This window comes from Daucus carota, chromosome 2 (genome assembly GCF_001625215.2).
Source record: "Daucus carota subsp. sativus chromosome 2, DH1 v3.0, whole genome shotgun sequence".
NCBI lineage: Eukaryota > Viridiplantae > Streptophyta > Magnoliopsida > Apiales > Apiaceae > Daucus > Daucus carota.
This window is the reverse complement of record NC_030382.2, coordinates 22,337,538-22,409,626: the sequence shown is the minus strand read 5'-3', so window position 1 is coordinate 22,409,626 and position 72,089 is coordinate 22,337,538. Positions and strand designations below refer to the sequence as shown.

Genomic DNA, 72,089 nt, shown 5'->3' with positions numbered 1-72,089 from the left:
GAAAACTACATGATCCGTGGCGAAGACCTAAAGCTGAGAGGAAGAGAAGACGTTTGTCAAGTTTGTGTGATTGTTTTCATTATGTATGTGTGTGCTGTATCTTAGCATTTGTGCTCTCTTCTCTCTATTTTCCGACTTATCACATATATCCAGTTTTTTTCCCAAAATCTTTTTTATTCATTAGATAGAACATTTTTTTCTCGTGCTTCTGATTTACAAGATCAATATTGTTGTAAGAAAACTACAAAAAGGTTTACACCGTAAAACTAAAATTGCTAGAAGTTATACCTAACAAATTATACTAGACAATGAAAATTAACTATTCGTGCAAAGTTTCTACTATGAACTTGTCCCTCTACTGAAAATTTGTTATGGTTCTCAATTCAACACATATGTGGCGTCTGTTCTGTTTGAAGCTGCATTGTTTTTCGACAAACCGATTATGAAAGAACAATACATTACATATAATTAATTGGCTTTTAATGGTAAAAGTCTGGAGTGACCTATGCATCCATAATAAAACCATTAACACTAGGATTATCATCATTGTTCCTTTACTTAAAATGGAATAGTTATATTTTTGAAACTTTGAACAACAACTATAATCCTCTTGTTAGTGGAATAGAGGTTTAAATGATGTTCTAATAGAGTTAAATATAATGTGGTTTATTCTCAAGTTACATTAGCATTTTGAGAAAAACATTATAAGAAATGGGAGTGGTTGTAAGCACCGCTTGATGTGGGATGTAGCTACTTTCCAGGATGGTGCTCCACTTTGTGGATGGACAATATTATGATTTTGGTACTTCTAATCTTTTTTGGAAAAAACGGATGCAGAATATGAAATTTAAATTTAATCAAATATAATTTTTTGTCCTAATATTTTTTTGATCTCGAATACCCTTCTACTCAAAATTTACTACTATTTATTTGGGCATGCTCAAGGATAGGGTCACAAAAACTACAAACAAGATACAAATGATGAAGGAATAATTTCATACATGGACCCACAAGCTAGGGACTAGTTTCAAAATTTATGATATCATGAGAAAGATCTGAAATTTTTTGATTAAATATTATATAATTTTTATATTCTTAATCTCCTTGTAATAAAAAAACTTAAATAATTATCACTCATTTTTTATTTAATATATTTTATGTGTTTTTATTTGATGTTCAATATATATAATTCATATTAAGATGTCAATGTTAGTTATAAATAATACCTATTTCCTTACAAGCAGTTTTTCTTACGTTTTAAAATTTCAAATAATAATTAATATTAAATGGATTGTTGTAATGATATTATTCTTGTTTTCATATTAAATTTTAATAAATAATTATATAAAAAATAGTTTTTTTTGAAAAAGTAACATTACTTATTGCTCTTTAAATTAATTTACTACCTAAATAACATTATATATCATTTAATTGAAAATAATATTTTATTGAATATGTAATATTAATGTGAATTTCTAATGCTAGCAACATTATAATGCATTATTTATATTAATTTTATTAACTATCTAATAATTATAATTTAATCTATATCAAAATTATAATGAACATGAATATTAAATTATTCAAACAAAACTAAACACTTCAATAATAATGTTGAAGTGTTATTTATTTTAAATTATAAGTTCTATCAATCTAACCCCTTAAATCGTAGAAGGATCTAGAATGTGTAAAGGACGGCTGAAATCATAACTACAGTAGCTTAAATTTCAGGATTTCTCTGTTGTCCTGTGTAAACTATACAAACCTAATTTGTTTGCGGCAGGGTAGTATCACGTGTCTTCAATAAACCCTAATTAATTTTCCATAACAACTCATTCTTTGTAATTCAATTCGTATAAGATTTCTTCTTCAAGAACTCAAAAAAATTTTGTTATGATTTTCATTGTAAAGCTTTAGACTCGTTGTGTAACCATCTAGTTGTTGGAGATGAGTTTTGATGTAAGTACAGTCACAGCGGGTGATCAGAATGGGGAAGGATATGTTAAATAATGCTTCTAGTTATTATTTACTTAGTCAATTTGTTTATGTCAATTCCTATTTCTTAGGTTCAGTAGACTTTGTTAGAGTAGTGGATAAGGTACGTGACCATGTTCTCCATAATAGTTAGAGCTGTTTAACGAACCGAGCTATTCGCGAACAAGCTCGAGCTCGGCTCGTTAAGAGCGAGCTCGGCTCGGCTCGTTAAGTTAACGAGCTCGAGCTCGAACACAAAAAATTGTTCGTTAAGAAAACGAGCTCGAGCCGAGCTTTTAGTATGTTCGGCTCGAGCTCGGCTCGAGCTCGGCTCGAACTCGTTCGGCTCGAGCTCGGCTCGTTAAAGCTCAAAAAAAAAGAATATTTTCATAATAATTTCGTAATATATATATGTTATTGAACGCCGAATTCAACATATAATATATCAAATCGATCATGAGAATATCAACTATAATATGGTATCATCAAAACATACTAAAAATTTTATTTGGCTTGCTATTTTAAGAGTAAAGTAGCGGTTTGGCCTTATTTTTCTCTAGCTCGGCTCGGCTCGGCTCGACTCGACTCGGCTCGTATTTGTTCGTGAACAAGCTCGTGTTCGGGTCGTTAGTTATCGAGCTCGAGCTCGAACACACTTTTTTGTTCGATAAGAAAGCTCGGCTCGGCTCGGTTCGATAAGAAAAAATTTAAAGCTCGGCTCGACTCGGTCAAAACTCGGCTCGGCTCGGTTCGTGAACAGCCCTAATAATAGTATTCAGTTAGGTTATTTTTAGGAGTTGCTTTTCATGTTAAAGCCTATATAATGGCTCTCCAGATGTAGTCTTTTATCGCAGATAATAAATACCAGCATTGTGCTTATCTATGTTAGCTCATCTTTTCTTTAATTCTCCAACAGAATTGTGGTATCAGAGCCGAGTAAGAAAGTCAGGCACCTGCAGCCTTGCTTTCCTAGTCTGAGTGTAAACACTAGTGAGGGAAGAGTGTGAGCATAAACACAAGTGAGGAAAAAGAGAAATAGCTTCTGATCATGGCAATATCATGGCGTTTAATGGAACAAGTGCGACTGCGAATCCCTTAATTCCAATTTTTAAGGGAGAAAATTATCAGTTTTGGAGCCTTAAAATGAAAACAATGTTTAGGTCTCAAGAACTGTGGGATTTAGTTGACACTGGGTTTAACTCTCCCCTCTAACTTGGAAGGCCTTCTCCTGCACCTTCTCAGTTGACCTATTCATCCTATCTTCATAAGCTAATAGTGAGCTCATTAACTCATCAAAAGTGTAGGTGGTCATATCCTTAGTTTCCTCAATTGTTGTAACTAGAGGATTAAATTCCTTGTGTAGGGTTCTTAAAACTTTTCTCACAACAGTTGCCTGACTTATTTTTTCACCATAAGATCTCATTGAAGTAACAATTTCGGACACCCTCGATAGATACTCCTGGACAGGCTCCCTATCTTTCATGACCAGTAGTTCAAAAGTACGAGAAAGTGTTTGAAGCTTAACAGTGATTACCAAAAGAGCCAAAAGAGCCCGATGAGCAATTGCGAGACAATCGGAAAAAGGACGCAAAAGCTTTGTTCTTCATTCAACAAGCCCGGGGTGATAGCATATTTCCACGGATTGCAGCAGCAACCACATCAAAGCAAGCCTGGGATATTCTCAAACAAAAATACCTATGAGATACGAAGGTAATCACTGTTAAGCTTCAAACACTTTCTCGTACTTTTGAACTACTGGACATGAAAGATAGGGAGCCTGTCCAGGAGTATCTGTCGAGGGTGTCCGAAATTGTTACTTCAGTGAGATCTTTTGGTGAAAACATAAGTCAGGAAACTGTTGTGAGAAAAGTTTTAAGAACCCTACACAAGGAATTTAATCCTCTAGTTACAACAATTGAGGAAACTAAGGATATGACCACCTACACTTTTGATGAGTTAATGAGCTCACTATTAGCTTATGAAGATAGGATGAATAGGTCAACTGAGAAGGTGCAGGAGAAGGCCTTCCAAGTTAGAGGGGAGAGTTCTCACAAATTCAGGTCAGATAAAATAGGAGGATGTGGCAATGGAAGGGGTGGCTACCGTGGTCGCGGTCACAGCCTAGGCAGAGGACAAGGTCAGTTTGCTGGAGAGTGTCGTTACTGCAAGAAGTATGGGCATAAGGAAGCAGATTGTTGGTCTAAACAAAGAAGTGAACAAAAGCAAGTTCATTTTACGGATCAGGTCCAAGAAATTAGCAATGATCAGGTCCAAGAAGAGAGTAATTTGTTCATGGTTAACTCTTCTGCAAATGCCGATTCAAATGATGTTTGGATTGTTGACAGCGGCTGTTCAAATCTCATGAGTGGAAATAAGGCAATGTTCAAGGAGCTTGACGAGTCAAGAAAATCAGAGGTTCGACTTGGAAATGACAAGCCAATTACTATTGAAGGCAAAGGTACTGTTGCTATTAAAACCTCTTCTGGTGCTATAAAACTTTTGCATGATGTTCAATTTGTTCCATGCCTTGCTCATAATTTGTTAAGTGTTGGGCAATTAATATCTGGAGGTTATTTTGTGTCGTTTGATGATGATTGTTGTTGCATCTATGGTAAAAAATCTGGTCAGAAAATTTGTGATGTTCATATGACATCAAATAGATTGTTTCCGCTTGATGTGTCACTAGCATATGCAAATAAGGCATTAACAGTCCAGGATAAATCAGAAGCGAATTTGTGGCATTTAAGATATGGCCATTTGAATATAAAGGGGCTGCAATTGCTCGTTCGAAAGAATATGGTTGTTGGATTGCCAACTATGAGTGGTCTAACTTTCTGTGAAGGTTGCGTTTATGGGAAACAAAGTAGGGTCTCGTTTCCTGTAAACAAAGCCTGGAGAGCCTCTGAATGCTTGGAGCTTATACACGCTGATTTGGTAGGGCCGATGAATACAGAGAGTATTGGTAGAAGTCGATATTTTTTGCTCTTCACTGATGATTATAGTCGAATGAGCTGGGTGATAGGATATGGCCCGGTCATGGTGAACCCGGGTCCTGTAAAAGAGCATGTACCCCGGTTAGCCACCAATCCTACCAGACAACCCCCAGGCCTGTCAGGATAAACGACCCGGGCAGGATATCTTACCCGGGTATAGCGAAGCTTGCTGTCCGCCCGGGTATACATGTACCAGCCGACACTTACTGCACAAGGCACAGACTGACGCAATGAAGACAAAACATAACGGTCAACTACGGGCGATAAAGACAAGCCAGGGAACATTCCAAAATACTACTCCTACGCTGACACCTGGACACGTGTAGGGGATCAAATCCCTACACGTGTAAGATCAGGATCCGGGTACGCACCCTTGAACCCTAATCCTTGGCCTATAAATAGACCAAGGATCAAGAGTTTAAGGGTAACTTCACTCTCTACACTCACTCTTTGCACACACTTAAAGCACTCAGTTTTAATACAAACACATACAGCCACCATACAGCCACCACAACAGCCACCACAACAGCCACCATACACCACCTTCACCCACCACACATAGATAGCTTATTTCCCGTTCATTTATTCCGATACCTGCACTCATTCTCACGCCGGAGGCGCCGCGGGGCTCAAACCCCCCTCCGGTGTTGTTTTGCAGACACCCACCAGCAGCTACACCGCAAGACACCAGTGCACGGTGGAGGAGCTACCGGAACGGGATCTGGAGTTATCATTTGGCGCTAGAAGGAGGGGAAGGTGTCCTCTGTCCTGTGGTCACGGTGCCACTGGACTCATCTTCTACAACAAGCCCCCGAAACGGGGGTCCAAAATCACACCTGTAAGCTTCCATAAACACCCAGCTTCCATAAACACCCTCAACCATGGCTTTTCTTGATGTGTGCATGATAGAAAACCTTACCTGAACAAAACCCTAAAGTTGTCTGTAGTAGAGCATGATAGCAAACCCTGTCTGAGCAAAGCCCTAATCTTGTCTGTAGCACATAAAATCTTTTTGTCTCACACCTGCACACATTTTGTCACTTAACTATTTGTAGTATTTCTGAAAATAGTAAGTTGACTACTTGTGCACACTATTTCTGTCATCCTGTCACTATCTATACTGTCCACGTACATTGTCACCGAAACAGCAACCATATACCCTGTGTGAATTCTGGAAACCATGACAAAAAGAACCCGCTCCCATCTGGGTCTCCCCCTGAACCCGGATAACCCTCAGACAGACCAGGATAACCCGAACCAGGATCATGCCTCAGGACCCCTTTTCACCACCGTGAACCCGGACGAGAACCAAACAATCAACCCTAATGATGCCCGGGTTACAATCAAAATGAACCAATACAAGTATACCGATGTCCCGGTCACCACCCACCACCTGTCCCAGCTCACCAGTGTGGAATTGGCCGAAGCCATCCGACAATACCATGATCGCCGGGAAAGCAACCGCAGGCTTGAGCACATCGACGAGTCTGAGGACTCCGGGAACAGCCGTCAATCCCGGGGTTCCGTCTTCGACCGACTCGGAGAAAAAGCAAAGAAAAAGAAACAAAAAGAAAGTGAGGAAACCCGACAAAGAATCCTGGCCGAAAGGAAAGAACAGATCCGAAAAAAAGAAGAGGAGAAACTAGAACAAAAAATTGCTCTCCGGGTCCAACTCGAAGAGGAGAAGTTGACAAAAGGATCCCGGTCCAAACGATACCGGAAGGAAACAACACCCGAACTCATCTCTGATGACGAGAATGAGGGACCAGGGCAAACCAATCTCAGAGACATGATCAACGAACTCAACAGGAAAATTGGGAATGAATCCGGGCTCGAAATAGGAGGAACCCTAACTCCCTTCAGCCACTCCTTGGAATCCATTCCCCGACAAAAGGGTATGAAACACTACAACTTTGAATCCTTCAATGGACTAGGTGACCCGGAAGAACACCTGCACTATTTTGAACAGATAGCCCTGATCTACTACTACAATGATCTGACCAAATGCCGCTTCTTCGCGTCCACATTCAAGGGAGGGGCCCAGAGATGGTTCAGCCGGATCCCCTCCCGGAGCATCGGGTCCTGGAAAGACTTCAGGGAAGCCTTCCTCAGAAGGTTCCGAGCAAACAAGACACATGAACTTCATATGTGTCACCTGGAAACGGTTCGCCAATATGACAACGAGGCACTTTCAGACTACATGAAACGTTTCCAGGAAGCAATCAACAAAATCTCCAACCTAGATGAGCGTGAGGCTTTAAGCATCTTCAGGAGAAACCTGGACCCAGAACAAAATGAGAGATACGTGGTCGAGTTAATCAACAAAGAACCCCAGAGCCTAGCAGCTGCCTATGCCATGGCTGCAAAATTCATCAAAGAGACCGACGTACTCCAAGCCATGAGAATGACCAGACAGGGTAGCTCAAGAGGGAAACAGGTCGAGGACAGACCCAGGAAAGAATATCATCAGGACAAGAAATTCAAGCCAGATAGACAAACCAACTTCATCCAACACTCAGGTTCTAAGAGAACCAGCCAACCAGGATCCGGGTCCAGAAGTGACCCCGGTCCAAATAAAGCAACCAGAGAGCCAAAATCAGAACCTGATTGGACTCCGTTAAACAGATCCCGCGAGGATATACTCAAAGAAGTCAGAGACAAACCCTTCTACTACCCACCAAAACCCATGCAGACTCCTCCAGAAAGCAGACCCGCCAACCGACATTGTGACTATCATGGCACCCACGGTCACAAAACGGAAAACTGCATATCCCTCAAGTATTTCATTGAAGAGCAAATCAGCAAAGGCAACATGGGGCAATACATAGCCCGGAACACAGCAAACAAGGGAGAAGGTTCGGGGAAACAAAAGAACATAGTCAATGTAGTCTTGGGAGGATCGTGTTCCCCCCCTCCCAGCCCGGACTCATGTCAAGAGGTAATGTCCATACAGACCTTCCCCGAACAGATCATTTCTTTCAGCAGCAAGGACTTCGAGGGAGTCACCCGGGGTCACAATCAGGCCCTGGTGGTAACCTTGGATATAGCCGAGAATGAGGTCAGACGGATCCTAGTCGACAACGGCTCTTCAGCAAACATCTTGTTCAAACATACCATGGACCGAATGCAACTAGGGAACATCCGGATGAACGACTACAGGGAGGACCCCTTATACGGATTCGGGAACAGCATTGTCCCGGTCCTAGGAACCCTTTACCTCCCGGTTCGTTTTGGTACAGCCCCAACCCAGGTCGTCCACATGATCAAATTCTATGTTACAGACACTCCTTCCTCCTACAATGTGATCATTGGCCGTCCGGGTCTAAACAAAATCGAAGCCATCACTTCTGTCACGCACCTGAAATTCAAATTCCCAACTCCGTTTGGGGTAGGTGAAGTCAAAGGAGATTCGGAAACAGCCGGGGTATGTTACAGCCAAGCCTTGGTCATGGCGGAAACCCATATGGACAACAAGAGAAAGGCTACTGTCTTCCAAAAACAGAGAAGTAACAAAAAACATCGACCTTACCCGAGAACAAACCCTAAGGGTGAAGTCCAGGTCATCGACCTAGACCCGGGGAGTCGGAACCCGGGAGCAACCAGCCCTGGTCCTGAACAAAGCAACCAGAAAGCAACCATGAGCCCAGCTCAAAATTTCGTTGAAAAGAACATCGATGCCCGGATCCAACAAATGATCTCGGCACAAGAACTGACTAAGGTCGAAACCGAGTCTGTCCCGATCGAGAAAGACAACCCGACAAGAAAAGTCAAAATTGGAAAAGGCCTGGATACCGTTTTTAAAGAAGAACTCATCCAACTACTTCGGAGCTACGCAGATGTTTTTGCATGGAGCCCGGACGACATGCCCAGGTTGGATGAGTCACTAGCAATGCACAGCTTGGATGTAGACCCTAAGAAGAAACCGGTCAAACAAAAACGAAGAAACTTCGCCCCAGAAAGGCAGAAGGCGATAGACGAGGAAGTTGGCAAATTAATGAAGGCAGATATCATCTGCGAGATCAAATACCCGGAGTGGTTAGCTAACGTAGTCATGGTAAAGAAAGCAAACGGCAAGTGGAGGATGTGTGTTGACTACACGGATTTGAATGCAGCATGCCCCAAGGACCCTTATCCTCTACCAAGCATAGACCAGCTTATTGATGCCACATCAGGACACCTGATGTTAAGCTTTACGGATGCATTCTCCGGGTACAACCAGGTTAAGATGAACCCAGCAGACATAGCCAAAACAGCCTTCATAACCCACCGGGCAGTATATGCCTACAAACTGATGCCTTTCGGGTTAAGGAACGCCGGGTCTACACACCAGAAGGCAATGAATGAAATTTTCAAAAACCAACTCGGAAGAAATCTGGAATGCTATGTCGACGACATCATCTCCAAGTCAACATCAGTCCCGGGTCACATTTCATATCTCAGAGAATGTTTTGAGAACATGAGAAGGACTAAACTAAAACTCAACCCGGACAAATGCACCTTCGGAGTAGAGGTTGGAAAATTTCTGGGGTTTATGGTAAGCAACCGGGGTATTGAGGCCAACCCGGAGAAGATCAAGGCAGTTCAAGAAATGCAACCACCCCGGACTCAGAGGGAAGTTCAGAAGCTAGCAGGGTCCTTAGCAGCACTTCGAAGGTTTGTCTCAAAACTTGCCGAAAGATGTCTACCATTCTTTGAATTGTTAAAAGGGGTGAAAAATCAGAAGTCAGTAAAGTGGAGCCCAGATTGCCAAAAAGCCCTTGAAGAAATCAAAGCATATCTGTCCAAACCCCCGATCCTGACAAAAGCCTTACCCGGAGAGCCTCTCTACCTATACCTGTCAGCCGGTCCCTTTGCCGTCGGGGCAGCCTTGATCAGGGAAGAAGCCGGGCAGCAGAAGCCTGTCTACTATGTCAGCCAGGTCCTTAAAGATGCGGAGACCAGATACCCAAACTTAGAAAAATTTGCGTTTGCACTAATCACCGCATCCAGGAAACTCAGGCACTACTTTCAAGGAAGAGAGATCAGGATCGTCACAGACCAACCATTGAGAAAAATCATTCACAAGCCGGACATCTCCGGGAGACTAGTGAACTGGGCAATCGAACTTAGCCAGTTCAACCTAACATTCCTACCCCGGACAGCAGTCAAAGTGCAGGTCCTGGCAGACTTCGTGGTGGAATGCAACTTCCCTGAAAACCAGACGACTCCCATGGAAACTGAACCCGAAGCCCCGGTAGAGTCTAACCCGGGGTCTTGGATACTCCATGTCGACGGCTCCTCAACAACCGAAAGGTCAGGAGCCGGACTAATCCTAAAAAGCCCGGATCGATTCACCATCAAAACAGCAATCTCTTTCAACTTTGCAGCAACCAACAATCAAGCAGAGTATGAAGCCCTGTTAGCAGGATTGAGGTTGGTCCGGACCTTGTCAATCCGGAACCTCACCATCTACAGTGATTCCCAGATCGTGGTCAGGCAGACCAATGGAGAATACCTTGCCAAAGACCCGATCCTGACCAAGTATCAAGCCTTGGTGAAAAGCTACCTCACTCTGATCCCCGGGTGCAAGATCTTGCAAGTCAACAGGGAAGAAAATGCTGAAGCGGACAACCTCTCCAGGTTAGTCCAAAATCCAGCAGACCTGGATAGCTCAGTCTATTTCGAAGAATTGCACAAGCCAACAGTTAAACATGAAGAAATTTTTGAAATCAACAATGACCCTACCTGGATGACTCCCCTGATCAACTACATAGAGAAGGGAGAGTTACCCGAAGACAAAGGAAAAGCTCAAAGACTAAAGGCTAAGGCAGCCAAGTTTTTCGTAGAAGGCGGGATCCTGTTTCGCCGAACCTACTCGGCCCCGATCCTGAAATGCATCGGCCTAGAAGAATCCGAGTACTCCCTGAGGGAAGTCCACGAAGGAATTTGAGGAGACCACATGTCGGCCAAAAGCTTAGCCTACAAGATTATCAGACAGGGATACTATTGGCCGACCATCCACCAGGACGCTATGGAGTTTGTGAAAAAATGCAAGAACTGTCAACTGTTCAGCAACGTGCCCCGGGTAAGCCCTGTCCTACCTTCTTCAGTTTTATCCCCAATCCCCTTTGCCGTATGGGGGATAGACATCATGGGACCCTTTCCCCGGGCTAAGGGAGACCTCATATACCTTCTTGTCTCCATTGACTATATGACCAAGTGGGTTGAGGCCAAGGCGATGCGGACAATCAATCAGCAAGATGTCATCCGGTTCATGGATAACATTCTAATGAGATTCGGGCTACCAAGAGTCCTGGTCTCAGACAATGGACCCTAGTTCATAGGGTCGGATTTCGAAAGCTACCTGGCTGAAAGAGGTATCAAGCACAAAAAATCTTCAGTCGCCTACCCTCAAGGAAATGGCCAAGTGGAAGTTACCAACCGGATCCTCCTGAGAGGAATTGAAAAAAGGTTGGAAGAAAGCAAGAACAAATGGCCAGAAGAACTACCACATGTTCTCTGGTCATACCGAACCAGTCCCCGGACAAGCACCGGAGAAACTCCGTTCAAACTAGCCTATGGAACCGAGGCAATGCTCCCAATCGAAGTCGGGTCACCTTCCCACAGAGCGATCAACTTTGATGAAATTGCGAATGAAGAAGGACTCCGGGTCAACTTGGACTTGGTAGATGAGGTCCGAGATCAGGCAATCGCAAGAATGGAGAAATACAAGGAAAAAACCCGGGATCATTTCAGCAAAAAGTCCTGGGTCAGAAACTTTCAAGCAGGAGACCTGGTCCTGCGAGACACCGAGGCCTCTGATCCAACCAACACTGGCAAGCTGATGCCTAAGTGGGAAGGCCCGTACAGGGTCAAAGAAGTTCTAAGACCAGGTACTTACAAGCTCGAACACATGGACGAGTCAGAGGTATCCAACACCTGGCATGGTCTTAGATTGAGAAAGTTCTATCAGTAAAACCAATGAGAAGGAAGGATCCTAGAAGAAAGCTATATATACCTAAAAGCAATCATGTGCTTTTGATCATTCTCAGAGCTGTGTAATAGTTTTAATATCAATGAAGTCTTTTGCTGTTGATGAATCTATGCTATTATTTACTTAGAAAATTTCTAAGGCAACCAAGCAATATCAGCATACAACCCGGGCATGATCTACCCGGATCCATCCATACAATCATTGACTTGGAAAACAATCTAAGTATAAAAGCTAAGAAAGCATACAACCCGGACATGATCTACCCGGATCCATCCATACAATCGTTAACCTGGAAAACATTCTAAGTATAAAAGCTAAAAAAGCGGCAGACCTGGGCATGATCAACCCGGATCAATCTATACAATCATTCACTTGGAAGCAATTTCTAAGTATAAAAACTATGTAAGCAATCAACCCGGGTAGTTGCAGCCCGGGTCCACATGTTTCATCTACTTAGAGGATCTCTAAGTGCAAAACTATTTAAGCAACCCGGGAGCATGATACCCGGATCCACCTGCTCATTTTACTTAGAAAAATTTCTAAGTGTAAAATTATTCTAAGCAATCAACCCGGGTAGTTGCTGCCCGGGTCCACCTGTTTCACTTAGAAGAAATTTCTAAGTGTAAAAGCTATGTAAGCAATCAACCCGGGTAGTTGCTGCCCGGGTCCACCTGTTTCACTTAGAAGAAATTTCTAAGTGTAAAAGCTATGTAAGCAATCAACCCGGGTAGTTGCTGCCCGGGTCCACCTGTTTCACCTAGAAGAAATTTCTAAGTATAAAAACTATGTAAGCAATCAACCCGGGTAGTTGCAGCCCGGGTCCACATGTTTCATCTACTTAGAGGATCTCTAAGTGCAAAACTATTTAAGCAACCCGGGCGCATGATACCCGGATCCACCTGCTCATTTTACTTAGAAAAATTATTAAGTGTAAAATTATTTTAAGCAATCAACCCGGGGCATGCGTTACCCGAGTACACCTGTCTACTTGGAAAAATTTCCAAGTACAAACCTATTCTAAGCGATCAACCCGGGTATACCTTACCCGAGTACACCTGTATTATCTCTACTTGGATAAAACAATATACAAAGCAAACGAAAGCATTCACAAGCAAATATGACAAGAAAATATTTGATAGGAAACAGCAAGAGCAACCATCCACAATCCCGGGTCTACATAGGCCCCGGATAAATATCTAAATCCAACAAAAGCAAATTCAGAGATACAAAAGATTGTTTCAGACAACATGTTCAGAATTAAAGAAAAGAGGAACTAGTTGGCAGGACGGTCATTGGCCTGGGGATCAGACTCGGCGGAAGAATCAGAGGCAGTTTCTTGATCCGGGTTCACTGGTGGGAGAAAACTGGGAGAAGGACCTTCGTACGGCTCCGGCTCCCCCTTCCCGGCCTTGATCTTGTCCTTAGCCGCCAGAAAGAGCTCAATGAAACTTTGGAGGTTAGCCGCCGGACCGGTCTTAATATGCCTTTCCGCCACATTCCAACAGCGGAGGACCTCAGCAGCGGCAGCTTTGTTGAGAGCCGCATCATACTCCGGAGATTTCTTGAACTCGGCTATAACCACCGCAGCATCCTTCCGGAACTCGAGTTGTTCTTTCAGCTTGCTAAGCTCTCCCTCCAACCCGGCTACTCTCTTCTCGGCCTCATCAGCCCGGGCCTCCGCATCTTTCACCCTCTGACCAAGTTCTGTTTCCTTCCGGAGTTCCGCTTCCTTGATTTTGGTAGCCATCCCGGACTCCAGCGCTTCCCGGGCAGACCTTTCCAGATCTAGGTCCTTCTCCAGCTTGGAAACGCGAGCTAGACTCTTCACAGAAAGGTCTCGTTCTTTCTTTAGATCAGCCAGAGCATGAGTGTTGAACCCGGCCAAGCGACCACCAAGCTGACAAACAGAGATTGTAACAAGGTTAGTAAAACCAGAATCACGAAAACAGATGAAGCAGAACAAAGCAAAAAAGAAATAGAACCCGGGTCGAAAGTTACCTGTCCCCAGAGATTTCCTATTTCTTTGAAATTCGCAGCGAGGCCCTCATCCTCCATCATTTCCCAATCCTGGTCGGAGGGGAGCTCGAACATCAAACCTATGACTTTCTTGACCGGATACTTGCCAAATTTAGGCGCCGGTCGAGAACCACCCTCACCTCCAGCTCCCAAGTCCACCAACTCCATAGCAGATTTTCCCGGATCCTCCTCCGTCATATCAATCACCTGTTTTTGAGATGAACTAGTATTCTTCCTCTTCTTCTTCGGCTCATGGACCGGGCTCTCCACCTCGACAGCGTCAACGTCCAACTCCGGACCCCCTATCTGCAGCTCTGGATCCGGAGTCGCACTAGAGTGCCCGGTCCCTTCAGTTCCCTGGCGAGAGGACCCGGATTCCCCCTTCTTCGCCGACTTCTGTTTCGGCTGAGGCTTCGGGAGCACATGAACACCCCCTAAGTTGCGGAGAGCAGAGGCAAAAGAATCGTCAGCAGCCATAACCCTCCAAAGATCCGGATCAAAATAAGGGAGACCTGTCAAAAGGGAGAAAACCCGGGTCAAAAGCAAATAATAATAAAGCAGCTCAAACAGATCTTCGCTAAGGAAACGTGCAAATGACAAACGATACAGACCCGGACAAAATACCATGACAGATCCTTTTAAGTATACAAGTAACAAGCAGGGGGACCCGGGCAAGACACCACAGTGGCAAAATCAAAGGAAAAGCAGGAATAAGGAATAACAATCCGGATCAGGACAAAAATAAAACTTACAGCCACCCTCGTGTAGCTTGTTGTGCTGCATAAACGTATCCCGGGTTTATTGAAACCCGAGACAGTTGCAGAAATCAACCAGCTGGGCCCGGAACTCCCCAGCCGCTCCGGGCGCACCAAAATCCGTCTTTACCTTCGTATCATCCGTCTCCATATACGGCATAAAGGCCAAATCCAAGCCCTTCAGCATAAGGACCTCACCATTCCAATGCTTCAGGGAACTTCGGTGAATAACCGGGCTTATGAACCCGGATCTCAGGCCACACTCCTTGGAACGGAAACGCAGTTCATACATTGGCTTCACCCCGGATTTCTTGAACTGGAACAACATATGGAACACCTTCAATGTGGGATAGTAGTTTTTCTTATTACACGCCCACAGAAACCAAGTCATCCATTTTATCACATTCGGAGTAAGTTGCATGGGAGAAATCTTAAACTCATATTTACACAAATGTTTGAAGAACAAGTGCCATCGGGGGTTCCACCCGGACCGAAGGTGCTCCATCCACACCGGGATAAAACCGTCAGCAGGACGATGATAAATCTTCTCCCCGGGCTCAGGCCACCTCCACTCGACTTCAGGTGGCAATTGAAAAGCTGCCCGGATCATCCGATCAGCAGCATCCGGAGACATCTCCCTGATATGACTCCTGACAGGAAAAGGAGGCCGGATCCCAGAAAGTTTACGAAACTTCTCGTCGAACGCGGCTTGGTTATACGGGGCCAACCGACCGTTAGGATGCTTGAGCCTATAGAAGCCGGACATGTTGGCGTAAAAACTTTTCTCCTCCACCAAAGGCCCCTTCGTAATAAAATAGGACTTGGAGTCTCCCCATACCCCCTCTGGCGTCATTATGACTTGCTTTCCCGATGTAACCACCACATCATGATGGGTGGATACAACACCGGACTCTGCAACTTCCCTTTTGGCCATCTTCACCCGGGCTCTATAAGCAAGGGTCTGAACCTCGTCGGTGTCCGTATCGCTAGAATCTACCCCGGGGACACCAGTATAGGCAACAATATCTCTCTTGGGCCGTCTAGGGATCCGGACCATGGACCTAAATAAGAAAGCAATCCGGGTCAATTTTAAAGGAAGGATTCACAGAATTTGTTACAAGTTTTTAGTTAGGTCCGGATCCCGTCCTAACTCTATGTGAAGCACATCAAGAAGAAAAGAAACGTCTAAGCACGAGCAAAGCTACCCGGGTCCCGCCAATCTAGAGCAATACACCCGGGTCCTATCCTTCAAACTTACGCCGCAAAAGTAATACATAGCAGAATCCTACCCGGATCCCGTATATCTACCTCGCCGGCATAAAGATCCCAACGGCAACTGAACAAACCACCAAACACCCCTACCAAGACCCGGGTACCATAATCCTACCCGGGTTCAGCTCAAAAACCCCAAGAACCGAAAAGACAGAAACAAGACAGAAACACTTCTCTAGCCATTTTTAAATCAAATCAAGGATCAAAACAGAGACGTACACACATATATACATATATGCAGCCAAGAACACGCCACCAAAACCCAGAAACCAAAAACTCAAAAAACAAACCCAAGCTCACAAAAACCCCAAAATCAAAACAACCCATATCAAAAACAGCAAACTACAAAACGGAACTTGCAAGCACACAACCATAAGCATGGAAAATCAAGGTATGACAGCAACCAAAAGCAAACATTTCGAAAAAACAAAATCTCATGCAAGAAAACAATGATACGATGCGCGGAAAAAGAGCGAGACGAAGAAAAAGTAGAGAGACTTACTAGAACGAACGACGAAACGGGAGAGATAAAGGGAGCGAAGACACTTGAAATCCGGAGAAAAGCAAAGCACGACAGAAGCGGTTTTTCAGAGAAACAGCGAAAACGAAAGTGAAAATAAGGGGAGAGGAAGAGAGGGGGTTCGATATATATATATACACAGTCACATCACATGCCACGTGGTCACACCCTATTGGGCAAAAATAATTATTACAGCTGTAATAATTCACCCCCTCAAAAGACGTGCGACGGTTCAACTTTCAAAATACGCAGTTACACACACCCTTGGAATACCAAAAGACCCCCAAACGATCAACATACCATCTAACCCGGGAACTAACCCCGGACACAACACAAACCCACCCGGATCCGTCGACTGAATGCCCGGATACCTCAACCGAACCTCCTGCAAACGAAGAATTGCACCCCCTACCAGGGTCCAACCCAAAAGAGAAGCCAACACCAAGGCTTTAAGCCAACCCACCCGGGCAGGGGGCAGATGCAAAACCGCTACCCGGATCCACTCAACCGGAGAAGCAAGAGCAAAAACTCAACCTTACTCCCTCACATAGAAAATCTATATAAGGGAGTGGGGGGCAAATGATAGGATATGGCCCGGTCATGGTGAACCCGGGTCCTGAAAAAGAGCATCTACCCCGGTTAGCCACCAATCCTACCAGACTACCCCCAGGCCTGTCAGGATAAACGACCCGGGCAGGATATCTTACCCGGGTATAGCGAAGCTTGCTGCCCGCCCGGGTATACATGTACCAGCCGACACTTACTGCACAAGTCACAGACTGACGCAATGAAGACAAAACATAACGGTCAACTACTGGCGATAGAGACAAGCCAGGGAACATTCCAAAATACTACTCCTACGCTGACACCTGGACACGTGTAGGGGATCAAACCCCTACACGTGTAAGATCAGGATCCAGGTACGCACCCTTGAACCCTAATCCTTGGCCTATAAATAGACCAAGGATCAAGAGTTTAAGGGTAACTTCACTCTCTACACTCACTCTTTGCACACACTTAAAGCACTCAGTTTTAATACAAACACATACAGCCACCATACAGCCACCACAACAGCCACCATACACCACCTTCACCCACCACACATAGATAGCTTATTTCCCGTTCATTTATTCCGATACCTGCACTCATTCTCACGCCGGAGGCGCCGCGGGGCTCAAACCCCCCTCCAGTGTTGTTTTGCAGACACCCACCAGCAGCTACACCGCAAGACACCAGTGCACGGTGGAGGAGCTACCGGAACGGGATCTGGAGTTATCACTGGGTTTATTTTTTGAAAGATAAATCTGAAACATTTGATAATTTCAGAGTATTCAAGGCACTGGTGGAAAAACAAAGTGGCAAGCATCAAGAAGCTTCGCACTGACCGTGGTGGAGGATTTTTATCTAATGAATTTACTTTTTTTTGTGAAGAAAATGGCATTTGCAGGGAACTTACAGCTCCATACACCCCGCAACAAAATGGTGTTGCAGAGCTGAAAAATAGAACCGTTGTTGAAATGGCTAGGAGTATGTTAAAGGCAAAAGAACTTCCTGATCAGTTCTGGGGTGAAGCAGTAGCAACCGCCGTATATCTTCTGAACATCTCTCCAACAAAGGTTGTGCAGAACAAAACTCCATACCATGCTTGGACAAATAAAAAACCGCAAGTAAGCCATTTAAAAGTTTTTGGGTGTGTTGCATATGCTATGGTTAATATTCGCACAAAACTTGATGCAAAATCACACAAGTGCATTTTTGTGGGCTATAGTGTTCCGTCAAAGGCATATAAATTGTACAATCCTGTTAGTGGGCAATTTCTTGTTAGTAGAGATGTGAAATTTAATGAAGCTGAGAAATGGGTGTGGGAGAAAAATTGTCCAACAAGTACATAAATTGTGGCAGAGTATCCTGATGTGTGTGAGCTAGTTGAGCGGGTTTCTCCTTTATTAAGTGGGAACGGCTCTGGCAGTGTGATGACACCTTCAAAGTATGATCAGACTCCAAAGAAATTTCGGCCGTTAGCAGAAGTATATGACACATGCAGCTTCGCTTTAAATGTGACAGAGCCTACCTGTTTCGAAGAAGCCGTCAACAACAAAGACTGGGAAGGTGCAATGAAAGAAGAAATAAAGCAGATCGAACACAATGAAACGTGGGAATTGGTCGATTTGCCAGAAGGAAAAAAACCTATTGGCCTCAAATGGGTGTATAAAATAAAGAAACATGCAGATGGCACAATCCAGAAGTACAAAGCACGGCATGTGGTGAAAGGCTATGCTTAACATCAAGGCATTGACTTTGACGAGACGTTTTCACCGGTTGCTGGTTTTGAAACTGTAAGAACCCTCTTGTCTTTTGCTGCTAAATTTGGTTTACAACTTTATCAATTTGATGTCAAATCAGTATTTTTAAACGGAGAGTTAGAGGAGGAGGTATATGTAACTCAACCTGAGGGATTTGTTGTGCATGGGCAAGAGCACAAAGTCTACAAGATTAAGAAAGCTCTTTATGGGCTTAAACAAGCACCACAGGCTAGGTACAAAAGGATTGACTCTTATTTTATGAAATATGGATTTGTGAGAAGCGCAAACGAGCCGACATTATATGTGAAGATGTACGAAAGTGGTGAATTTATTGTTGTCTGCATTTATGTAGATGATATAGTCTATTTTGGGTCCTCGGAGACTTTAATTGCTGAGTTTAAGTCATCCATGGAGCAAGAGTTTGAGATGTCTGATTTGGGAGGTTTGAAATATTTTCTTGGGCTGGAGGTGAAACAAAGAGATGATGGAGTATTTGTGTCACAGGAAAGATATGCAAAAGATCTTCTGTTTCGTTTTGGAATGCAAGATTGTAAAGTTTCAGCGACACCAATGAATACAAACGAAAAGTTGTGTCTAGAAGATGGCACAGAATTTGCAGATCCAAGTTATTATCGAGGTCTCATTGGCGGGTTAAATTATTTAACCCATACTCGTCCTGACATAATGTATGCTGTAAGTGTTTTGTCACGATACATGCATTGTCCTAGTGTTCAACATTTGGGAGCGGCAAAAAGAGTGTTGCGTTACATTGCTGGAACTACTGAATATGGACTTTGGTATTCAAGGGAGGCAGATTATAGCTTAATTGGATTCAGTGACAGCGACTGGGCAGGGAGCATAGATGATAGAAAGAGCACCTCAGGCTATGTATTCAGTTTAGGATCAGCAGCAATTTCATGGAGGTCAAAGAAACAAGATGTAGTTGCATTATAGTCATCTGAAGCGGAGTATGTTGCAGTTGCATCTGCAGGTTGTCAAGCTGTGTGGCTAAGAAGGTTGTTAGGTGACATGGAACAGGAACAGGTGGGAGCAACAACATTGATGTGTGATAACAAAGGAACAATTGCAATGACAAGGAACCCTGCCTATCATAGTCGTACCAAGCATATTGATATCCGTTTTCATTACATCCGGGAGCTGGTGGAAGCTGAAGTTGTAGAGCTGAATTTCTGTCCCACAAATGAGCAAGTTGCTAATATTTTTACGAAGGCTCTGTTGGAGGTAAATCATTCATATTTCAGATAGAAACTTGGAGTATGCAAGTTAGAAGCAAAGGGGAGTGTTAAATAATGCTTCTAGTTATTATTTACTTAGTCAATTTGTTTATGTCAGTTCCTATTTCTTAGGTTCAGTAGACTTTGTTAGAGTAGTGGATAAGGTACGTGACCATGTTCTCCATAATAGTATTCAGTTAGCTTATTTTTAGGAGTTGTTTTTCATGTTAAAGCCTATATAATGGCTCTCCAGATGTAGTCTTTTATCGCAGATAATAAACACCAGCATTGTGCTTATCTACGTTAGCTCATCTTTTCTTTAATTCCCCAACAGGATATGTTCGTATTGTTTGGTTGTCGAGCAGGTATGAACATAGTTGATTATAATTCTTATTTTTGTCAGTGAAGGGATTAATAAATGAATTGTAATGAAATTTTGATCCACGGTACTTTTTTTTTTACAAAATATACCCTACTTTTTATTCAATTATAGATGTTATTTAGAAATATTAGAAAATTATATATCTTACCATGATTTTTTTTTCTGCAAGTGTGTTGATACCATAAAAAACTTGGTAAACAATGAAGATTATGCTCCAATTAATTCAGAGGTATGTGAGATAGATATGACAAAAGTCACAAAACATAATAATTTTGTGCTTTTTTTGTTGAATCTTATATATTACATGCTTCCTAGTAGTTTGTTGGCCAAAATTAAGATGGGTGGTTCAACATCATCTTCCTCCAAGGTTATGGACCGACTTCTATTTGAATACCTGTCAACTCGATCTTTACCCTTAAGCATTCCCTTTGATGGTATCCGGATAATATTTGTATTCAAGAACTCTACCTCAAAGTCTTCTCATATTACTGTTATTATTTAACACGATACTTGGGATGGGTTCTTTAATTTTGAAAAAAAATGCTAGTAAATCTCTTGTTGAGAGCATTTCCAAGAAACTTTGATACAAGCTTAACCAATGTACTAACTTACAAGGACGTATCTGATTTATATTATTTATAGGGAGAGAACTCTAAGACTCTTGTAGATCCTCCGAGGCCATAAACATGGTTGGAAATGATGGTGAAAGAGAATTCTTATATACTTCTCCGCTGGAACTATTGGCTACTGTGGCAGAAACAGTATCTGATCAGCCTACACTGCAGGAAACCTGTCCCCGACCAAATGTAGAAAAAGATTCTTCATTTGAGAGAATAACTGCAGGTAGAAGTAATTTTATTTCCTACATCTAAGCATTATGCACTGGCATTTTCTTCCTTGATATTGTTTCCTCATAATTGTAGTCAAAATCCGACATGCATCTAATTAGAATTTACATGTGTCTTAGTAACTTACACTATTGTAGGAGGGGGTGATAGAAAGTGAGGTCAATGACTTGGTTGATGATAAATCTCCAAGCGAGGTCAACGACCTGTTTGACGAAGATGACCAAAGAAAAGTTAAAAAGGTCCGTTCACTAGAAGATGTGACGAGGGTCATTGAAAAGGCATCTTCTAAGATGAGCACTGGTAATGGTCAGACTTCTCATACTCCTTGCTGAGTCATTCTCTGTTCGAATAATTTGTATTTCAAATTTCCTTAACATCTACGGTACAAGAGTTCGTTAGGCCTCAGGGGAACCGGAAAGCAAAGAGGTCTTGTCCTCTCTCTGTGAGTAGATTTTAGTTTCGAAGAAGCATGCAAAAGCTACTGGTAAGTCATCTCATCCTTGTGGACATACCTCTGTACAAGTCTGTGCTTTTACATTGTTGAAGATAATTGTTTCAACAAAAAACATTTGTATGGTTCTATACAGGATCTTTTCCTCAGCCTCTATTGCCCGGGAACAGGAGGAGGACTTCAAATGGGGGGAAATGAGCGTTACTGTCGCGTCTAGCAAAAAGAGGATGGGAATGGCTGACACATTGATTACAGATAACATTTCATCAATGTAACCGTTGGGCCACCTGATGGATGGGCATGTCATTTAGATGTTGTCCATAACCAAAAGATAATAGCAAGTAGATTGTTACAATCAACGGAGTGAAAGTATATGATTTATGAGTTTTTGTATCAGGGTAATTAATCTATTATGAAGTAAGTTATATAATTATTGTCTTACAATAAAACAAATGCAGATAAAGGCAAGATTTCAGTTGAATTTAAATGTAATGAAGAATAAATAATGACAGACACACACTTTTATATAGTTGGGCTCCTTGCAGTCAGAAATTTTGGGGTCTTTGAAGACCCATTCCATCACCCACGGAGTAAAATAAGAGGAACACTGAGATGAGGGACACGTGGATAATATTTTTAATTTAAAACTATAATTTACCATTGTATACAGTTTCCAAGAGAATATATTGCATTGCAACTCAATTACAATTACCCGGTGCTTCTTCCTCCCCTCTAAAAACTGTTACAATTCAATATTAATGCCTCACAGTTTCTCCTCCTAAATCAAATCAAAACAAAAAAGAAAGGACAGTTGTAGTACTACCAGCAAGACAACAAATATAAGTTCTTGAATAACCAACAAAGATGATTTCCACCATTGGAGAACAAGCAAAACAAACAGGATATAACCCCTTTCAGATATAGTCGAAACAACTCGAACATATAGTGAAGACAACTACGACTTGCAAGACACAGAAATAATTTATAGATAAGCATGTTAATTGAATTGTGAAGAACATAATAATCGCCATCTATTTATATGGTAGAAAATAAGTATAGTGATTATTCAATCAGAACAGTTGTGTTAAAAAAAATAACGGTAGTTAGATTATAACAAAATTAATGGCCCAGACCGACGAATTCAATACTTCAAAATCATGTGCTCTCCACTGAACTTAAACTTATATATATATCTATTCGACAAACAAACAAAAATTAATGTAATCGGGGCCAGTAATACGTTTTCTAAATTAAAAATGCATAGTGACGTGTAGTGACATGCATCATATCATTTGAGATTGAAGGTGGGTTACCCATTATCCAGAACCTCTACTGTTACTTGAAATGAAGATCGATGAATTTACAGATAAAAGTAAGCATTCAATATATTTATAATATTATATATTTTTTACAAATATTTTTTAAATATATTAATTTCGGCATATAAAATATACATCACTTATCTAATTAAAGATCAATTATCAAAATAATTTGAATTAAATAAATGTATGATATATTTAATACATAAATACAGTTGTTATATTTAAATTAAATGACCACAAGGGTCATCCAAAGAGCGAATATGGGCGATTAGAATGGCGACTCCAGAGGCGATTTTCAAAATTTGAAAAAAATCAACGGCTCATCGTTTCTTCAGAGACAAGAACTTCAAGAAGAAGGGAGATGAGGACTGGCTTGTGAAGAGGTTCATATGGGGGCACAAATACTGGGTGGATAGGAGTGTCCTGGGAAAGCTTAATGTAGGTGAGAAGGGGGCGATCCAAGAGGCGTTGGACCAAATACACAAAAGAAGCATTTTGGAGAAGAATGGAGAGGGCAAAAGATCGTATAGAGGGGTTTTAGTGGAGGAACATGAGAGGCAGGATAATGGGTTTGAGGAGGCAAAATTCAAGGACAAGGTTGAAGAGCCATGGCAAACAGTCACCTATAAGAGGAAGAAGAACGACGCGCCCAATTCCAACAAGATGATGAAAGAGGTTACCACTATATTTCTACATAGCATACCTGAGTGCTATTATATGTAATGCCAAAATGGATAAAAAATTGGGGGGGTAAGATTCATATGACTATTAATGGAAAAACAGGTAACTGGAGAGCGGATCAAGGAGATGCCGGATTGAAAACTCAAAATAGTGTGAAAAACAAGGCTCATCATACAAAAACCAACTCGGGGGGATTAGGTAAAGAGGCTAAGGAAGAGGATTTCGCCAAAAAGCTATTTGAGTTTACAGAGATTGAAGTTGATGAAGAGGTAGAGCTAGCGCTGTTGGATTGTAAAATCAGTTATTCGTGGTTCGAGGAAAATGCGAGGGAGCTTCAGGGCAAATTAAATGACATAGGTTTGGGGCAATATAGAGTTACCTCTTTGTCGGATAGAAAGTTCCTAATTGGAAAGGATAAGGAGGATAACTGGAATGCATTGGGAGACACCGATCTATCTGTTTGGTTCTGTAAGATTAGGGACTATCAGAGCTCTGATCATGTCATTTCTAAAATAGTGTGGTTAGAGTGCATTGGTCTACCAATGCCAGCATGGAAGGAAGAAAATCTCAGAGCTCTTACTAGCATGTTTGGGGAGTGGATTAGTTGGACCTATCAGAGTGATGGGTTAAGTGATTTCTTCAATCCTCTAATATGCCTAGATTCCTCTGAATTGCACCCAATCTTAGATGAAATGAAGATACTATACAAAGGAGAGAATAAAAGGATAATCTTGAAAAAAGTTCAGGATAAAAATTATCTAGCAGGGAAAATACTTCCAATGGAACTTTCATCTGATCATAATAATGGAAATGTACGAGAAGTTTCGGAATGTAGTGATAATGGAGTTCCATCTGCCAAGGTGCGTGCAAGTTTAAGGGATGAACAAGTTCAGGATACTATCTTGCAACCAGACAACAGGACTACGCCAAAGACTTCATGTTCTGATGAAAAGACTCTGTGTTCTGATGCAAAGAGTGGCAATACCTCTTTACATTCTATACCTAATACTCAGATCAAAACGAGTATTAGAAACAATCAGGCGAGCTCAGATCTCAGTACTGAAGCCAACCATCAGGAAGGATCACTTTCAAGGTCAGTGATATGTGCACAAGAGGAAATGTTAAGTGTTCAAACTGATTTGTGTAAAGATGTTAGCAAAAAGCTTAGAGTGAAAAGTACTAGAGGCAGGCCAAGAAAGGTGAGTAATGTTTTGCGGAACCCTTTTGAGATAGGGATCAAGTTCAAAGGTAAGAGAATAAAGGGAGGGGTAGGGAATGTGGGCACAAAAAATAGAAGGGCTAAACAAATTCAGGACAGTTATCTGCAACTGGTTCCTGCAGGATTGGTTGGAAGATCGGTAAAAGAAGCCCTGGAGATCATTAGTAGTGCAGAAAATATGGGACTAGTGATCAAGGGGGACAGGGAAGAGGTAGTTAAGGAAATTGCTAGAAGGTTGGAAAGTGGTGAGTTGTAAGGTATTGGATAGTAGGAGAGTAGATAGATAAGGATTTATATTAAATGGATAAGGTTAGAATGATGACTTGGAACATTAGAGGAATAAATAACAATGTAGCAAGGAGGAATTTGCAGGATCTTGTAAGATCTTGTAAAGTTGATGTTATTTGTGTGCAGGAGACAAAGTGTGAGGATTGTAAGATTTTTAGAATTAGCTGCATTTTAAGTCAGGTGGACTATGGAATGGTATCACAGCCTTCAGTTGGACTCTCAGGTGGAATAGCAACATTCTGGTACTTGGCAAATGTGAAATGTGTAGCTTTGGCTCAAGCTAAGCATTGGGTATGGAACACCTTTAGTTTAACTACAGGATTAGGGGGGAGATTTCATGTAGTTAATGTTTATAGCCCGCATTCAATAGCGGCTAAGAGAGTATTATGGAATGAATTGAAATAAATTCTGGGCTTAATTCAGTCGGAGCCTGTTGTAATTATGGGGGACTTCAATTGTGTCAGATCAACAAGGGAAGTGTGGAAATGTACATATAGAAGAAATGACACAGAATGTTTTGATTCTCTGATTAAAGATTGCAATCTATTGGATATTAGCCCAGCAAATGCAAATTTTACATGGTATGGCCCTGAAGGGAAGAAGAGTAGGCTAGACAGAATTTTGGTAAATTTTGATTGGTCTCAAGTGGCAATCTGGGAGGTTTCAGCGCTCTGCAGAAAACATTCTGATCATAAACCACTAATGATGTATTCTGGCAAAGAGGATAGAGCTGCTAAACCTTTTAAGATCTTCAACTGTTTTCTAACAGATGAGCTTCTAGATGAGGTGCAAAAGATGTCTAAAGCAAGAGAGGGATGGAAAAGTTTTAATCTCCAGCAAACTCTAAAGGATATTAAAAACATTGTCAAATGTAGCACGAAGGGGAAAAAAGAGAAGATTAAAGAGGAAATTTATAAATTGGAGAATGAGGAAAATAGGATGGATCTTAATCTATCAAGTGGAAAAAATCTACTAGAAGTGGGCTCTAGGTTGAGAGCATTATATGCCTACAAAGATTCCATGCTAAGACAGAAATTGAGGTTGAATTGGCTAAGATTGGGGGATGGAAATACCAAGTTCTTCCATCAAGCTGTGCTCAGAAGGAAGAGTAAGAATTTAATCAAGAAATTGCTCTGGAAGAACATCTGGCTGAGAGACCCTGTGCAAATCAAACAAGCCTTCTATGATCATTTCTCAGATTTCTTTAGTAGCAGGGGAGAGAGTTTGCTGGTCATTGGTCTATTAACTCTCCCTAGATTAGAGGAACAGCCAAGATTTCTCTTGTCAGGCCCATACTTAAGCAAGAAATTGATTCTGTGTTGGAATCTATGGCGGATGATAAGGCTCCGGGTCCGGACGGACTAAATACTCGAAGCCTTAAATTTTTGTGGCCATTCAAAAGTGGAAAATTTCATTCTGGAATTTTATTCTTCGGGGAAGATTCCTGCAGGTCTAAATTCTTCCTTTGTAGCTTTGATTCCGAAAATATCAGAACCTCAAGTTGTTGGAGACTTTAGGCCTATCAGCTTAATAAATACCTCCATTAAAATCCTCACTAAAATACTGGCAATGAGACTTGCTAGCTATATGACGACTCTAGTCAGTGATATACAATCTGGCTTCACCAAAGGTAGGCAAGCTTCAGAAAGAATTCTTGTGGTCAAAGAGATCACACAATCACTGCTGAAAAATAAAACAAGAGGAATGGTGGTTAAACTTGATTTTGAGAAGGCTTTCGACTCCATTAACTTGGATTTCCTGTTTACAGTATTGGAGAAAATGAACTTCGATGCAAGATGGATTTCATGGATCAGATCATTACTTAATTCGTCTAGGATATCCATATTGATCAATGGTTCCCCTACTAAAGAATTTTCTCCAGGAAGGGGAATAAGACAGGGTGATCCTTTGTCACCTCTGCTCTTTAATTTAGCAGTTGAAGTGCTAAGCTCGATGCTAAAGGTGGCAGCAAGTAAGGGAATTTTTAAAGGAATAGGCTTAGGCAAGTCATTCACCCCGATCACACATCTTCAGTTCATGGATGACACAATTGTTTTTGTTGAAGATTCGGTTGAGTCAGTTAAGGGGGTTAAAGAAGTCCTCCAATGTTTTCAGCTGCTATCAGGATTCAAAATAAACTACAATAAGAGCGAGATTTTTGCATACAAAAGCTGTCATGATGTTCAAGTGGAAGGGTCTAAGATATTAAGCTGTAAAGTAGGCAAGTGGCCCATGAAATATTTGGGTATCCCCATTGGTTACTCAAGCAAGAGAGAAGAGGTTTTTGGGAGCCTCTAGTCAAAAAATTTAAACAGACACTGGCTGGGTGGAAAGCTGATAGTCTCAACCAGGCAGGGAGGACAGTGTTAGTTAAATCAGTGCTGGATAGTTTGCTAGTGTATTGGATGGGCCTCCACTTGATTCCAGTATCTATTTGTGCTTCTTTGGAAAAGATTAGAAGGGATTTTCTCTGGGGACATGTAGAAGATAAGGATGGGGTTCAAAGGAAAATGCATCTGACCAATTGGAATAAGGTATGTTCTCCAAAAAATCAGGGTGGCCTTGGACTTGTACCTGTAAGAACTAAGAATTTTGCTCTGCTAGGGAAGTGGTCCTACAGATGGGAGAAGGAAAGACATAGGTGTTGGAATGTATGGATTAGAGATAAATATGCCTGCACTAAATATGATAGTCTCAGTGAAGGATTGAAGGGAAAGCAAATGTCAGATAGTCTGAAGGATATGGTCAGCATAGCACAACAACATATATTTCAGCAGAATTTGAATTATAGTAATTATATTTGGAAAATTGGCAATGGAACCAAAGTAATGTTTTGAGAAGACTTTTGGTTAGAGGGCCCTCCATTAAGGTTGAGATTCAGAAGGCTGTATAATTTATCAACTTTGAGAGAGTCTTCAGTTTATTTATTCATACAAGAATGGAATAAAAATGCCTTAGGGAGTACTGGCATTTGGAAGAGGTCACTCAGAGCTTGGGAGATGGAGGACTTGGCAAATCTAAGAAAGATAGTGGAAAGCATTACTTTGACATCTAGTGGGGACAGACTAATATCTAAACCTTCAAGAATGGGGTACTCAGTTAAAGAAGCCACTTTTGAACTAACAACAGTGGATGAGAAGGTTAAATGGGAGTTCATATGGAGATTAAAAACACCTCACAAGATTAAAATTTTCCTGTGGAAGCTACATTTAAGTATACTCCCCACTAGAACTTTCTTAGCTGCAAGAGGCGTAAGGCTAGAAGGGACAAGAAACTGCAGTTTTTGTGGAATTTTTGAAGAAACAGGTGTCCACCTTTTTCAAGAATGCCATTTTGTGTTGAATTTATGGGTTCAGGTATGTCACTGGTGGAGTTTTTATCCCTCAAATTTGCAGCTGAAATCCTTAGTAGAGCTATGGAATTCAGCAAAATTCTTTCAACACAAAAAAACCAGGCGCATATGGGAGGTAGTCTTAAGTGCACTTCTATGGACTATCTGGATCACACGAAATGAGGCAGTCTTCAGAAAATCAAAGCAGACGGTGGGAGAATTGCTAGCATTGGTCAAAATACAATCTAAGGAGTGGTGCTTAGCTGCTGAATTAATCATCAAAGATTCAACTAGTTGGTGGTACTCCAACCCCATGGGATCAGTCACCTATTCGGAATCTATACAATTGCAAAACCTTTATAAAGTGGATGCAGAACTGAAAGGTTTTGCAGATGGCTCTCATAAGCAAAGGCTAGGACTGATCAAATCTGGGATTGGAGGGGTCCTGCATAACACCAATAAGGATGCTATCTTCTCTTTCTCGGGGCCTTTCACAGCGGACTCTCCTTGGGAAGTGGAATGGGGTGCATTATGTTACTTACTGGATAATTTTGTTAAATCAAAATGGGCAGATAAATCACTAATAATCTACGTCGATTGCAAGCCTCTTGTAGTAAAATTCCTGGAATTTTACTCAGGTAAGAATGATGGTGAACATGCATAGTTGATAAGCCAGGTGGTGTCCAGGAAAATATCAATAAAATTAATTCCACGAGAGCTGAACAGGGTGGCAGACTTATTGGCTAAGAAAGGGGCCCAGAAAGCTGAGATGGCTTCATTTTGGGCTTATTCTTAAAATGTTTTAATTTGTATATGGACACACATATCGTGTATATATAAACAAAATCAAACGCATGCTTTAGTTGATAGTTTTTCTGAAGGGTTCGTTTTTCCAGCCAATCCTTGCATGAGCTCTGTTGGCCAATACAAGAGCAGGCGTGCGACTTCTGGGATTTCTCACTCAAGCAACAATACGGCTATAGAAGCCCCATCATTCGAAACTGAATGCTTTCTGGGAGAATCATCAGAATGCTTTCTGGATCTTTAGGGTGCACAAACCCTAGGATCAATGAATTTCATGCAATGCTCGAGGGTTGCAAAAGAGCTTATGCGGAGAAGATGGAGCACTTTGTTCTGGAGTCTGATCATGTCGACTCCTTCTGGGAGTGGAGAAATTCCTCCCTGGAAGGAGCACACCCAGATCATGCAGATATAGTGCAGCAGCTGAACCAGAAGAATGCGGACAGAAACTTCCATATGGAGGTAAGACTTTGTGAGACAAACGCTAATGCTCTAGCTATCTATGTAGCTCACCATGGTGCAGAACACTACAAAAATATGGTGATAATCGCACAGCCCTTCGGAAGGGTTTTTGAGCTCTGGAATCGTGATATGGGATTTGGCTCGGCAGAGCCCCAATACATGGCTGTGCATGAAGATGATTTGGTCCCAGCTGTGGATAATGGTGATGATAACGCAGAACCTGAGGTGGAAGATGGTGATCAGATGATGGCAGGAGAAGAGATGGTCGAGGTGATAGAGATTCTGGATTAGGCTGCATAGATTGTCTTAGTAAATTGTGTAGGGATAATCTAGACTAATTATGTAGGGATAATCTAGACTAATTATGCAAATCATTTCCAAGACTAAAGCATGCACTGATAGTGGTTAGGGTGGTTTCCTTTTGTAGGCCTTTTAGGCCCTAGTAGTATCATTTGGTCAGGTCTCTTTGTAATGCCTTTTGATGTATAAAATCTCTTCGGCATTTCAAAAAAAAAAATTAAATGACCATGAATGACCATGTAAAATATGACTAACATCTTTATAAGGTTTGTTAATTAACAAACCTTATATATCACCTAAAATATAGAGATTTTCAATATGTATAGTTTATATCAAGATGTGAATGTTAGTTATAAATAATACTTAACTGCTTATCAAAAGTTTTTGTACAATTTAAAATTTAAAATTATAATTAATATTAAATGGATTGTTGTAGTGATATTATTCTTGTTTTCATATTAAATTTTAATAAACAATTATATATATATAAGAGTTTTTTTTAAAGTAACATTACTTATTGCTCGTTAATTTAATTTTACTACCTAAACACATTATACATCATTTAATTTAAAATAAAATTTTATTGGATATGTAATATTGACGTGAATTTCTAACGCTAGCAACATTATAATGCAATATTTATATTAATTTTATTAACTCTCGAATAATTATAATTTTATCTATATTAAAATTACAATGACATGAATATTAAATTATTCGAACAAAACTAAACATTTTTGATAATAATTTTAAAGTGTTATTTATTTTAAATTATTAGAATTATATCATCCTAACCCTTAAAATCCTAGAAGGATCTAGAATGAGTAATGGATGGCTAAAATCATGAGTGCATTAGCTTAAATCCGAGGATAATAATAATTTTAAAGTGCTATTTATTTTAAATTATTAGAATTATATCATCCTCACCCTTAAAATCCTAGAAGGATCTAGAATGTGTAATGGACGGCTAAAATCATAAGTACGTTAGCTTAAAATTGAGCATTTCTCTATATGTCCCTGTATTGTGTAAAGTATACATACCTAAATCGTGTGCAATTGAGGGTAGTCATCTGTCTTCAACAACCCCTAATTGATTTTCCATAACAAATCAATCTTTGTAATTAAATTCCTGTAAGATATCTTCTTCTGAGAACTCATAAACTTTTTGTTACGATTTTCATGGTAAAGCTTTAGACTTAGTTTGTAACAATCTAGTTGTTGTAGATGAGTGTTGATGCAAGTCATGTCACAGCAGCGGGTGAGATTGGGGAAGGAGATGTCCATGATGGTTTGGTTGTGGAGCAGGTATATGAACATAGGTGACTATAATTTTTATTTTATTTTTCGCTGAAGAGATTAATACATTAATACTAATAAAATTTTCATCCAAAGTACTTTTTATTCAATTATAGAGGTTAGTTAGTGAGAATTGGAAAATTACATATCTAACCATGATTTTTTTTTTTTTGCAAGTGTGTTGATATCATTGAAAACTTGGTAAACAATGAAGATTATGCTCCAATTAATTCAGAGGTATGTGAGATAGATATGACAAAACAAAATATTTTTGTCCATTTTATCGTTGGATCTTATATATCACATGCTTCCTAGTAGTCTGCTGTCAGAATTAAGATGGTGGTTCAAGATCATCTTCCTCCAAGGTTATGGACCACTTCTATTAATTGAATACCCGGCAATTGGATCTTTACCCTTGAACTTGGTCTATTTACAAAAGAAAACAGTATTTATGTGCTACATTAAGAATGCAATAGTTGTCATTATCTTAGCTTCTGTTTTATTATTATTTTATAACATGATACTTGGGGACAGGTTCTTTAACTTGGAAAGAAATGCTAGTAAATTTCTTGTTGAGAGCATTTCCAAGAAACTTATGATACATGGTCTTTATAATATAATTGGCTAGTGTAATATTAGACCTACAAAAGATTCTTGAATGCTATATAAAAAATATAGAGCTATTTTTCTCACATTGAAATCATTTGTCATGCAAAATTTTGTAGACCCAAAGAGAGCGAGGAGAAAAGGAGGCTGGCCACTTAGAGACCGAGAAGCTCCGTACTCAAAATGAGGCTCTCCTCTTAGAGAAACAGAAGCTCCGTGCTGGATATCCTCATTATGAGACTCTCCTGTTAGAGAACCAGAAGCTCCATGCTGGATATGCGGATAACAAGGCTCTCCTGTTAGACAACCACAAGCTCCGTGCTGAAAAAGCGCACATGCTTGCAGAAGCTCAAAGGAGAATGCGCTGATCGGGGTAAAGGACCACTCATCGAAGAAAATAACCTTAATTTTGTGCCAGTGGAAAATAAGAAAATGGTAAAATTAATTTTGCCTTTATTGTTAGACTAATATTTGTACATTAATTTCAATTTAAAACATTGTTCTCACTCGATTTGTTCACTTTTTTTATAATAATTTTTTGATTTTTGTGTGCAGTCAAAAAAGCGTAAATTACCAGTAACAAGTAATTATCCAGCTGACTCAATCAATGTAGACGCTCCGCCAAGGCAATGAGTAGAACATCTTGTACTTTCAGCTGTAGAGGAGCTGAATTAAAGTAATGGAAAATGTTGCAATCGTGTCGGAGTCCCGTCAGTGCTGATGACTCAACTAGGAGGTTCACATTTGAAGTTTCGGACCATACAGATACCGTCTCACTCCATCTGAAACAACTGCTCAATATTCTCATGGATGGATGTAAAATTGTTGCATATAACTAATAACTTGTATACAAATTGTTACATGGAACTTGTATACAAATTTTGGTTATTCTCATGGATGGATGTAAAATTGTTACATGTAACTAATAACTTGTATACAAATTGTTACATGGAACTTGTATACAAATTTTGGTTAGTGTAATATTCTATTATCCAAAATTAGCTACATTTGTACTGCTCCTCACCCAAAAATCAACCTAAACCCGCGAAAGACAATAGTGTGCCAGGTCCGAAGAAAACTACATGATCCGTGGCGAAGACCTAAAGCTGAGAGGAAGAGAAGACGTTTCCCAAGTTTGTGTGATTGTTTTCATTATGTATGTGTGTGCTGTATCTTAGCATTTGTTCTCTCTTCTCTCTATTTTCCGACTTATCACATATATCCAGTTTTTTTTCCAAAAATCTTTTTTATTCATTAGATAGAACATTTTTTCTCGTGCTTCTGATTTACAAGATCAAGATTGTTGTAAGAAAACTACAAAAGGGTTTACACCGTAAAACTAAAATTGCTAGAAGTTATACCTAACAAATTATACTAGACAATGAAAAATAACTATTCATGCAAAGTTTCTACTATGAACTTGTCCCTCTACTGAAAATTTGTTGTGGTTCTCAATTCAACACATATGTGGCGTCTGTTCTGTTTGAAGCTGCATTGTTTTTCGACAAACCCATTATGAAAGAACAATACATTACATATAATTAATTGGCTTTTAATGGTAAAAGTCTAGAGTGACCTATGCATCCATAATAAAACCACTAACACTAGGATTATCATCATTGTTCCTTTACTTAAAATGGATAGTTATATTTTTGAAACTTTGAACAACAACTATAATCCTCTTGTTAGTGGAATAGAGGTTTAAAAGATGTTCTAATAGAGTTAAATATAATGTGGTTTATTCTCAAGTTACATTAGCATTTTGAGAAAAAAATTATAAGAAATGGGAGTGGTTGTAAGCACGCTTGATGTGGGATGTAGCTACTTTCCAGGGTGGTGCTCCACTTTGCGGATGGACAATATTATGATTTTGCTACTTCTAATCTTTTTTGGAAAAAACTGATGCAGAATATGAAATATAAATTTAATCAAATATAATTTTTTGTCCTAATATTTTTTTAATCTCGAATACCCTTCTACTCAAAATTTACTACTATTTATTTTGGCATGCTCAAGGATAGGGTCACAAAAACTACAAACAAGATACAAATAATGAATGAATAATTTCATACATCGACCACAAGCTAGGGACTAGTTTCAAAATTTATGATATATATCATGAGAAAGATCTCAAATTTTTTGATTAAATATCATATAATTTTTATATTCTTAATCTCCTTGTAATAAAAAAAAAACTTAAATACTTATCACTCATTTTTTATTTAATATATTTTAAATGTTTTTATTTGATGTTCAATATATACAATTCATATTAATATGTCAATGTTAGTTATAAGTAATACCTATTTGCTTACAAGCAGTTTTTCTTACGTTTTAAAATTTCAAATAATAATTAATATTAAATGGATTGTTGTAATGATATTATTCTTGTTTTCATATTAAATTTTAATAAACAATTATATAAAAAAATAGTTTTTTTGAAAAAGTAACATTACTTATTGCTCTTTAATTTAATTTACTACCTAAATAACATTATATATCATTTAATTGAAAATAGTATTTTATTGAATATGTAATATTAATGTGAATTTCTAATGCTAGCAACATTATAATGCACTATTTATATTAATTTTATAAACTATCTAATAATTATAATTTAATCTATATCAAAATTATAGTGAACATGAATATTAAATTATTCAAACAAAACTAAACACTTCAATAATAATTTTAAAGTGTTATTTATTTTAAATTATAAGTTCTACCATTCTAACCCCTTAAATAGAGAAGGATCTAGAATGTGTAAAGAACGGCTGAAATCATAAGTACAGTAGCTTAAATTTCAGGATTTCTCTGTTGTCCCTGTGTCAACTATACAAACCTAATTTGTTTGCAGCAGGGTAGTATCATGTGTCTTCAATAAACCCTAATTAATTTTCCATAACAACTCATTCTTTGTAATTCAATTCATATAAGATTTCTTCTTCAAGAACTAAAAACTTTTTGTTATGATTTTCATTGTAAAGCTTTAGAATAGTTGTGTCACCATCTAGTTGTTGTAGATGAGTGTTGATGTAAGTACAGTCACAGCCGCATGTGATCAGAATGGGGAAGGATATGTCCATATTGCTTGGTTATCCAGCAGGTACGAAAATAGTTGACTATAATTCTTATTTTTGTCAGTGAAGGGATTAATAAATAAATTGTAATTAAATTTTGATCCACGGTACCTTTTTTTTGACACAATATACGTACTTTTTATTCAATTATAAATGTTATTTAGAAATATTAGAAAATTATATATCTTACCATGATTTTTTGCTGCAAGTGTGTTGATATCATTAAAAACTTGGTAAACAATGAAGATTATGCTCTATGTGAGATAGATATGACAAAAGTCACAAAACATAATATTTTTGTCCTTTTTTTTGTTGAATCTTATATATTACATGCTTCCTAGTAGTTTGTTGGCCAAAATTAAGATGGGTGGTTCAACATCATCTTCCTCCAAGGTTATGAACCGACTTCTATTTGAATACCAGCAACTGGATCTTTACCCTTAAGCTTGCTCTATTTACAAAATAAAATAGTATTCATCTGCTACATCAAGAATGCAATAGTTTTCATTACCTAATTCACATTTGTTTTATTGTTATGTTTTAACATGATACTTGGGGACACGTTCTTTAATTTTGAAAGAAATTCTAGCAAATTAAGAGCATTTCCAAGAAACTTATTAGACAAGCTCTTTAAAATAAAATTGGTCAGTGTAATATTAGAGCTACAAAAGATTCTTAAATGCTTTGTAAGAAATATAGAGCTTCCTCTCTTTCCTCTCAATCATAAAGAGTTCCTTCATCCTCATCACTATATAATACTTTAAGTACAATTCTTACACTACTTCTTCAATGTCATAGTTGGAATATGAATAAACTATAAACTAATCATTTTGTTAGTTTGTTCGAATTTAATATTTAATCTAACCAATTAAGGCCTCGTCTGAATCATTTAAATTTGTTTGTCTGTTTGAATTCAATATTAAATTTGAACAAATAAGGCCTCACTATAATTCCATACTACCAATGTAACATGTGATAGTTAATTAGTAGTTACTTAGCAGTTATGAAATATGCTGGATGCATAATATTATTTTTTTTGACAAATTATCTAATGTGTGTGGTCAGAGGTTACGTGGCTCAAATGAGCAATACAGACCCTAAGGCTTGCATTCCCTTTGATGGTATCTGGATAATATTTGTATTCAAGAACTCTACCTCAAAGTCTTCTCATATTACTGTTATTATTTAACACGATACTTGGGACGGGTTCTTTAATTTTGAAAGAAATGCTAGTAAATCTCTTGTTGAGAGCATTTCCAAGAAACTTTGATACAAGCTTAACCAATGTACTAACTTACAAGGACTTATCTGATTTATATTATTTATAGGGAGAGAACTCCAAGACTCTTGTAGATCCTCCGAGGCCATAAACATGCTTGGAAATGATGGTGAAAGAGAATTCTTATATACTTCTCCGCTGGAACTATTGGCTACTGTGGCAGAAACTGTATCTGATCAGCCTACACTGCAAGAAACCTGTCCCCGACCAAATGTAGAAAAAGATTCTTCATTTGAGAGAATAACTGCAGGTAGAAGTAATTTTATTTCCTACATCTAAGCATTATGCACTGTCATTTTCTTCCTTGATATTGTTTCCTCATAATTGTAGTCAAAATCCGACATGCATCTAATTATAATTTACATCTGGCTTAGTAACTTACACTATTGTAGGAGAGGGTGATAGATCTCCAAGTGAGGTCAATGACTTGGTTGATAATAAATCTCCAAGCGAGGTCAACGACTTGGTTGAAAAAGATGACCAAAGAAAAGTTAAAAAGGTCCGTTCACTAAAAGATGTGATGAGGGTCATTGAAAAGGCATCTTCTAAGATGTGCACTGGTAATGGTCAGACTTCTCATACTCCTTGCTGAGTCATTCTCTGTTCGAATAAATTGTAATTCAAATTTCCTTAACATCTACAGTACAAGAGTTCGTTAGGCCTCAGGGGAATCGGAAAGCAAAGAGATCTTGTTCTCTCACTGTGAGTAGAGTTTAGTTTCGAAGAAGCATGCCAAAGCTACTGGTAAGTCATCTCATCCTTGTGGACATACCTCTGTACAAGTCTGTGCTTTTACATTGTTAAAGATAATTGTTTCAACAAAAAACGTTTGGTATGGTTATATACAGGATCTTTTCCTCAGCCTCTATCGCCCGGGAACAGGAGGAGGACTTCAAATGGGGGGAAATGAGCGTTACTGTCGCGTCTAGCAAAAAGAGGATGGGAATGGCTGACACATTGATTACACATGGGCATGTCATTTAGATGTTGTCCATAACCAAAAGATAATAGCAAGTAGATTGTTACAATCAACGGAGTGAAAGTATATAGGTTATGAGTTTTTGTATCAGGGTAATTAATCTATTATAAAGTAATTTATATATTTATTGTCTTACAATAAAACAAATGCAGATAAAGGAAAGATTTCAGTTGAATTTAAATGTAATGAAGAATAAATAATGACTGACAGACACACACTTTTATATAGTTGGGCTCCTTGGAGTCAGAAATTTTGGAGTCTTTGAAGACTCATTCCATCACCTATGGATTAAAATAAGAGAAACACTGAGATGAGGGACAAGTGGATAATATTTTTAATTTAAAACTATAATTTACCATTGTATACAGTTTCCAAGAGAATATATTGCATTGCAACTCAATTACAATTACCCGGTGCTTCTTCCTCCCCTCCGAAAACCGTTACAATTCAATATTAATCCCTCACAGTTTCTCCTCCTAAATCAAATCAAAACAAAAAGGAAAGGACAGTTGTAGTACTACCAGCAAGACAACAAATATAAGTTCTTGAATAACCAACAAAGATGATTTCCACCATTGGAGAACAAGCAGAACAAACAGGATATAACCCCTTTCAGATATAGTCGAAACAACTCGAACATATAGTGAAGACAACTACTTGCAAGACACAGAAATAATTTATAGATAAGCATGTTAATTGAATTGTGTAGAAAATAATAATCACCATCGATAGAAAATAAGTACAGTGATTATTCAATCAGAACAGTTGTGTTAAAAAAATAACCGTAGTTAGATTAAAACAAAATTAATGGGGAGACGGAAGAATTCAATACTCCAAAATCATGTGGTCTCCACGAACTTAATTTAAAAGTAACATTACTTATTGCTGGTTAATTTAATTTTACTACCTAAACACATTATATATCATTTAATTTAAAATAAATTTTTATTAAATATGTAATATTGACGTGAATTTCTAATGCTAGCAACATTATAATGCACTATTTATATTAATTTTATTAACTCTCGAATAATTATAATTTTATCTATATTAAAATTACAATGACATGAATTTTAAACTGTTATTTATTTTAAATTATTAGAATTATATCATCCCAACCGTTAAAATCCTAGAAGGATCTAGAATGAGTAATGGATGGCTAAAATCATGAGTACAGTAGCTTAAATCCCAGGATAATAATAATTTTAAAGTGCTATTTATTTTAAATTATTAGAATTATATCATCCTCACCCTTAAAATCCTAGAAGGATCTAGAATGTGTAATGGACGGCTAAAATCATAAGGACAGTATTGTGTAAAGTATACAAACCTAAATCGTGTGCAATTGAGGGTAGTCATCTGTCTTCAACAACCCCTAATTGATTTTCCATAACAAATCTATCTTTGTAATTAAATTCCTGTAAGATATCTTCTTCTGAGAACTCATAAACTTTTTGTTACGATTTTCATGGTAAAGTTTTAGACTCATTTTGTAACCATCTAGTTGTTGTAGATGAGTGTTGATGCAAGTCATGTCACAGCAGCGGGTGAGAATGGGGAAGAAGATGTCCATGATGTTTGATTGTGGAGCAGGTATATGAACATAGATGACAACTCATTCTTTGTAATTCAATTCGTATAAGATTTCTTCTTCGTGAATGAGGAACAAATGGCAAGACAATTAGAAGGGACAGTAAGACAATCATCAAGATTGTCTTCCCGTGTGAAGGAAGGGGGGAAAAAGGCACGCTGTCCTACCTTGTTGTTTCAACAAGACAATCCCTTTTTCCCTTTAATTAATTAACCAATTAATATTTACTTAATTATATTAAATGCATAAATTCATAAATTAAATTAATTCGAGATAGAATTAATTTAATAAATAAATTACACATCCTATATAATTATTTTGAGAAGTGAAATAAATAATTAGATAATCAATTACCCCTTTTCTTCTAGCAGCAGAGTCTTCAGTCTTCTTTAAACAATTACGATATTCGACTTGATTGAATGACCACCTTCTTTTGACGTAGAATATTTAATCTGATAAGCTGATACACAAATGTGCTGTCTGGTTCATCTGTAAATAGCTGAATCAAATATTCCTTGTCATTTAAACAATTAAGTTGTGGCTTGTTCGTCGATTCTACGTCTTCTGAGTTCTTCTTCATTTGTAGACACAATATGGAATCTTCTGAATAAATAAAGTATTTAAACTTCATACCTTTTGATCTTCTGGACGTGCTACAAAAGATTATTTGTACACTGAGGCTTGATCATATTAATAAACTTCTTCCAGTGGTTTGCAGCAGCATCCTGAAATTCTTCAATAAATCATTTGACGTTCTTCGTACGGATTCCAATTAACAGTACTTGTTATTTGCTTGCTTTCTTATCAGAGTTGAGTTGATACCTATTAAATACAAATAGGCTTAACATATGCCTTTCAAAAGTGATGATCGGCGGGTATATAATTCTTTAATTGATTTGATAATGACAGGGTGATCATGATGACCTGGATGCTGATATTGGAGGATCATAGTGTATAACAAAGTGATGGTCGTAAGGTATATTATCTATTTAATAGTTAACTTTAATTGCGTTATTAACTGCTGAATCTGTTTTTCATATTTTGTTGTTTATATGCCACCTAGATTCACTTCTTCAAATGACATTTACAGGGTGATCATGCTGATTAGGATGCTGATGTTGGAGGATCTTAGAGTATTTAGGTGTTTGTATTGTACTGCTTGGATGATAATCGGAACATATGGTTGTGTTGCTGAAATTTTTAGGATGATGTAACCTTTGATATTAATTAGGCATCCTTCTATTGTTCGGTTATTCAATGCAATCATTTTAAATACAGGTCATTGTGATATTTGTTGGGACAAAGTTGTTATTGTTTGTGGGAAAAGCAGGTACAAACTGAAATTATATGTAAATCTGCAGAAAACAAAAAAAAATGTAAAAAAAAAATTGACTTTAGCGACCGCAAGCTGTAGCCAATGCTGGTAGAAAAATGACACAAAGTTAGCGACAGAGAGTGGTCGCAAATTCCTGTAGCTGTATTAGCCACGAAAACTGGTTGCCGATCGGTCGCTAAAGTTAGCGACAAACTACTAGTTGCGTATCAACTAGTAGCGACGAGATTATATGCCACAGTTTGTAGCTACCGGATTCCGTCGCTAAAGCCTAATAGCGACGAGCCGCGGTCGCTGATAGTCGGTCGCTAAAAGCCCTTTTTCTTGTAATACATCTTCCAATTTTACTTTTATATAGCTTCCAGCATGTATCAAGTAAAAACTCATGAAACCCTCTATATTCGAACATGAAATTAAGCTAAACAAATAACAAGCTACCATCACTACAAGAATCCATTTATCAATTATGTGCAATCAACCAAATACAAACTCATAATATGCACTAATAAAGAAAGAAAACTAGACAATGGTTCAATCAGTCCTTACTCTGTGATTTTTAAATAAATTGAAATTTATTGTTTCTATATGTAATTTTTATGACACACTCCTAAACATTACCCCAATCTACTATAAAATTTATTGAAGCAAATGAAGCAAATTCCGTGTTTAAGGAAGTAAAACAGGGCATGCAAGTCAGGAACTTAAATCTGTCCTGCAGAACCAGCCCCATCCTAAGATTTTAAATAAATTGAAAAATTGGTCTGTTGGTATAAACTTTTAACAGCACCTTCCAGACCCCAATATCAAACTCTAGTAAAAATTTCATAAGTAAATACCAAGTCAAAGGTAGCAAAACAGGGTCTGGAATAGGACACACCTGCCTAGAATTTTCTGCACTACGCACTAAAACATACATATCTTTTAGCTCGTTTATTAAATTAATCTAATTCTTTCGTGAGTAGAAAGTAGCCTCCACGGACCACATAACCACACAAAAATTAAGCACATAAATTAAATCGATCAGCCCAGAATATGCTGCAAAAACAGACCAACAACAACCAAAACTTTCAATTCAAGTATATATAATTCTAAATCTTTAATCCATTACTTTAACTTTTAAAATACCCTTCCAAACACGTATACACATAACTTAATTTATACAAACAAAAATCACCAAACTGTCATCCTCATGTTTATAAACAAAAGCTACTAACCGATGTGACTAACAATAATCAATAACCCAAGGTAAATAACAAAACCTCAACGATGAGATTAACACCACCGATTTTGTTATCACCACATACTTATAAACAGAAATTTAACAACCAATAATCCTAATTTCAAAAATCAGGCTCATCTTCAATCACTCATAATAGTATTACACACAAGCCACATAAATCAGATTATACACACATATCAAATACATACACATATAAACATAGTTCACACCAATATATTTCAATTGCCCGACATGTAAACACGCATATATACATATACATATATCACGTAATCGATTTACGGAGGAAAACGAACTTATACCGAATTACATGCAAGCAGGAGGTGGAGACAATTCCTTAATTGCCGTAAACAGAGCTACAGTCCCGTCAGGACTTGACGGCCGGAAAAACCGAAGAAAACAGCGGCGGCGACTTGAATACGTTGGCAGCACCGACAACGGCAAAGAGATTGTGACAGAAAAAAAAACACGGGGGGGGGGGGGGGATATTCGCGGGAGAGAGAGACCGAAAGATTAGGAGCGAGGGGGGTTCGAGAGAGATTTTGAGAGGAAGGAGAGATTCAACAGATTGTTTTTTAAGAGAAGAACATAAAATTATCCTACTATAGTCTGTGGATAATAAACTTGGCACATTTAACTAGGCTCAGACTCATACTCGCTTTTTAACTGATTTACACAAAAACTCGTTACAAAATATCTTCAAAACTTCACTGAGATATTTATATAACTCCTATAATATTATAAAACTGATTGAATAAATTTTTTAGGATTTATAGAGAACTTTTGAAATTTATACGCAATTTAGAAGTTAATTGTGATCAGAAATTATTTAAAAATCCAATTTTCATCAAAATCATATTCCGACAATTTTTTAAATTCTTAAAAATAATTAATCTGATTAAAAGGTTATAAAAATGATTTTTGAGGGCATTTTTGTAAATTTAGAAATCCAATTACCATATACTCATATCTCTAAAATTTTGGGAAATCATTTTTTAAATTACCAAATACATAACCTATCAATCCAACACACATCAGTTACGCACTTAACACATATGAATTGCATAAAGGTCGTCAAAATATCCAAATAATAATTTTTGATAAAGTGCACAATAATGCTTACTTGAATTTAAATTTAAAATGCACATAATTAGTTCAAATTTCAGTAAAACTGCACATAGTAAAATCATTCACATGATAATTCAAATAATAATAATTTTTCGCTATCCCATTGCCCCGAAAAAAGATATATCGCATACCAATTTATAAACTTATCGGACTTGAATAAAATGAAATATAAGCTTTAATCCTCTCATTCTGAAACATAATATTAAAATAACTTGTGAAAAGTCCGGGATATTACATATATAATATTATAACTGAAATAAAGAATGAGAGAGTAGAATAATGATTTGGTGTGTGATTGTTTTGATTAATTTTAGGACTCTAATTTAATAATGTGGTGGTTGGTGATGTGCACTAATTAAGTAACTTTGAGTGCTACACAGTGAAGAACATGTATAAAATATAGGTTTTAAAGATACCATCAAAAATTAACAAATTTATTTGGAGGATAACCATATAGTTATTATTTAATGGTGAAGTTGTTTTGAAAAAGATAATCATTTTAAGAATTGTGTTCAAATTATAAGAAGGATAACAAGATATTTGTTTATTTTCATATTCTTTTGCTGAAGTTTCTCGGAGAGATATGGTGTTCATGTGACAGCCCTCAAATCCGGGGGTCAGGATTTGGTGCCACGTGTAAATAAAAATAATTTAAAACCTGTATTTTTGAGCCACTAAAAGAAAAATAATTTAAAACTTGTATCTTTAAGAGAAAGTAATAACAAGTATTTCAAAACCTTGATATAAAATAAAAAAATGATTTAAATTAAAACTCAATTTCACCCCCTTTAAAACAAGATCGCAAACAGGTTATAGTATTGAAATCAGAAATCACAACTAATAAATCTTACTACATCACTATCTAATTTATCAGTGTAGCTGATAATATTTAATAAATTTGTTTTACATTTAAATCGAAATTAAGCCAACCCTAATTACCACTAATCTCGCAGACATCTTCCGGAATACTTTACCTGGTCATTCAGTCACAACTAACCACTTGAAATCCTTGCCTAGCATTACTCTTACGCGTAGCCTAGACAGATGAATCATCTTTAACACTATCTGAAAGGGGTTTGAAGAAACAGGAGTTAAAGCAGAAAAAGTAATTGAACTGGAAGTATACAAAACAACATGCTTTTAACTTGAAACCAAAACAATTCAAAAGTACATATCATTTCCAAAGCATTCAGATATATTGGACGTTAATAGTCACGTAGATGATCAGTCTACAGTTACTTGGACAATGGCTACGCATTGCCCTGAAATAACATGTTCCGGAACTGAAGACTAGCTAGGTCTTCAAATAACGTTAGGCCATTGCCTTACAATGGTCCTCTTACGCAAACAAATAGGCTGGGCCGTTACCAAATAACGGTCCTCTTACGCAACTCCAATTATATCTGAGTTTTTACTTCCCAGTTCTAAAGAATTGCATTTTTAAGAAAAGGTTTATTCCATAGGAAGTATACTTACAACGGATAAGCCTTACAACCGAGGAACTAAACCGAGTTATGAAAAACATTTATAGAGATTTGAAACCATGTGTATCAATTTGATAAGTCACTCTTTCCAACTCAAAATCGTATTTAAGTCATGCATTTGCAATAAGTAAAAGTTTTAAGGAAAGAGCACTTGCTTCTAAATATTGAGTTTGAATAGGAAGACTTGCAGTAATTACAAGTTGAGAATAGAATTACTTGCATAAGGGTTTAAAGAAAATATCACTTGAACAATAAGTGAAGATAGGAATACTTGCACTTTCAAATATACAAGAGAGGAATGAGAATACTTGCCTTTGGTCCTTAGCTTATACACTCTTAGCTAACATCCTTATCTTATTCTGCTTTCTCAAGACATCACCATCAACTATTCCTGATTCTTTGCTATGTCGCTCATGCGGTTGCTGAAGCCTGATACGAAATCTTATCTAACTTCAATCTTGATCCCTAACGTCTGGTTCTATTTGTCTCGAACAATCTGTAACTACTGAACCACTATGCAACTCTCCCCTTTTCTTGCCTTTTCTTGGTATCACGCTCGCAATGCTCGATCCTATTATAAGCAAAAAGATACTACTTTAGTATCCTTCCGAAACGACTATTATAATTCTACCCTTTCGCGATATATATATACATATATATATATATACATGGCACATTATATAGCACATAACAAGTAGCACACATTATAGTTTTATAACTTACAACCAACTCAGAATATTATTTAACACGAGAACGCGTAACTTAAGTTAATATTTCTACGGAAAATTCGGCATGACCTATTCGTAAATAGGACTATCCCCCTGTTTTCAAATCAATCAAATCAAGCTCTTTAAACTAAATAAAATACTAATATAAAGAATATCTGCCTCGACATGCAGTAAATCACATAAGAAAAGTACCCGCCCCGACATGCGGCACCTAAAACATAATGATAAATAATCCGCCCAGACATGCGGCACCTAATTAAACACATAATGATTGAAAGAAACTAACAGCTTATCTTTAAAACGGAAGTAATTCAATATTAATACATTATACTATCAAGAATAACACTCTAACATTTAACACGTAGCACTTAGCAGTTATCACATATTTCCATACATTTACTTACCACTTACCATAATACTCAATTTAGATACTATTCAATTCAAATATATACAAGTTGAATTAAATAAGCATAGCATTATATCTATTTAAGATATTGCATATTTATATTATTAATATTATTATTTACTATTATTACTACTAGTGAAAGTAATAATAATAATAAAGAATAATACTAATATTTATTAATATTCGGCATCCTATAATTACCAAGTAAACACCGTTTCACACATTAACATCAATAATAATGCTATGTAGTACAGCTATTACTACCAAATCACATAAATATTATTTATAGATTTTATAGAAATATCACAAATCAGTAACTATGTAAAGTCGCTTAATAGTCCGATAATTATAGGACACGCTCCCATATAATTAAAAATCTAAATTTTATTTGAAAATCGGGCAGCACCTTCTCTATTTATCGGACTACCAGTCGATATCATATCGACACAACAACCACAAACAAACCTGTAATTAATCCAATAACTCAAACACCCAATTTATAACTACTAACTAAACCCGATAATCAATCAAATAAACTAATAATCGAAATAATAAACGGAGCACGTATTTAAGAAATCCATATCAAGACTCGAGCTACCCGAATAATTTACACAACCCAGCAATCAACACCCGGCCAACTCGGCCCCACACGAACTCACCCAACACACACACTTGAATACACAGTATACACACGCTGCACACACTCTTACACGCACAAAATACACGCGTATATACACGCAACACAGCAGCGAAACAAGGGGGAAAAACCAGGGAAATCGAGATAGAAACCAGAGGAAAAGAGATGCCGAGTCTGGTGGTAGCTGAACATGGTGAAGGGAGGCGCCGGACGGTGGCGGTGCGGAGAGAGGATCGGCGCGGCGCTTACAGGGGAGGAGGGCAGGAGAGGGAAGGGAGAGGCGAGTGAGGCTGAGAGAGAGATTGTGTGAGAAGAGAGAGAGAAAAGAGAGACGCACGGAAGAGAACGGAGAGATTGATATTTTGAATTAAAAATATAATTATAAACTGAAAATGTAGCAATTGGACACGTGTTAGGAATTTTGACGCGTGTCCTCACTGATCTGGCTGGCTCCAGACTGAATTTGACAAATTAACGAACAAACTCACAGATAAAAATAATCCCGATAAATACCAAAATAACTTTAGAAATCTTAAAATAATTAAAAACTAATAAAATATAATTTTCATGATCTTTGGATCACTACTGAAATTAATAGAAACACCCCACTTTAATCTACACAGAAAATCATTAACACAGCTCAACGATCAAATAGAAATGAAATACACCGACTCTCGAGAATATAATCACATAGTAATCATTTAGAATTTTTCAAAATAGTATATGAAACTCATTTTTGAAGAAACAGTTATATACCAATAACACAATAACCCGGAATTTAAATATAACATTTTGATTTAATTAAAATGGAATAAAATATCAAATCTCATTCCCTTCCTTGAACAAAATCACTTTCATAATAATAAATAGATTTTAAAAATCCGGGTCATTACAATCTACCCTCGTTAAACGGATTCCGTCCTCGGAATCAAAGAAAGAAGGAGGACGCGTAATCTACTAATCCACGAAACAAATATAGACCATCACACAATAATCAATTAAGGACAACCATAACATTTTAAAAAAATTGGATCTATAATAATCAAATCTGAATTAAAAATCTGGGATATTACAGTTCATGCATTTGAGGAAAAAGTGTTGAGTTTAGTTTTTACTTTCCAAATTTGTTAGATAAAATTGTGCAATGGCATGAGATTAGAAATATTGTGCTGATTTGATGGATGTTATGGTGCATTTTAGTTAGAGCAGTCTAACTAAGCAATCATTAATGAGCAATGTTATTGATTCAATTATGATTTACATTAAACAATAAAAAAGATCCGAACCAGTATAGATATCTCCCGTGTACACGTCATAACACTACTACAGAAATGTGCTTAAGATACGTTACTTAGATAACGTTTTTATGATGGGCTATGTAAGTTATTTACTTACATAGCGTTTTTTTCCACAAACGCTATGTAAGCATTATAAAAAATACAAATAAAAAAAAAAGAAATGAACAAACATAACGTATGATAAATAAGCGCTATGTAAGTATCAACTTAGATAGGGTTTACATAAACGCTATGGAAGATAATGATTTTTAAATAATATTAAAATATTTATTTAAAATTATTGGCACTTCGATAACGTTTTTAGAAACGCTATTTAAGATAGTGTATTATAAGTACCAACCTAGATAGCGCTTACTGAAATGCTATGGAAGTTAATGTTTTCTAAGTGATTTTAAAATATTTATATAAAATTATTAATTTTAAAATATTTATATAAAATTATTTATACTTCAATAACGCTTTTAGAAACGCTATTTAAGATATTGTATTATAAGTACAAGCCTACATAGCGCTTAGTGAAATGCTATGGAAGTTAATGTTTTCTAAGTAATTTTAAAATATTTATATAAAATTATTGACACTTCAATAACGTTTTTAGAAACGCTGTTTAAGATAGTGTATTATAAGTAATTTCTGTTATTTATTTTTATTTACTTAACTAACTTACACAACCCATCTCAAAATATTATCTTGGAGAATAAAATCAAAATAACTTAATTTAGGGTTTTTTTACACAAATTGTATTATACAATTTTTTTAATTTTCTTAAGCGAATATATACATTTTAGTTAATCTAGTGTGTTGTGTCGTGATCACCTCTATAAATCACAAAACTAACTAACATTAAAAATTTAAAAAAATATTATATTTATATTACATACAAAATACATATACACTATCAAAATAATATGAGTTTGAATATTATATATTAATAAATAAAAACTAAAGTTACATGAAAATATGTTATTATAATATACAATACATTTAACATCAAAGAATTTTGTTTCTAAATACAAGATAATAAAGCATTAACTAAGTATTATATTTTAAATTAGCATCAAATATTTTTATTTATAAAACCTTATATAAATATATATATATATATATGTGTGGATTGGGTTTTTAACTAATTAATAGTTTTATTTCAATTAATTAAAAGTGTAAGTTTGTTTTTTTTTTAAAGGATGAACACGTACGTAGCGACACTAACACAGAGCATGCTGCAGTTTCTCTCGGCGTCTCCCTGCATTACTCTCTACTCAGAGCATCAAAATTAGGGTATATCCTGGTCTCTCTAATCGAACCAAATGCACAAAATAGGTATTATTTCTTTACTTAGGTATTCCAATTAGGTATTAAATTGATTTTTCTTTCAATAGTGTTCATTGATCTGTGCTCTTATTGTTGTGTCCACTACAATACACTTACAAAAATATAACTAGAATGTTTGATTGGTGGATGGCAATGTGATAATGTAACATATTAGAATCATCACGGCACAGCGGGTGTATTGTTGGTGAGTTTGGCTTTTTGTGTATGTATTTTATTACCTTGTATAGTCCTCTGTTTCTCATTCTGTCTCATTGTCTGTCCGAATAACACCTTTTTAAGATTTTCTCACCTTTTCCAATAATTCCCTTAGTCTGGTTCATTTTTTTAACTTCAACTAAAGTAGTTATCAAGATGCCCCTTAGGTGTTTGGTAATGTTAGAGGCTGTGAAACAATATATGTATGTTGTTAGTACATTGAAAAGAGTTTTAATCTCTATTTTTGTGAATATTATTGTTGCTTACTGGTATTAGAAGGATTTTATTTTTTTTATTTTCTTCCCTGCTTTATTTTTCTTTTCCAGGTTATACTTTATTACTATTTTAATGGATCGAAATTGGATAAAAGCACCTCGGTTGTCAAAAGAATATAGGAATGGCGTGAAGGAGTTTTGTAATCATGTATCTCAGTATGCAAAGGATACCAGATTCATCTTATGCCCATGTCAGAAATGTTTAAATTTTGTAGAAGTTGATGGTCTCGACAAGTTAAATGAACACTTAATGTGTCACGGCATTGAAAGAACTTACACGTGTTGGACATATCATGGTGAAAAGAATGGAATAAGTGACACAAGTAACATGAATTCAAATTATCAATTTATAAATAGAGGGGATGCCAATGAGACTACAAACACTGGTGGCACTACTTCTGGTGATAAAAAAAATAAGCCTGAAGTATTCAATGAAGAGTTACGCAATCATCCTGATATGCATGACAGACTAAAGGATGATGCTGCGCTACCATTATGGCCTGGGTGTAAGAAGGCTTCTAAATTATCAGCTGTGTTGACTTTGTACAACTTAAAAGTTGGACATCAAGTTTCTGATGTTTTCTTTACAGAGATGCTCACAGCTGTTAGTGAACTCTTGCCAGATGACAATGTCCTACCGCGGAGAACTTATGAGGCTAAACAGATGCTCAAATCCATTGGATTAGTACATGAAAGGATTCATGCTTGTCCTAATGATTGTATTTTATATCGAAAAGAGTATGCAACCTTTGATGAATGTCCAAAATACGGATTAAAACGTTATAAGACCAACAATTCTCCCGCAAAGGTCATGTGGTACTTTCCTATATTACCCAGACTCAGACGATTGTATGCTAGTGTTGAAGATGCTAAAAATTTAACGTGGCATCACGATGGTAGAACGAAATATGGGATGTTCAGACACCCTGCTGATTCACCTCAATGGAAGACATTCGATGATACATATAAGGATTTTGGGAAAGAACCAAGGAATCTTCGTCTAGCACTTTCAACTGATGGAATGAACCCTCATCGTCTTCAAAGTAGTTCTCACAGTACATGGCCTGTGATTTTAATGATCTATAACTTAGCACCGTGGCTTTGTATGAAGCGCAAATATATGATGATGTCAATTTTGATATCAGGTCCTATACAACCTGGTAACGACATTGATGTATACTTGGCACCATTAGTCGAGGACTTGAAGCTACTATGGGAAGAGGGAATTGAAGTATATGATGCACACAAAAAAGACCAGTTTAGATTGAAGGCCATGTTATTCGGAACAATAAGTGATTTTCCCGCTTATGGCAATCTTTCCGGGTATAGTGTGAAAGGCTACTATGCATGTCCTTTGTGTGGTGAGGAGACTGGTCATATTCGATTGAAACATTGTAAGAAGTGTGTTTATATGGGGCACAGGCGATGGTTACCCTCAAACCATCGGTACAGAACTATGCCATTAGCATTTAATGGTGAAGTTGAAGAACGAGGTGCTCCTCCTATATTATCAGGTGATGAAGTTTTTAAAGAGCTTGAAACCCTAGACGTCCAATTTGGTAAAGAATTTGCGAAGGATGTTCCTACTAGGGGCTGGAAGAAGCGTTCGATTTTCTTCGAATTGAGTTATTGGAAGGACCTCTATGTCAGACATTTTATCGATCTCATGCATGTGCAGAGAAATGTTTTTGACAGCCTAATTGGCACCATGCTTGGTGTCCGGGGTAAAACTAAAGATGGTCTTAATGCAAGGATGGATATGTTGGAGATGGGAATAAGACCCGAGCTAGCCCCTCAGGAGAAACCAGGAAAAAAACCTTATTTACCTCCTGCAGCTCATACTCTTTCTAAGGATGAGAAGAGAGTATTACTACAGACACTCCATTCAGTCAAGGTGCCAGAAGGATTTTCATCAAATATCAAAAGTCTTGTATCTATGAGTGACATGAAATTAAAGGGCTTGAAATCACATGATTGTCATGTTATCATGGAGAATTTGCTTCCAATTGCTATACGTTCCATTTTGCCAGAAAAAGTACGGAAAACAATCACAAAGTTGTGTTGGTTCTTTAAATCAATGAGTAGCAAAGTCATTGATCCAAGAAGGTTGCCATATCTCCAACGACAAATTGTTGAGACACTTTGTGAGGTTGAAATGTATTTTTCCCCATCGTTCTTCGACATCATGATTCATTTGACTGTGCACCTTGTTTATGAGACAAGAATGTGTGGTCCAGCTCGTGTGAGATGGATGTATCCAGTTGAACGATATTTGAAAATCTTGAAAGAATATGTAATGAACAGGTCTCGACCAGAGGGTTGCATTGCAGAACGCTATCTAATTGAAGAAGCAATAGAGTTTTGGTCAGAATTTATCCCAAATGTGGAAGCAATTGGTTTGCCAAGTGACCGTCATAGTGGTAGGATTGATGGTGAAGGTGTTACTGGAGGTCAACAAATTGAGATCAACAGTGCACAATGGCGTCGAGTGCACCTTTGTGTTCTACATAACACCGTTGATGTTGTTCCCTTTGCAGAATTGCATAGGAAATCTATTAGTGATGAACATCCTGAGAAAGGGGCTAATTGGATAGAAGTTGAGCACAATCATACATTTATTGATTGGTTCAAGAATTATGTCGATAATGAGTTAATGCACAATAGTGAAACAATATCAGATAGAGTAAGATCTACTTGTTTTGCTATTTGATAGACACATCAAAAAGATATGAACAAAGAAAGAGTTCAACATGCAAAGGAACATAAGAAAATTGATGATAAAGAAAATAATAAGCTTGCACATAAAGTGAAGGAGAAAACAAGAGAGTCGGTTGTTGGTGTATCTTCGAGAAAGCTAGGTTATCCCCTACCTGGTGATATTTGTGATGATGCAGTATTGGATTTTGTTCGTCTTGCTGTCAAGTTTAATCGTGTCACTGATGTAGTGGTTCATATGGGAAATTATTGGGAGAGGGATGCGTGGAATGATTATATTAATAAAGAGAATGTTTTGGAGGTGCTAGATTACCAATGGTTAAGTGCAACTAGTCTTACCTTCTACATCAGGTATGACCATTAAACTCATAATCATGGCTTCATTAACAATGTTGTAATTATAATTCTTTAATTGAAGGTATTTATGTGAGGTCTATTTATCCAACAATCCGGATTTGGCAGCCAAGTTCTCTTTTATTTCACCTCATATTGTGTCTCACATGGTAGACAGCTCCAATACATCCTTGGCCAATTGTTTGCTAAAATATGTGGACAAAGACCACCTACTCTTCGTGCCTTGGAATGTCTCGTAAGTTTTATTTTTCAATACATATATAATATTTTTATGCTATATAATATGCTTCTAACTAAAACTCAAAATATATATAGAAAACATTGGATCTTGGTTGCTATTAATGCAAAAACAGAGTACATTTATTTTATGGATCCGGCTCCCATGACAAATAATGCATATTACAAGAATGTTAAAGCATTTATTGAAACGTAAGTACATCTTTTTAGTGTTTTGATTAATTTAAAATGCAAGATACTTGTGAAGGGGTAATGTGTTATTTATAGATTTCTTATTTTACAGAGCAATGATTAAGTTTCGAACTAATGGTGGAAAGAAATATACCATGACTTCATTTAACAGTTTCAAATGGATGAATGTCCAGGTACTTTGGATAATTTACAGTTTTTGTAATGATGGCTAAATTTGATTTTATTTTGATTATTTTACTCAATTTTTTTGTATAGTGTCCCAAGCAGTGTGATGGTATCAGTTGTGGATATTATGTTGGATGTTTCATAGAGGATATATTAGGTACAGGTGAAACAAAAATCAATGTTAATGTAAGTAAATTTTAGAATTTCTTGCACTTCTACTATCTATTAGTTTAATATTTACAATTTCGTACAATATTAGTGTATTTCATTTCTTTTTGCAGTTTACTTATACACCAAGACTCAAGACCTATCCTTCTGATAAAATGCTTAGCTTCAAAAGAAATTGGACCGGGTTCTTGTACAACCGCTATCTCAAGGACGAATTGTTAAATTAGTTTTAGATTTAAGTGAAGTATGTAGTTGCTGGATATTAAGAATATTTTGAAGATTTGACTTGTAAACTATGACATATTTAAGGTTTAGGAAATTTGTACATTTTTGAAAGTAATGGCATTTTCAATATATATATATATATATATATATATATATATATATATATATATATATATATATATATATTCTATTCAGGGATTAGTTTTGGAAAATTGCATATAATTAAATGGATAATATATATAATAGAATACCTGACAAAATTTATGTATATATATAATAGGATTTATTTAAAAAAGTAAAACTACAATAGCGCTTTTGAAAATGATATTTAAGTGATATTTTCTTCAATAGTGTTTGATAAAGTGTTATGTAAGTGTTGTACATAATTATTAAAAAATTACTTTCATAACACTTACAAAAACGCTATTGAAGTATATACTAACATAGCGCTTAGAGAAGCGCTATATAAGTAGATTGCACTTGCATAACGCTTACTACCATAGCACTTCTGAAACCGCTATTGAAGTACTCTACCACCATAGCACTTATACAAGCACTTTGTAAGTAGATTGAACTTACATAACGCTGGCTTAGAGAGCGCTTAAAAACGCTATCTAAGCTAAAAATTGAGTGTTATGTAAGATAAAATGTGTAGTAATGTAATGATGAATTTGATAGGTGTGTCATGCCTCAAAATGGTATTATAAAGGTGAACATTGATGCATTAAATTTTAAAGTTGAGGAACATTTTAGTCATGTCATTATAGTATAAAATCACAGGAATGCTTAGTTGTGTCCACTCAAAATGATGTCCAAGCCGAGATCATGGACGCTATCACGATGTGAGATATTTGAGTTTCATTAAAAAAAAGTTAGAATGAAGTATATATAAAAACAAGTGATTATGAATATTGCATACAATTAGCAGTAGTTTGCTGATGAAGTCATAATTTATAATTAAAATTAGTGATTGAGAAGAATGAATGCTTGTGTTTATTAGTAGGGTAATCATTTTTAATAAGGTACTCAGTTATTTTCAAATTGTAGTTTTAACAGAGAGATGTTCATGTTAAAATTACAAATGTGATTAATTATATTTAAATAATGAAGTTATTATATATATATATATATATTCATTTATTTAATATAAATACAATATAGTTCTAAAAATATAAATTATTTTAGAAAGAATAGTTTAACTCTTTAATCGATTAAGCATTTGAATTAAGAATCAAATGGACTAAAAAGATAGAAAACTAATTAAATTGAAACTCAAAATCATTATAAATAAATAAATGATTCGTTTAAAATATGATTTAAATTGAAGGCTGGTGCTTTGGGCGAGCTTTTAATCTAGTTACAAAATTAAATACTACCAAATAAATACCAAATAAATACAAAACTAAAGATATACGTAATGAAAATTGAACTGCATCATATATCATCTATACTATCTATACTATATTATAATAAGCCAACATGGGTATAATTTGTAATCCCACTTTTTGTTCACGTTTTTTGGTTTATTCCTTTTTTTCGTCTTTTTTTGTTACCGGACTACTCCCTCCGTCTCCCTCAATTGTTTACATTGGAGGGGGACACCGAGACCAAGACAATGTATGAAAAATGAGTAAAGTTAGATGAAAAGTGGGTAAAATGGTGGGACCTATCAATATTTAATAATAGATTTGAGATAGTGGAAGAAAGTAGTGGGTGTAATAGTAGTTTTTATGGTTAAATATGAGATAGTAGGGGAAGATAGTGGGTATAGTGATGAGAAAAACTTACTATTTATAGTAACGTAAAAAAATGAGAGGGACATCCAAAATAGTAACGGTAAAGAAATGAGAGGGACAGAGGGAGTATTACTTAAAAACTGGCTCCTGTTAGAATTCTTCTTCGTGCTGGACATTGGTTTTACAATCTAAAGCAAATAGTATACTACAGAAAAGAGACACCTCGAACCACCATAGTGGAAGAAAGTAGTGGGTGTAATAGTAGTTTTTATGGTTAAATATGAGATAGTAGGGGAAGATAGTGGGTATAGTGATGAGAAAAATTTACTATTATTAGTAACGTAAAAAAATGAGAGGGACATCCAAAATAGTAACGGTAAAGAAATGAGAGGGACAGAGAGTATTACTTAAAGGGTCCTGTTCCCTGACATGTGGTTGTCAGGGAACGTTTATTTGACAACCTACTCCCCAGCCGTTGGATCGACGATCCAACGGCTGGGACAAAAGATTCAGTTTTTAAGTGTCCGCGCTTAAAAACCGCGGACACTAGGTCTTTCCGCGTGTTTCTCCCGCGGACACACATGCCTATCCGCGGTTAATAACAGCGGACAACACAGACTGTGAAAACCTAAGTGTCTACTTCTAAAAAAATATGAAATTATACTCTTTTTTTTTTTGAATTTATGGATTTAGATGATTATTATGATTAAACTAATTTTGTTTTGAATAAATAACAATTAACTTTATTTTATATTATATGTTTAGAATTCTTTGTTTATATATTTTTAATAGTTAGTAGATTATTATTAAAATTATCATTATTACCTATACATTCTAATCTTAGTATTTTATCATAAATTTAATTGTTATTTTTTTAAATTTTTTTATTGATTGACTAATTTTTTTGTGAATAGTTAATATATAATTTTTATTCTTGTCACATATTATATATTATAAGTATTATTTATTTTTTGTGTTATATAAAATATATCTAAATTTAATTTATTTAACAAAAATATAAAATGCTACTTAGACAATGTATATTTTTTAGACGTTTTTCTTGTTTTAAGTTTTAAATTAATTTAAAAGAGAATGATATTTATGTGGTATATATATCCAATAAAAAGAATAATATTTATATATTTTACAGAGAATAATATTTATGTGTTATATATACCACATAAAAGAGAATAATATTTATTATATATTCTCTTTAAGTACATAAATATCACCCTAACCACAAAGTCTTTTACAACATTACACAAGCTTGTTAAAGTAAAAGAAAAAAACAATATAAACAGCAAACCATGCAGCTAGAAAGCAAGAAGGATCGAGAAAATACAAAAATATTTAGCATAAACGTCTAAAAACATACATTGTCTAAGTAGCATTTTATATTTTTGTTAAATAAATTGAATTTAAATATATTTTATATAACACAAAAAATAAATAATACTTATAATATATAATATGTGACAAGAATAAAAATTATATATTAACTATTCACAAAAAAATTAGTCAATCAATAAAAAAAATTTAAAAAAATAACAATTAAATTTATGATAAAATACTAAGATTAGAATGTATAGGTAATAATGATAATTTTAATAATAATCTACTAACTATTAAAAATATATAAACAAAGAATTCTAAACATATAATATAAAATAAAGTTAATTGTTATTTATTCAAAACAAAATTAGTTTAATCATAATAATCATCTAAATCCATAAATTCAAAAAAAAAAAAGAGTATAATTTCATATTTTTTTAGAAGTAGACACTTAGGGTTTTCACAGTCTGTGTTGTCCGCTGTTATTAACCGCGGATAGGCATGTGTGTCCGCGGGAGAATCACGCGGAAAGACCTAGTGTCCGCGGTTTTTAAGCGCGGACACTTAAAAACTGAATCTTTTGTCCCAGCCGTTGGATCGTCGATCCAACGGCTGGGGAGTAGGTTGTCAAATAAACGTTCCCTGACAACCACATGTCAGGGAACAGGACCCTTACTTAAAAACTGGCTCCTGTTAGAATTCTTCTTCGTGCTGGACATTGGTTTTACAATCTAAAGCAAATAGTATACTACAGAAAAGAGACAGCTCGAACCACCGCCCTGTCTTCCTCTCCGTCTCGGCTGCTTTTCATTCCATCTGTCAAGAACTTCATATCCCCTGAAGGTTTGTTCTTCATACATATATATATGAATATAAGTTATCTCTCTTCTGATTATTGCTTCACTTTACACTTAACTCGAGTTATGGGTTTTTCGCCCGATGGTTTAATTACATGTATAGGTCCTTTTTTTTTCCTTCTCTGTTTTTAAGAATTCAGGAGTAGATTATAGAAGTAATATTTGGATTATGAATTTTTTGCCCTGTCTGATTTTATTTATTTGGCTGCTAAATACACTCTTTTAGTCGAATGTATTCGTTTCTGCCGAGTCGTTTGTTTGCGTGGCTGGGAGATTCATAATTCAGTGAAGCCTAATGACATGAAACCTGAAAACAAAATATAAGTATTGAAGGATTGATTGAGGCCGGGTACAAAGCCTGATGAAAAGAAAAGATTAGTATTGATGTATTGGTGAAGAGTCGAGCGAAGAAGAATATGAATATGAATATATACTTGTTCTTCATACATATATATGAATATGAGTTGTCTCTCTACTGATTAACTAGCTCTCTTTGTTATCCATTGTTTATTTATCTTAAATTCAGTAATTTAGTTGCTTATAAGGATTGATTAGTTTGATCTTTGTTTTTAGTTGCTTATAAGAATTGATTAATTTGATCTTTGTTTTTTAGTCACTTATTATATTGATAAGACCCTTAATTTTTGCACAGCTCTGTTTCTTTGGTTCCTGGTAGTTTCAGCTGCCTCAAAGCCATGAAAACACTAAAAATGAATCATGCACGTAAAGTATTTGATCTGAGAGTTGTTTAAAAATTAACTCACTGTGATCAAATGAATAATCACAGAATTAAAATCATTAGAATTGTGCAAGTTGCTTTAGTTATCTTTTCAACCAAGTGTATGAAATCAGTGTGATATATAATTATGTATCTGTTTGAGATGCAGCATTTTTTATACAAGTTTATCATGCCCTGATTAAACTGCAATTTATTTGTAGCAGAACATTGTTAAAATGGTTTACATACCAACCACCTCTTTCTCTGGTGTATTTTTCGAATGAAAACCCCCAGTCTTATCTATTGAAGTGAAGCGGAAATCATGCATTAACTGTTGAGCGATTTGTAATGTGCAAGGCATTTGCATTTGGAGTTGTTAACAAACAAGTTCTCCATAACGCAGTAGCTTTATGCTTAAAAACATAGCAAGAAACAAGAACTATATGAATCTCTATATCGTAGGCGAATTCAGCATATAGAATTAGTGTTCTACACGTGTGTGCTTTGCAGGTGCTACCTAAATCAAGCACTACCACTTTCGTTTTGCAATGCACCTTAATATTTTATAAATGCTAGGCTGAATAACTTTGAGAACTGTCTAATAGAAAACATTAAGAGATATAATTCAATTAGAAACGAAAGTACAAAAGACACTTGACATAGTAATTGATTACAGGGTATTTGTGCTGTTATTTTTTAACGACCATTTTTCTTGTAATGACAGAGTACTTGCTTTCGAGCTTCTCGGCCCTTTTCGCCTTATGGTTGATTACGTACTCAGGTTATCTGTTTAGTTTAGTTAATTAGTTTATTAAGTGCCCTTAGCTAAAGCCTAAAGCACAAGGAGTAGGAACAGAACTGGAGTACTTCAAGTTCATGCATGATGTTAAGTGATGTTACAGTCTGCCTTGTCTTACTCGATTTCCGCTTTTTATAGCTCAGCACTGCCACGGGTAGCTCTCCTATTGTATGGGTCATAATTGCACAGGATCCAATTAATACCTTTTTGAAGCCACAAACGACAAGGTTGTTTTTTTAATCAAAACGATATCGTTTTAATTGATGAGGACAGTTACTTTAGTTCTCCTCGAATGCTGCTGTTGGATACTGATATGTAACTATTTGATAATAATTAAGTTAATTCTAGTGGCCCTATTTAGTAACGGGAACTATGGCTAATTAAAGGAATAATCTTGTAGATTGCTGCATATAGCTAGATGACTTTATTCCTATGTTCACGGTGCAAAACTTCATAAGAACAGATTGTGGAGACCTAGTTTAATAAATGGTTCTGCAAATTGTCTAACTGTAATGTTATTATCCAATCTGTAGCTACTATCTTACTGTTCTCTGACATTATCTATACTGTAGATTCATTTCAGAACCTTAATAACTGCGCATATCATCTTATATTTGTATGCATGTTCAGTGATGCAATATTTATGTTCAGGAACTACATGGCTCTATCCTATATTTCAAACTACTATTTTTTCTGAACCATCAAGGAAGCTATATATTAGATAAGTTGCTATAAGATTGATCTCCTCTAAACAAGATATTCGACTTTTATTGATTATATTAGTTGGTTATATTAATTAAATAAGGACACATAAGCATCAACTTTAAAGGAAGAGATCCCATGTGTACATCAAAAATTGAGAAAATGACATGTGTCCAAGTTTAATGAGAGAGTGACACATGTATAGCTTGTCCTTTGTTTTAGTTATAAGTAAGATTAGATGCCACATCACCCTGCTAGATCCACCACTGTCTGTGCGAGTACAGTTCCGGCTTCACCATCTAATGTTTTCTGTTATTAGATTCTGTACCTAACACTTGTATGTAGCAAACTAGCAATTATGTTATTTATCTGGTGACACCAATGGCAGATACATGAAACTTTAGAGTTAAAATGAGTAGTTGAATACATTGCATTTGTTGTTCTTTCAAGTTAATTTTTTATCTACAGGTAAAAGAGTACCCTGCACATGCAGGTGCTGTCAATGATCTTTGCTTTGACGTAGAGGGCGAATATATTGGTAGCTGTTCAGATGATGGTCAGTAATCATAAACTCTTTACAGAAGAGAAACTGAAGTTTGATTATTATCGCCCAATGAAGGCTATTGCTGTAGACCCATATTTTGCAAAAAAATCATCTAAAAGATTTGTTGCTGGTGGCTTAGTTGGCCATTTATATATCCAACACGAAAAAGTGGATTGGCTACGGTGACCAGGTGTGGCCTGGTTAAACAATATGAACACGTACCTCTTTTTTGTAATGATCTGGTTCCTGAAAACAATGTTGTTTATTTTTCAGATTCTTCACTCTGCTGAAGGTCCTATTCATGCAGTTAAATGGAGAACAAATTTGATTGCTTGGGCTAATGATACAGGAGTTAAAGTTTATGATAGCGCTAACAATCAGCGTATAACTTTTATTGAAAGACCTCAAGGGAGCCCTTTCCCTGAGATTCTTTTCCCTCACTTAGTTTGGCAGGTGAGTTAAAGAATTAATGTAATGGTGTCACCTGTATTGGATGGGAGGGGGGGAGAGTACTGCCGCTATAATATAGGTAAAGCTTGCTACCGTTATATTATAGGATTAGAGCTTGCTGCCATTATAATATAGGATTAGAGTTTGCTGCCGTTAGACTATAGGATTAAAGCTTCTTTAGGGATTTAAGATTTATACTTTTGTGTTTTCCAAACCATATTGCATAATCATGTCTCTTAATTGTTATTGCTCACTTTGTTTATATCAAATACAGGATGATAGCCTCCTGGTAATTGGTTGGGGGACATCTGTGAAGATTGCATTGATAAGAGCAAATCAAAACAAGACCACCAGTGGGCCATATAGGCATATAATGTCTAATATGAACAAGGTTGATATTGTCGCATCTTTTCAAACCGGCTATTACGTTTCAGGAGTTGCACCTGCTGGTGATAATTTGGTTGTTCTAGCTTATATACCAGGAGAAGAAGACAGAGAAAAGGAATTTAGTAATTCTGTTCCATTGCGCCAGGTATTCATATTTCTGTCTGGATTTAACTTGAATGGCAACAAATTCTTCTTTCAATATTATACCAAGGTAGCACATTGTCATGCTAGGGAACCAGACTGTGTTGCTATTTTTTCTTAAAATGAAACATAGCCTGTATTTAAATTTCTGCAATATGCCAACCATAAGCAAAAAATAGGTTGTCCTTATTTATAGAGTACCTACCATGGATGATCTAAATCAAGACAAACTTGCTGGAGGAAGGGTAGACTTTCTTGGCCTTCTTAAAGAAGTAAGTAATTGTTTAAATTACATTATGATTTTTTGGGAATTTGGATGTCTGTGTCAAATTCTAGAATTAATTCTTACAACTATATCCAGAAGTCCACTAAAGATGTCAAAAAATGTGTTGTCACCGTGGCAACACATCTCCTTATGTACACTATCATATACTACTATGGAATTTCAACATGTTTACTACTTTTACAACTAACTTTTAAGAATTTATTTCAAATTCTGAAAAGGAGTACAATTAGCTGTTTAAACAAGAAGCTTTCGTGCTAATCATTTGGAAAGTGAAAAAGAGAAAGAACCTCGACTAACAGATAATAAGCCAGTGTGATTTTGGTTCAGTTTTGCACTTATACTCATTTATGCCAAGCGTTCTCTTTTGTGTATTGCTACCATCGGATACGGGTGACATATTTATAAAATAATTGGTCGGGCGGTCGGTACTTGGGCCGAAATACGGGCCTATCTATATTCAATTAGTTTATTCAGCTGTTAAATAAAAAAATTATTTAACCATGTCAGAATTTTATTTCATAATAAAATTAGCTAGATATAAAATACATACAATGAAATAACAAATATTATAACCACCCGTGCATTGCACGGGTTCAGACTACAAGCTTGATACAGAGAAACTTTTTGACGAAGTGTGAATTCTTTTTAGGTTTAAATTTTGGCGTTTATGTTATTTTTCATGTCAAGTTCTTTGCTTATACTAATATTTGAGCATATATAGGAAGACATAAGTGAATTATTTACATGACTATATTTGTGAGCATCATTTTTGTCCCTTACGAAAAAAATTGTTGGTATGTTTTTCAGAGGGAATCAGACATTGCATAGCTTGAGCAAGGTGTGTAACTCCCCTTTTGAGGTTTCATCCTGTCTGGCATAAAACCGACTCATATAATGATCTCACAATAATGACAAAAACTGAATCTTCACGATTATTGTTGAATGACTATAAGACTATCAGTTGCATGGAGTTGTGGACTATATTTTTCAATTTGTGATGCCATGCTATTCTAAATTCCTTTAAGTTGGCTTACATAATATTACTGCTTAGTTTTGCCAGAGTGCAACTTTTCATTTCTTCGAACCTGCTAAGCTAATTCTTATCAAGGGAAAAACTTGAGAAAAAGGACATCAAGAGGCTTACTAAGTCCTAACTCTGCCTTACATTTGAAGACCTTAGATAGAACTGTTTTTCTTCACCTTGAGTATATTCTCTATCTATGTATGCATGATATACACACTTGATTAAGGTATGGTTTGTTTATCCTCTTTTTTAGACAGTGTGTACAGTATTAAGTGTTATAGTTGGAGGCTTAGTAGCAGAACATTCGGTGTTTGGTTACTCAGCAGGACTTCTCTGACGTGAAGAAGGTCGGCTACATGTCCTGTGTGCTAATCCTTAGAGATTCATCAAAATTGTATATTACTGGTTTTTATCGCTTTTATAAATTATTTTTAATTCATTTTTATGTAAGACTTATAATGCAAGTGATTTAGACACTTAATATTATTATTATTGGTAAGAGACGTTTTTTAGTAGAGTTATCCAGTTTAATATGTGGACTAATCTTATACTGTCAACTTTGTATGACTTTTTTTTTTGTCAGGGTCTACATACTACATACTCGTAGATGAGTTGTATCTCGAGATACAATAAGCCGCTACAAGGGATTTCATTCATTCAAAAAGATTATCATCTAACCGAAAGACATGCAAAGATATCTCGGGACGTTTAGATAATAATACGTTAATGTCTGATAGGAAAATACCCCTTTAACACCTTCCAAGGATCCTGCAAAAAACACACGAAAAAAGAACATAAGTTCATATACAAAATCATATAAATAAAAAATAAAAATTATAAAGGATAATATATCCAATAATAAAGTATTTTTAGAAGTACGTGTCTATATTTCTGAAGTTTGAAAAATAAAATAAAGTCTAACCAAATAAGGATCTTTGGTTAGACACTAAACTATTTAAAAAATATTTGATTGCTTCTTATATGCCAAAATATACGCCATCAATTATGGCCACCCATGAATGGTACAATTCGCCTCAATCAAGGCACAATTAACATTTAAATCATTTAAAAAAATATTTATGACATCAATCAAATCAATTTAGAGGATTCAATCACTACTACATATAATATCTCACCATAATATCAATTTATTACAGTCAAACAAAATTAATGAATTTAAATGTAGCAATTAAAAATGAATAAATAAAATATTCATATATTACAAAGATGGTCAAACAAAATTAGTGAATTAATTAAAGCAATTAAAATTGAATAAATAAATTGTTCATATATTATAAAGACGATTTAATCTCCAAAACAGAACTTAAGAATTTGAAACTTTTGATTAACTACAAATGAATAAAAATAATTCAAGTTAGACTTAAGAAACACGCACGAGCTATCCCAATGAATCAACATTTGACTAAAAAAATATTCATTCATTTTATTGGACAAATTTGATAAAAAAGAAACAAACAAGTGATTACAAAACCAATCATAAATTAATCAAATCAAACAATGATTGAAAAAATAACAAGTAGCAGCAGATAAATGAGTTTAATACTATCAATATTCACGTCTACATCTAACACTTGTAAACACATAACCCAGCAAAATCAATACAATTGGTAAATCTTCAAAAGTTTAAGATAACATACCTCAATTGTGATGTAAATACACACAACAAACATTCATCAAATAATAAAAGATTAAAGAAAAACATGTTCTAACATCAATAATCATATAGAAACATCCTCTGGTCACCGTACTCCCCAAGTTCCGACGAATTGAATCTCGAATCAAAACTTAATTTCGCATTTTGTTGAAGAGTTTGTATTTGAAAATATTGAGTAAACGACTCAGATCTTGCACTTGTTATTGAGTTTGATTAGCTGTTATTTATAATGAACGTCATCTAAATATTAATAATTATATAAATTGACGGATACTTTTCCATTAACGTGATTTTTTTTTTTTGAAGTGAGGAGGGAGAGTGCTGAAACAGGTGAGTGCCGGATTCTTGATCGCTCACACTTTTGTGCATCTTTTAGTTCCTCATGTCATGTCATATACAGTACTCCTTCCGTCCTCTCATTTCTTATCAAATGGATTGGGCACGGAGGTTACGAAATAAGTATAAAGTAGTTGAAAATAAAATGAAAAATGGGTGAAGTGGTGGGACCCATTGATTTTTTAATATATAAAAAATGGATAGTGGAGTAAAAGTAATGTGAAAAGGAAAGAAAAGTGGAGAAGTGGTGAGACTCATTGACTTTGATCTGTTGGTTTATTCACTAATTTCCGGCCGATCCTTTCACGTTAAAACACTAAGCAGTCCACTTATTGCACCCCGTATTGCTTTGATAAAAGCTTCGGCACTAAACCTGATCTATCAGTCCCGTATGACACAAGATATGGTACAAAAATGTTGTACCATAAAAATACAGTCACCATAGACAACTAATGCAAAATTTATTTCTCTAACACATCGACACTTTAGCCCTACCTATGCTGGAAAATAAAAATATTGACGGTTCGTACTAATAATTTATAATATAGATGAATATAACCAATCGGTTAATTAAATTTAATACAATTTTATTTTATTAATAATAAAACACTAATAAAATGATATTAAGCTTATAAATAATAGAATTAAAAAAATATGATCACCCGTGCTTCGCAGGGTTATAGGCTAGTATATAAAAATAAAAGAACAACATAATGCATTTTTTGTCACGCTGGTCACAACTCACAACATGCGGCACTTACACGTGTTTTGATACCAGAAGTTATAACCATACGTGTCATCGTTTCATGCATGCCAAGTTACACGTGTATCCCAAGCTCTCCACGTGTACATTTCTAATCAAATAAAAGCATCCATATATCTTACCATCCATACCTCCTCAAAACAAAACAAAACGAAAAACAGATAAAAAATTATCACACTTAGCCATATTTTGATCAGGAGATGGAGATGGAAGCAATGATCGGCACCGGCACGGGAGAAGAGCAGATACCGCCGGGAGTGCCGATGTCGATGGAGCAACACATGCTCGACAAAGGTGCACAGATGATGCAGTCTTTGAAGCCCATCAAGGAAATGAGCCAGCATGTTTGTACTTTTGCTTTGTATAGTGATGATATGAGTCGCCAGATCGAGACTCATCACTATGTGACTCGACTCAACGAGGACTTTCTTCAGTGTGCTGTCTATGATTCCGATGACTCTCATGGCCGTCTCATCGGTTAAGTAGTTGTTAATATTGTTATCATCAAATACGAATTTAATTTATTTGTGTGATTAATGTGTTTGCTTTATTTCAGGCGTGGAGTATATAGTATCGGATAAGATCTTTGAGAATCTGCCTCCGGATGAGCAGAAGCTCTGGCACACACATGCCTATGAGGTTTTTTTGTTTGCTTAATTATGAAGTTTATACTTGTTTTGATAAAAAGATTATAATTGAAGCATGATATGTATATTGTGTACAGATCAAGTCAGGCCTGTGGATGAATCCTCGAGTTCCGGAATTGTTGATGAAACCCGAACTAGAAAATCTTACCAAGACCTATGGCAAGTTTTGGTGTACATGGCAAACCGATAGAGGTATTAGTTTTGCTTGTATATCTATTTAAACATGACATATTAATATCCAAAATCGGCTTAATAGGCTTTGTCCGAAATATTTCATTCGGTATTTGGATTCCAAGTTTTCGAAGAAGACTCATTTTCAACATCCGAGTGCTTAATCATCTGCAGGTGATAGGCTACCGATGGGGGCACCAGCACTGATGATGTCGCCGCAAGCGGTGAACTTAGGGATGGTGAAGGCCGAGCTTTTAAAGAAGAGGGATGACAAGTACAACGTGTCAAGCGACGCTCTCAAGACTTCGAGGGTGGAGCTCCCCGAGCCGGAGTGGCTCAATCCGCAAGCGGACTACTGGAAGCAGCACGGGAAAGGATTCAAGATCGACGTCGAGACTACTGATATTAAACGGAGGGAAGGCGTGGCCTTTCCGTGAATTACTATATATGAGCTTCATGAACGAGAGTCTCTTTAGTGTGTATTAAGTGTAATTTTATGTGTTTACTTAGGTCGTGTAAGCTGAGGAGCCGAGTTTCGTTTATCTACCTGTATTTGTGGTAATGTACAAGTTAATAAGTAAAACCTCTCCACAACTTTTGCGTTAGTTTTCTCGGCCTTTATTTTTAAGCACAAAAAAACAAGCTCAATTTGGCGTTATGAATTAATGAATATTGAAGACGTTGACACGTTAAAATATACGGTTTTTTCATGGACATCAAGCCTAAAAGAATTTTTACAAAAAATATATTAATATTCTAAAATATATTGTAAAAATATTATCTTCCAAAAAATATTTAATTAAAATATATTGTAAAATAACTATCTTAATTCCGCAAAAAATATTTAATTAAAATATATTGTAAAATAACTATCTTAATTCCGGAAAAAATTGTAACAATACGGAAGTTGTATTTGCAATTGTATGTGCAATTACTGATAACCATAAAACTAAATTTGCAACTGTATCTGCAACTACTAACAATCATAAATAAAAGGCAAATGTAAACAACCATACAAACGCAAATGTAATTTTGAAAAAATCCGTTGAGATTTAATTTTTTTTTAATAATCCTAGAAAAGTTTGATAATTGATGGACAAGAGTGTCATTTTAAAACATGCTAGATTCATATCTTAAACTTGATTATAAAACCAAATCCTTAATTTGCTGTACTTTCGTCAAAACTTTGATGTGGAACTTAGCACAAGGGGTTCGACTATACACATTCATACATCATACATCAATGAACGTTTCTACCAAGTGGCCAATGACAAGTAGTTCTCACGAATATATATTCTATCCATTTTGGAAAGATTTATTTCGGACAATTTAATTTCCTATCAAAAGATAAACATTATTAAAGTACTGGCAGTCGCAGGCTTACACAAAATTCAATACGGCAGAACATAGTCAATCCAAAATTAATTTATATACGAAATATAAATGTAGGAACCTCCTGACTATATAATCGTGTGAAAATTTGATAATTGATGGACAGGAGTGTCATTTTAGATATGTACTACCAACAAGGGCTTCGGCTAAATTCGTACTTGGTTAACATCTCTGCACAAGCTGACAAGCAAATCCTTAATTTGCTTTATTTTCATGAAAACTTTAATGAAAAACTCATTACAAGGGGTTCGACTATACATTCATTCGTCAATGAACGTTTCTCCCAACACAATCATCCTGAGGTGGTCAATGAAAAATAGTTCTCACGAATATATATATATAACCTTTCCATTTTCGAAAGAATTCTTTCGGACAATTTAATTTCCTTACAAAAGATAACATTATTAAAGTAATTGCAAATTGCAATCGCAGGCTTTAACAATAATACAATATGGTAGAATATTATAGTCTTTTCTCGTCTTTGCAACTAATTAAAAGCCGACACCGTTCAAACTGCTTTAAAACGTCTCTCTCCGCAGTTTGACATTGCTTATTTATAATATCATATTTATCAACAAGACTACATGTACGTATATTTCATTGACTAGCTAGTGCTGCAGCCATTATCTCTTGGTAAACAAAGTAATTAGTAGCTAAATCACGTTTGTTCATATATTTTAAGTTATCTGATACTAAACCCAAATAGCTTTAGCTTCAATGAGCATCGGTTTAAGCTTGCCCTTCACGTTCAGACTCATTACCTCATTGGAGCCGCCAATCAGCTGCTTTCCGATGAACACGGTTGGCACCAGGGGCTTTCGGCCTAGTTCCGAAAGCCCCTTCTCCAGTTCTTCCCCATTCGCAACCTCGTCGAGCTCGTAAATCGTGGGATTCGCCCCGAAACTGCTGATCAGCGTCTTGATGGTGTAGCTGATGCAGCAGGAACTTTTACTGAAGATCACTACAGGATCTTCGAACCCTAATCTCTTCACCGTTTCCATTGCACACATGCAGGCTGATGGTTATTTATATGTTTTATAAGATGATTAATGTTTATGAGGCTTTAGATGAGAGTGGTTAGCTTACATCTTGTCTAGCTAGCCATGCAAGTTAATTATATACTCCCTCCGTCCCAGCCAATTCTTTACGTTTGGTTTGGGCACGGAGGTTAAGAAATATGTATAAAGTAGTGGAAAAGAAGAAGAAAAGTGGATGAAGTGGTGGGACCCGTCAATTTTTAATGAATAAAAGAGAGATAGTGGAGTAAAAGTAGTGTGAAAAGGGAGTAAAAGTAGTGTGAAAAGGGAAGAAAAGTTGGGAAGTGGTGGGACCCATTGACTATTTTTGGTAAGTTTTGGAATGTAAAGAATTGGATGGGACATCCCAAAAAGGAAACTGTAAAGAATCTGGTGGGACGGAGGGAGTATATAGATATTGATGAGAGAGTAATCTAGAGAGACTGCTTGATTGGTACGTACTCTGATCTAACTTTTGATGATTGCTTAACAATGACTTCGCTAGCTTAATGTTCCGTATGGGGATATTATGATCGTTCTAATGACAATTTAAAAATTAAACAGCAGAAAAATTTGACATTTGTAATCAATTTAACTGACTATTGACTCAAATATTAATTGTACAGATTTTTCATTTTCATCAAATTCTGAAAACTTAATTAAAATTAATTGAGGAGGATGAGTTTGAACTTTTATATTCATGTATTTTTAATAATTTATATGACTAAATTTATTTATTTTGTAATTTTGTTTTGAATAAAACGTACATCCATTTTTAGGCTAAAATAAATGGCCAATAGCCAATATCGATTACTCCTTAAGATTTAAAAAATCTCATTTCTAATTGATAAGTCAAAATGAGGATATTCATACTGTTTGTGTGAGAGATTATACGTGTTAACTTATACATGAATATCTACAAAGTTGAAAATTCTAAATTATTTTGATAATTTATTTTATTTTTGTTATTTAATGATATAAAAGATTATATATTCATTTTATATGTAATTAATAACATTTGTTATTATATCAGTACATTTTATATATAACAATAAAACTTATTTTTCACTTATATATACATGTACCTTTTCAATAATAACTATTAAGTACTTCTTTTAAATTAAAATTAATTCAAGTAACCTCAAGATATGATGTTAATTAAGTTGATATATAATTAATTTAACTTTTATAATTAATTAAACTGAGAAACTTTGTGGAACCCGTGAAGTTGATTTATAATTATTTAGACTGAGAAATCCTGTGGAGCCCTCCTGGAACAGAAGATCATCTTGGATAAGCATTTCTTGCAGTATAATGCAAAGGGAAAAGTAGCCTATCCACTCAAACAGCATTATTTTTTGTTTGTTTCTCTGAACATATTCTTCACCATCACGATCAACAACATGAAAGGTCATCGGATATATATTGACCGCCTTCGATATATATATTAAGAAAGTAAAATTTTCAACAGATTAGTGCACTGCGCGGCGAGTTGATGAGCCGAATATATATAATTTCGGTCGTTATTTTCGTTGTTTTAAATCGGATTGTTTTTTAAAGGTATTTTTTGTTCAAGGTTAAATCTCGTTATTAATTACAAGTTCATTCTACTGAATGATGATGAGCACCTATAATTGTATTTGATCAAGGTTGTTCGATAAACTTGTCTATGTAATTTTACTGTTAACAAAGCAAGCTGGCTAGGTTTGGAGGGTTTGGGAAGAGAAACTTCTCCAACAGATATTGTCAAGAGATTGCAAATATTTATGTGCCATGACACTCTTGATTGCCAACTTATTCGAAGTTCCGCTCAAAACGGGAATCCCCCACTTATAAGAGCCATCTCATGACAATACCAGTTTCTGTACGGCCTGATGGTGCCTCTGTGAATTTTGAAGAATATTGAAAAAGAACTTTGGTCCCCGCATGTAAAGTACTAGAATATTGCACAGCAATATCGAGTCCCGGCATCACTAGGAACTCAAAGCACAATCTAGTGTAGAAAATTTAAAGAAGAGGATGAAATTTTGACAACGCGATTAGTATAATTTCAACTTTTTCATGCTTTTGAAGATGCCCAAGACAAGGTAGATAGTTCATGACAATAAATTCAACTTTAGCACTTGTCTATAAAATCTTATTCTCCAGATTGTTGTATTTTGTTAGATTGTGTATGTGCATTATTCTTTGCAACTCCTGACTGTTAGGGTTATACTGAAATATTCGTTTGAAATATATAACAATTATTTGAGAATCTTGAATGCATGTTTTCACATTGTCTGAATATTATATATTGTAGACAATTTAGTATCAAATGGGATAGCAAAAGATTAGATTGTCAGACTCCTTATATAATATAATAAAAGTTCACAGTCTAAATGGTGTTACACAAACCATTGGAACGACTGAAGTATTATTTGGAAATAGTTTATCTTGACTATTGAATAATAGTTATATACTTTGTGTATATTGAACGGATCAAAATAGTAGAATAATTGTTTATTTAATTCTGACAATAAAGAACTAAGATTCTACAATGTTATTATTGCTTAGGTTCTAAATCCGTGTATTTAATGCACATGCCTTGACTCATAAGTTAAGTGATTTATTTTAAATTACGAATTTATATATTGGGCAATGACATTATATACAGAGTGGGATGTTGACTATAAAAGGAAACCTTGTCCGAAAAATATATTCGGGTGATGACGTCCTCTTGAAAGCTCATAAAGATAATTATGCTTTTGTCCTGCAGGCAGATTTGTTCATGCATAATTATAAGGCTGAGTGGATGATCAAGGATAAAGGATATTGAATAAATTAATTGTCAGAAATTAATTTAATTAATGGACATGCGATATCTTAAACATGGGGAATTTATAAGAAATTAATATGGGAGCCGAATTAAATAATTAATTTACGGAATTAGGAAAGGTAGTGCAAATATTAATTCTTTAGTGGATTGAATTAATATTTAATGACATTGGGTCTGGCCCGGAATGTCATTGGAAGGCCTGACCTAATGGTCCATGATCCCTACTGTAGCCTATATATATTCTCGTTTTCCTAAAGCTGGAAGACACACCAAAACGAATTCATCCTAGAGTTTGAGAGAGGCAGACGTTTTTCTCAAGGAGATAGCTAGGGTTTTGGATTTTCGGAGATTTAAGAAGAGGCACACCTTGGGATGTCATTGCTTATGTATTGGGCAATGACATTATATACAGAGTGTGGAGATAGCATACGATGTCTGATTTGGGCGCATAATACCTTTTCGAGGACGGCAGAACGTGACAGACAGGCTCCAAATGGGTCTATTTGGCGCAGTTTTTTAGGGCGTTCTGAGGCTGTTTAGGCCTCCAAACGGGCTGTCAAAGATTTTCGAATTTTTTCGAAGGATGATTTCGAAGCTGTTTTTCCGGGGCCATAATAGTGGATGTGTTTCATTATGTTTTACATAATTTCTCCCTTTTCTTGATTATTGTTACTATGTGTTTCTTGTCTATGTTGTTATGCAATGTGATACTAACCCTTCGCATGCTAGAATGACATGGACATAGGGATGTTTTGATTAATGCTTTAATCATGATAGTATGCTGCCATGTTATGTGTTCTTTGTGTTGCTATTACCATGATAGTATCCATGTGGACTCCGAGGAAAAAACATAGGGCGATGCATCTAGATTAAAATCCTCAAAGTAAATTCTAAGTGGGAGAGGGAATTAATATGATATTAATTCCCATGGTCTCCATCATTGTTTGTATGTAATTTAACATTAGGGCGAATATAAATTATATATACGTCACCCATCGTGGCATGTAATTTATGGTGTCTAGAATGTTATAGATATTACTGGAACAAACTTCTTAAATTAATACGAATAGATACAAATTTTCTTTATCTCTGATTTGGGGCGATTTGTAAGGCTTATGAGTATTAAGTGAGACCGATGTGACTCTTCCACTGCCTAAAAATCCAACCATTGACGAATATTGAATTGAAGTATTTTATTCAAAGAATATTGGAAGGTATACATGCCGCCCATC

The 72,089-nt window shown here is 36.2% G+C and overlaps 5 protein-coding genes, 1 long non-coding RNA gene and 1 other non-coding gene across 18 annotated transcripts; 4 read left to right on the top strand and 3 right to left on the bottom strand.

Moving 5' to 3' along the window:
- Positions 1-13,098: 13,098 nt before the first annotated feature.
- On the bottom strand, positions 13,099-14,447 carry LOC135150572 (uncharacterized). Its single transcript, XM_064086971.1, has 2 exons — positions 13,939-14,447; positions 13,099-13,837 (listed from the first exon to the last, which is right to left on the bottom strand). The coding sequence occupies exons 1-2, from the start codon at positions 14,431-14,433 to the stop codon at positions 13,214-13,216; spliced, it is 1,119 nt and encodes a 372-aa protein (XP_063943041.1). The 5' UTR covers positions 14,434-14,447; the 3' UTR covers positions 13,099-13,213.
- Positions 14,448-37,566: 23,119 nt separating this feature from the next.
- Positions 37,567-42,290, bottom strand: LOC108203895 (uncharacterized). 4 transcript variants are annotated; one of them, XR_010288694.1, is made up of 3 exons: positions 39,312-42,249; positions 37,723-37,842; positions 37,567-37,647 (listed from the first exon to the last, which is right to left on the bottom strand). It is a non-coding gene; the product is annotated as an uncharacterized LOC108203895 (long non-coding RNA). The 4 variants fall into 4 exon arrangements; XR_010288695.1 differs by having other exon boundaries at positions 37,777-37,842; positions 39,312-42,248; XR_001803572.2 differs by having other exon boundaries at positions 37,723-42,290.
- Positions 42,291-49,083: 6,793 nt separating this feature from the next.
- LOC108203237 (uncharacterized) lies at positions 49,084-51,720 on the top strand. The gene has a single exon (XM_017372002.2). The coding sequence runs from the start codon at positions 49,084-49,086 to the stop codon at positions 51,718-51,720; it is 2,637 nt and encodes an 878-aa protein (XP_017227491.2).
- Positions 51,721-51,738: 18 nt separating this feature from the next.
- On the top strand, positions 51,739-53,068 carry LOC108192284 (uncharacterized). The gene is made up of 5 exons (XM_064086754.1): positions 51,739-52,076; positions 52,144-52,314; positions 52,600-52,681; positions 52,764-52,859; positions 52,955-53,068. Exons 1-5 carry the CDS (start codon positions 51,739-51,741, stop codon positions 53,066-53,068), a joined length of 801 nt encoding a protein of 266 aa, XP_063942824.1.
- A 3,776-nt stretch (positions 53,069-56,844) lies between these two features.
- LOC108192690 (uncharacterized) lies at positions 56,845-62,481 on the top strand. 9 transcript variants are annotated; one of them, XR_010288689.1, is made up of 6 exons: positions 56,963-56,977; positions 58,647-58,735; positions 59,679-59,944; positions 60,028-60,207; positions 60,479-60,736; positions 60,929-62,481. It is a non-coding gene; the product is annotated as an uncharacterized LOC108192690 (transcript). The 9 variants fall into 9 exon arrangements; XR_010288688.1 differs by lacking the exon at positions 58,647-58,735 and having other exon boundaries at positions 56,845-56,977; XR_010288685.1 differs by having other exon boundaries at positions 56,891-56,977; positions 58,434-59,944.
- Positions 62,482-64,910: 2,429 nt separating this feature from the next.
- On the top strand, positions 64,911-66,153 carry LOC108192333 (oil body-associated protein 2C). Its single transcript, XM_017372046.2, has 4 exons — positions 64,911-65,293; positions 65,373-65,455; positions 65,541-65,655; positions 65,809-66,153. Exons 1-4 carry the CDS (start codon positions 65,017-65,019, stop codon positions 66,069-66,071), a joined length of 738 nt encoding a protein of 245 aa, XP_017227535.1. The 5' UTR covers positions 64,911-65,016; the 3' UTR covers positions 66,072-66,153.
- A 1,306-nt stretch (positions 66,154-67,459) lies between these two features.
- On the bottom strand, positions 67,460-68,126 carry LOC108192742 (monothiol glutaredoxin-S6). Its single transcript, XM_017372044.2, has one exon. It carries the CDS (start codon positions 68,034-68,036, stop codon positions 67,719-67,721), a length of 318 nt encoding a protein of 105 aa, XP_017227533.1. The 5' UTR covers positions 68,037-68,126; the 3' UTR covers positions 67,460-67,718.
- Positions 68,127-72,089: the final 3,963 nt, after the last annotated feature.

What these genes read in the sequence shown, in the direction of transcription:
- LOC135150572 (XM_064086971.1), bottom strand. Translation starts at nt 14,433, where the DNA reads ATGGCTGCTGACGATTCTTTTGCCTCTGCTCTCCGCAACTTAGGGGGT. An exon ending in TAGGAAATCTCTGGGGACAG is followed by an intron (nt 13,838 to 13,938) that starts GTAACTTTCGAC and finishes TCTGTTTGTCAG; the next exon opens with CTTGGTGGTCGCTTGGCCGG.
- LOC108203237 (XM_017372002.2), top strand. Translation starts at nt 49,084, where the DNA reads ATGGATCGAAATTGGATAAAAGCACCTCGGTTGTCAAAAGAATATAGG.
- LOC108192284 (XM_064086754.1), top strand. Translation starts at nt 51,739, where the DNA reads ATGAACAAAGAAAGAGTTCAACATGCAAAGGAACATAAGAAAATTGAT. An exon ending in AGTCTTACCTTCTACATCAG is followed by an intron (nt 52,077 to 52,143) that starts GTATGACCATTA and finishes CTTTAATTGAAG; the next exon opens with GTATTTATGTGAGGTCTATT. An exon ending in AAACAAAAATCAATGTTAAT is followed by an intron (nt 52,860 to 52,954) that starts GTAAGTAAATTT and finishes TTCTTTTTGCAG; the next exon opens with TTTACTTATACACCAAGACT.
- LOC108192333 (XM_017372046.2), top strand. Translation starts at nt 65,017, where the DNA reads ATGGAGATGGAAGCAATGATCGGCACCGGCACGGGAGAAGAGCAGATA. An exon ending in CTCTCATGGCCGTCTCATCG is followed by an intron (nt 65,294 to 65,372) that starts GTTAAGTAGTTG and finishes GCTTTATTTCAG; the next exon opens with GCGTGGAGTATATAGTATCG. An exon ending in GGCACACACATGCCTATGAG is followed by an intron (nt 65,456 to 65,540) that starts GTTTTTTTGTTT and finishes TATTGTGTACAG; the next exon opens with ATCAAGTCAGGCCTGTGGAT.
- LOC108192742 (XM_017372044.2), bottom strand. Translation starts at nt 68,036, where the DNA reads ATGTGTGCAATGGAAACGGTGAAGAGATTAGGGTTCGAAGATCCTGTA.